The following is a 72,089-nucleotide window of genomic DNA, read 5'->3' as shown; positions in this document are numbered from 1 at the left end:
TTAGCCTAAAAATATCAGCTGAAAATGTAGGAAGAAGAGATATTAATAATACATTTCTAATATGAAGGACAAGCAATTTAATTGGTCCTGAAATATCTAAAATAAAAATGTATAACTATGTTAGCTAGTGCTGTATAATTTGGATGTAGACTGCAGAAAGCCTCCAGGTAGCTCTATGAGAAGCAACTGAATTAATTTACTACAATCAGACAATCAGAAGGATACATGCAAAGACAAGGGATTTCTGTTAACAGGTTGCATTGTTTCTTCAGAAGCCTTTGCTTTGATCTCTCCAGATGACAAAAGAACAGCTTTGGAATCAGAATATAATACAGATGTCAGAGATGATTGATGGAATGGGGCAGAGGAGAGGTTTATAGGGCTAAGCCACTGGAAACACCATATGGGTATATATGCTTGTACCATTTTATTTTTGTTGTCGTCACTGTTGTTTCTCTTTTCCTGCTGGCTTTCCTGTTAACTAAAGTTTGTAAAAAAATTCTCTACACCTTGAATTTTGGTTCTGGCTAGCTGCTATATTTTACCGACAACTAACAAGGTTTTTTTTTGTTTGTTTCGATACAGTCAATTATTACTGTAAATAGTCTTACCACAGCATTTTTGCTCTCAGGTGAGATGCTTTTCTGCTTTTTCCTGTGTATTGCTTGTTGGATGTTTTGGTTCCTAAATCCAAAACAAACTGGAGGTAACAACCTTTAGCTCCAAGTTACTATTGAAAGGCAACTTTTTTTTCTAGTAACACACTTTCTCCAACAACTTTCAAAATTGCTTTTCTAGGCAGTGTTGTAGTGAAAAACAAATTTTAAAAAGTTTAATATTTTTGACATGATTCCTTAAAAAACTTGTTAAGATATTTTCATATGCAAAGAAATAAAACAATATTATCTGGCGTCCAGGGAGAGCTCTCTACTGGCAGCACAGTGCCCCCTAAAGTTATTCTTGAGAGAAAATGATACAATATCTCAAAATGAATTATGTGTCACTTAAAAAATATCACTACTTGACTATGTTTTGCCAAATAGAAAAAAACTCCTATTAAAAATAGTACAATTCATATAAGAAACTATACAAAATTTTTGTTTCATGTCAGAGATAAATTTAATCACAAATAAAAAATGTCCTTTTGTTATTGAGTTTCTATTCTATGCTATTGAAAATATAATAACACAGTAAATTATAGTAATGACTGAAGACTCAGTTAAATGTTTATTCTAATTGCAAACTATGGTGTGCCAATAACATCTTGATAATGTTAGTTTCTGAATGGAATATGTTTGCTGAAAGAGGGAAGAATAATTTTCAGATGTCAGCTTGCATTTAATAAAATATAAAGGAATATCTCTGTCTCAGATCAGTAATTGAACAATCAACAAATATGGGAAAGTATTCAAAAAGAATGTATACAAATATACTATTAAGTTATGGCTTTATTCCTATGTTGCATATCTTTGTAAATTTTACTTTAAAGTACACTAGGTAAAACTGATGTTATGAAAATGAGAATAATCTCAGTTTGATATATCAAAACAAGCTAGCCATGGCATTTTTCTCTTTCTTGTAAATCAATTTTCTTTTAAAAAGAAAATTTAAATCTCTTATCTTTTAGAACAAACAATAATTACACCAAATCCCAAGTATACTACAAAAATAACAGCCTGTCTGAAAGGTGTTATACGTACGATATAGAGTTTATATATATATTTGTCTTCCTTAAAATATAAGTTCTTTAAGAATGATTTTTCTTACTGCTTCTGGTAGAGGCCTAGGTGTAGTATTGATGTTGGATGCACAAGATGGGGACAGAAATAGCACCTGTTATTATTGGGTCCATTCCTGCCTCTGAATTTACTTATTTTATTTAGGATTTGAAGTAAACTTGTCAAGGTTGGAGGAGAGATGTTGCAAAATGGTCACCCAAGTTAAAGTTTTAATATTCCCATAGGACTAAAAATTTATTCAATGATGATCACAGTGTAACCTAAGTGTAGTAAGTATATCTCAAACATCAATTTTTAATATGGTTACAACATTTTGCTTGCGATCAATGTTCAAAAAGAAAGCATCATAAAAACCACAAAAGTTATATACTGGAGAAAATAAAGATTACATTCTATCCAGGAGTCATGTTGCTATGATCTTATCAGCTAGAGATGAAATATGAATAGTACTAATTCCCACATTACACAGTTATTGGAGTCAGTTTATAACCAGTGGAAACAGACAAGGGTGTAGTTTTAAGCCCCACTTTTGTATATGTAGTATGCATCCATTACAGGCCAAACAAGCACCAAAATTCAGTTAATATCAGGAAAACACACTGACCTTCAACTAAATTATTCCCAGGTCAGTCCATCACTGGACCTAGGTACTCAAACATTTTTCTGAGTCTTGGAAGTAAAAGAAAAAGACATTATATGATTGAGCACTTAGTACTTGCTCATCACTGTAATTCCATGTATGACTTAATTTAATTATCACAATAACTTTGTGATTATGTATTATTATTCTCATATTTGACAGTGTGATCCATCTTCAGCTCAGGCTCTCTAAATTGCCCAATGTCTGAGTGCTAATAAACAGCAAAGTTAGAATTAAATATCTTTTTCTTACTTCAAAGACAATGTTCTTTCTACTTCTTCTCAGGAACAAATGGATAATCTAAATGGTTCAGAACTTAATAAGCCAGTGGAGTGGATCTGGAAACTTACCCACATCAAACCATTTATATGATGATACTTTATGAATACATCTAGTTTGTTTTGGAAGTTCTGTGTAGTTAGGTACTTCTATTCTTATATCTATTTATCTCTCTATTTATCATGTAAATAAAATAATTTTGAGGACATATTCTTGATTCTTCTAAACCTAGTTAACTTTGCTATCATGTTTCATGATTTTAATTTATAGGCTCTTAATATTTTAATTGGTCATGAAACAGTTAATAGAAAATAGTTTAACTTTTTTCAAAGTATCTCACTCCCACTATTATCCTGAAAAACATACATTCCTATATTTTATTATTCATCATAGTCTTTGTGCTAAATATTGTCAACTTAAAAGATAATAACTCACTTTTACAAAATTATCCAGCTTTCTATGATCTTAGTATTTGTTCATCATTTCACTTTTCTAATTGCATTTTTCTAAGGTTCTAAAAACTGAGTGATACAAAAAATTTAGTAGGATTAGTTGTTAAAAGTAAATCCTAAAATGACATGATTGAGCCTAATGATCTGTTTTGAAAATCCTAAATCTGAAGTGTAATTTGTATGACCGGAAATGCATTAAATAAATCTTCATTTTTCAAATGGAGTGAGACAGTTTTATTGAAGAAAACAAATTTCCAAAACCACGTATTTATTTCCCTTCATTAAAAGGTTAGCCAGAATTATAGAAACATTCTTTATCATTAATATGTTTGTTAAAGTGGAAAGCAGTTAACCAAAAAATCACACTCCTTTCCACTACTTATAATAGCTGATGTCGATTCCTTTAATGCTTCCTGGTCTATCCTGAAGGAAGTCTTGGTGTTGGCAGAATTGTGTTATTTTCTTCTCTGAGCTTGTGTTTCAGATAGCCCCTTCATTCAGCCCACATAGGGTGGAGAGTCTGCCCTCTAGCTTACTTTTCTTTTTTTTTTTTTTTCCCCTCAGATCTTTGATCCCTGGATTATTTACAGTTAATGATTTCTTTCATGTTAAAAGTAATTCTTCTGCTCAGAGTGATTATATATGAGCAATATTTTTTCAGTATCTTCCTTTTAATGATGAATATGTATATATTTTTCATTAAGTGTTGCAATTTCAAAGAGAATATTTCCCAGGAGGTATATTAGAAATAATCTCATAAGCAGAATATAAGAAGACAGAATGATTTTTAGAGATTGCAAAGAGCTATGAAGAAAGACATCAGTAAAACGACCTTCTATCTTGAGAGCTAATTTGGAAAACATTCTTAAATGTAAATTAAATAAGTATAATATATGCAAAACAAGTTAATCAACCTGTGGTATTGAACTGCTGTGACAAGTAGTCTCGGTAGATTCTACAAATGAATTTTTCTTTTGACTAGCCCAGTTTACTATTTTCTCTTAGTAGAAAAGGAAGCATACAGACATATATAAACCTGGCTAAAAATAACAGATGCTTCCAAGTGTACTGATTGAGATTTTGTTCTCCTTTGTTAGAAAACACACACACACACACACATAGGAAAACCTCAGGCAAATAAAAATCTGACAATGTTCTCTTACAGATATTAGAGGTTTTAGGTATAATTCTTTCTAATTCAAAGAAGAACCTTTTCCTTTTAAAAATGTTGGTCATGTAGGAAATATCTTTAATAAAAAGTACCTTGGAAAAAATATTACTTAAAGCATATGCATCATTTATTAAACATCATATACGAAATAATGTTAAATTAAATTTAAGAAGCTTGTCAAACTTTCAACATCAACAGAGAAAATGTTACTGTTGTCTTTTGATATGTGTGGATTGCTCCCCGCATCAATCTCATTTATTTCACACTAACCAACTTCTTTGTGTATTATTAAAAAGTGCTAATTTAGGATATTTCTGTTTTGACATGCAGAACCTTTTGCCAGTTTTGAGTCCTTTTAAAAACATGCAATGATTTTATTGAAGGAGATATAGTCTAATATAGAAGGTTAGATCTCTTTAATTCAAAAATGAAGAATTATGCTTTAAAAAAATGTTTCGTTATTTTTTCCCATACTAAGTCATCAGTACATTTTGTCAAAACATTACCAAACCTCATCTGAGCTATGAAGATATGAGGTCAATTATTGTCTCATAAAGTATTTGGATAAATGTTAGCAAATTTAAATAGTCAAAATTTTTATATTTCCTATGGATGAAGAAAATATTTGAAAAAACACATTTTTTAATCTCAAGGAAGCCAATCCAATCAAAAATTATTTTTATTAATGACTGACTCATTTACATTCCTTTTAAATTATGAAAGTACAAATGCAGCATTAGCTAATTAAAGTCTATCTGTCAATTAATCACTTAGAGTAATTACTTCTCACTATAAAGAATTATGAATATCTTAGTGAAAAAGAAAAGAATTTTCATTGTAATTTAGGATTTTAAAATATACCATTTAATGATTTCACATTCTACAAGCACCCAGCAATCTTGTGGTGAATGCATCTGTGGTGAGTGGGTCAATAAACTCCATGGGTTCTTAAACACACATGATGAAGTGCTGGCACATCACCAGATGATCAGCCAATGGCAATATGATTCATTGTTAATTTTTCACCTTGGTCAGACACCTTTAAAATTAGTGAAATCCTCTCTTATAATTAGTTTCTATGAATAGTAACTTTCTATTAGAGAATAGTTTTCCCTTGAAATATTACTTCACATTCATTAAAAAGCATTCTCCTATCTTTTCAAAGTCTAAGGCCTAGAATGACATTTGCCTTTAAAAATGTGTTTCTTTCAGAACAGATATTTTCTGTACCTTTTTATACTACAGAGTAAATGTTAAACTTTAGAGTTTGCTCTTCATTGATTTATTTTTTTATTTACCTATGTGTGTGGAAATTATACTCATATAATTTCTGTATATATAATTATTTCTTTTGTTAACTATTTCCATTTTGTTTGACATTTATTGTACTTAATCAACAATACATCTGCAGTCAATGTCTTTTATGACATTAATTTATTGAATAAAAAGATTACTTTATGAAATCATGCAGCCAAGAAATAAAGTTAACATCTGTTATCTTTCCTTTTAAATTTTATTACAATGTATGCTTTCTAATTATTTCAAGCAAATTTAACTAGGTTATATACCTGCTTTACTGAAAGATTGTTTTTGTTCATTTTTCTGAAATAGCATTTTTTCCCCTTTGATGGTAAAAATGTAACAACAGTACATTATTTTTTACAGTGATAGGATTTTTATAATTTTGTAAAAAAGGTAGAAATGTAAGCCCACAACCTAAAATGAAAGCTATTATGTGCATATGCAAAGATTCATATATGATATAACTTTTAATAATCATATTATCCAAACAATTTTGTCTTCTGATTATTTTTCATATCATTTAATACAGGTTTTCATGTTTTAGAATTGGCTTTATGATTTTAACTTTAATTATTGTCCAATATTCCATGAGTTCAATGCAATACAATCTAGTTTTTCATTTGTTTTGGGATATTTAGGTTGTTTTCATTTATTTAAATATAATATTTATGTTTCCTTCATTGCATTATATCAGTGAAGCAAATTCATTTATGCAATCACCCTGTTTATCTCTTGAAAAAAGTATTTATTTCTCTGGGATAAATCCTATAGAGTGGCATGCTTAATCAATGTGAACATGATCATTGAAAATATTTTTGGTATATTGTTTCAAGCAATGAATAATCTATTTTATCAGATTCAGTAGTTTACTGGCATGAAATATTCTGTTAATTAGTGTTTGAGGCAATATACTAGTTTTTAAATAGTAACTCAAAACTATTAATTTTTATATCCTGATTACTGGCAATAGTAACCTTATTTTTAGATATTATTTACCATTTGTCATTCTATTTCTATTGTTTGTATTATTTGCTCATTTACATGAGATTAAATTTTTCATATTTATTAAAATAATCATTTTAAATTAATTCTTAATAAAAATATATCCCCAGCCTATTGATTCCTTTTCATTAAATTATTTTCATATAGAGAATCTGAAATATAATTATATCAGTGCTTTTCTGTGTGATACATTTCAATCTCTATAACTTTCAAAAGTTATTATTTTATAAACTGATAAATATTCCATTTTCCTTATACTGTATTTTGTATATTTTTATATGCAGTTTATTAATTCACCATAATTCCATACTAATGTTTTACTCCTTTAATTGTTATAGGCAGATACCATTACATTGTTTGCTCACAAAAGACTATCATTTCAGATAACTAGATGTGCTATTTTGATTTTACTCAAACAATTCAAAGGAAGTATCTTTTTCCCCCCAACAAAACTTTTCCTTCTTTTGACCTGTATAGTCTAGTTTCAGCAACATTGAAAAAAATGTGTTTACATTTCTCAATTAAATATCATAAAATTTTTATTATAGAAATAAAAATAGATGACTCCTATATTTACATTCTACTACTCTTTGTTCCTGCATTGCTAGAATCACTTAAATACATGTAATTACATATCAAATCTCACTTAAAAATCATTTAATCATTGAAAAGTCCTAAAATCTCTGTTATTTCTACTGTGGATTTTCCAAGTTTGATCTAGGGAACACTTTGTCAAGGATTTCAAATTTTCCAACTTACAAAATGATGTATTACTTATAAGGATAATTATTGCACCCAATTTACATATCTTTTATACTTCTATGTTAGAATAATCTATAATAGCTATAAATATATATAATATACAGTATATGGTTTTATACAACAATGTATAGTTATATACTAAACTGAATGATATGTAGCTAACAGCATAATGTATATTGTGTATTATATACTGGTATAATTATAATATAATTAATATGTGTCAAACATTTTTTTTTACATTTTTACCTTTACCTTAATAAATAGCTGTTAATAATGTCAAAATAATTTAATATTTGTAAATGTTAAAAGTCATGAAAATTAAAGCTATTTGTAGGCTACAAACACCCCAAACTTCATATGTTGATGCTATTTTTATTTATATGCCCATAAGTAATCCAGTTTTAAAAATTATTTTCAGTAATTTATTTCTTATAATCAATACGTGGTTTAAGTTTGAGAGTTAGGGAGTTCTTTTATATGCCTACTAAAATCCTACTTTTTAATTTTTGATTTAGATTTCATAATCCCGACTGTAGGAACATGATATTCTTTGTACCAGTGCTATGAAGGGGAATAGAATAAATCAAAGGAAAATTACAGAGCATGTATAAATTAATACACGAGTTTCAAATTTTTGGTGACATGGAGCACTCTTTTTAGGATTAGCGATTATACCATTGATAAATTCAAGATATTGAGAACATTTCTTAATAGTGTAATCCTTCACACATCACTCACTTCACTTACACCATTCTGTCTTTATCACATCCTAGAAATAAGCACAGTAGGCTTTCTTTCTGGTTTTTCAATCTCTAAAGAGTATTCTGATATAAAACCACATGGCTTAGGGCTGTATGGCCAAAGCCAAACTCTCAAAAGACACACCTAGAGAATCACAGTTTCCCAGAACTAACCCCATAGCTACTAAATCAGGAACTCCAAATTGAGAAAAGGTATTACTGAAAAATATCCTCACTGATTTTTATAGTTTTCTAGTATATAGTTGAAGATCACTGCCTGAGAAAGAAATAACAGTGGCCTCTATCTCCAAAGCTCAAACACGTAGAGAAATGAAGGAAAATAATTAGCCCGTTACCTGACCAATCAATCAATATTATTTATTACATGAATTTTGTTTATAAAGTAATGTGTCTGAATGCAGTGTCAGTTACCTAAAAAAAGAGAGATAAGCCGAGGTCCCAAATGCCATAATCTATATGGAGAGAGAAAGATTATATTTAAGTAGTAAGCAATATCAGAGACAAGTAAAGTTAAAAATCAAACACACACACATACATACACACAAATGAATACAAGTTAAATAAGGGAACTCTGAATAAGATCAGTGGAGTATTATCAATGTCAATTATCAGTGTGATCTCCCTCTATTATTTATTTTAATTGTAGGTGAATCTACAATTATCTCAATAAAAACTTTAATTCAAAATTAGTTAAAAACTGGTTTGGACACATATCATCAGAGCTTGGAGGAGAATAAGATCATCTACAAATAATGTGTTCACAGAAGGCATTAGCTAGGAGCCGGAATTTTAGCTAGACTTTTTAAAATGAGCACTGTTAAAGAGAGAGGAGGAAGTAAAACATTTAAATCAGAAAACTTAGGACAAGCAGTCAGTGAGAAAATGAGGTCAGTTTTCAGTATAGAGAAGTCAACTTTGGTGGGAGCTTGGTTTCAGATAAGACAATCCTGTATTCTAAGACTATCCTCACAGTCAAAGTCAGAAGTCACAAGTCAGAATTAGAAGGATTTTATTCTGTATGCAATGTGGATCCAATCGTACTTAGCTGAAACTCTTGGATTCTGACATTACTTTTGATAAGAGAGTACAAATCAGAAATACTTGAAATTTCTTGATTCTTCCTGGAGTCCTTCTGTCTTCTAACCACATATAAACTATTGCATGATATTGTCCATACCCACACCAAAACTTCTAATCCCATTTTACCAATCCAGATTATACTTTCAATCACGTAAATTTATTTAATCATATAACAAACAGAAAACAACCTATAAGTGATCATACTTTGAAGAATAAACGATAGACAAAATAAATATGGAAATAGAACAGCTAAGAGATCGAATACACTGTCTTTCTCCATTTTCAAAATAAGCAAAGCACTGAAAACTCTTTCCAAATTACGCATATATTCCATCATGGAATGATGTTAGATATAACATTATATAAGCATTAGATATAAGCATTAATCTTGCAGAGAAGTATTGTTACAGCTCTGTCAGGTGGAAAGAATAACAAGTGATAATACTTTGTATAGGATATTCTCAATGGAGGTAAAACTAAAATAAGAAAAATGCCTGTCACATAGTGAAATAATAAAAATAATACCTGTGCTTAAAATCTGCATATTCTTGGGACCTTTAAAATTTAGCAACAGAGAAGATGATGAATTTCTAATTTTACCCTACAAGATATTTAAAAACAGGATATAATTTCAGTGTTCATAATTAGAGAAACTTAGATATAAATATCTACAATGAAGCTCTTTTTTAAACTTCAAATTAAATTTGAATGCAATACAAGTTAGATGTAGAACTTCCAGACCATGAGGGAAAAATAACGTAGTTAAGAATTTTAATGTTCCAGGGGACCTTCAAGATGGCGAAGGAGTAAGACGTGGAGATCACCTTCCTCCCCACAAATACATCAAAAATACATCTATATGTGGAACAACTCTGACAGAACACCTACTGAATGCTGACAGAAGACCTCAGACTTCCCAAAAGGCAAGAAAATACCAATGTACCTAGGTAGGGCAAAAGGAAAAAGAAAAAAAAAAAAGAGACAAAAGAATAGGAACAGGACCTGCACTTCTGGGAGGGAGCTGTGAAGGTGGAAAAGTTTCCACACACCAGGAAGCCCCTTCACTGGTGGAGATGGTGGGGTGGGGGCACGCTAGGGGGAAGCTTCGGAGCCATGGAGGAGAGCACAGCAATGGGCACAGAGGGCAAAGCAGAGAGATTCCCACACAGAGGATCAGTGCCAGCCAGTACTCACCAGCCCGAGAGGCTTCTCTGCTCACCTGCTATGGTGGGTGGTGTCTGGGAGCTGATGCTAAGGCTTCAGAGGTCAGATCGCAGGAAGAGGACTGGGGTTGGCTGTGTGAACACAACCTGAATGGGGCCAGTGTGCCACAGCTAGCTGGGAGGGAGTCCGAGAAAAACTCTGGACCTGCCTAACAGTAAAGAGACCATTGTTTCAGGGTGTGCAAGGAGAGGGGATTCATTCCCTGTCCGCCCACAGAGAAATACACAGTAGATGAAGGAACAAGGTAAAAACCCACCAGACCAAACAAATGAAGAGGAAATAGGCAGTCTACCTGAAAAAGAGTAATGATAGTAAAGATGATCCAAAATCTTGGAAATGGAATGGAGAAAATACAAGAATCATTTAACAAGGACCTAGAAGAACTAAAGAGCAAATAAACAATGATGAATAACACACTAAATGAAATTAAAATTCTCTGAAAGGAATCAGTAGCAGAATAACTGAGGCAGAAGAACAAGTAAGTGACCTGGAAGATAAAACAGTGGAAATAACTACTGCAGAGTAGAATAAAGAAAAAAGAATGAAAAGAATTGCGGACAGTCTCAGAAGCCTCTGGGACAACATTAAACCCACCAACATTCGAAATATAGGTGTCCCAGGGTCTGAGAAAATATTTGAAGAGATTATAGTTGAAAACTTCCCTAACATGGGAAAGGAAATAGTCAATCAAGCCCAGGAAATGCAGAGAGTCCCATACAGGAAAAACCCAAGGAGAAACACAACAAGACACACATTAATCAAACTATCAATAATTAAATTCAAAGAAAAAATATTAAAAGCAGCAAGGGAAAAACAACAAATAACATACAAGGGAAACCCCATAAGCTTAACAGCTGATCTTTCAGCAGAAACTCTGCAAGTCAGAAGGGAGTGGAAGGACATATTTAAAGTGATGAAAGCGAAAAAACTACAACCAAGATTACTATACACAGCAAGGATCTCATTCAGATTTGATGGAGAAATTAAAACCTTTACAGACAAGAAAAGCTGAGAGAGTTCAGCACCACCAAACCAGCTTTACAACAAATGCTAAAGGAATTTCTCTAGGCAAGAAACACAAGAGAAGGAAAAGACCTACAAAAACAAACCGAAAACAATTAAGAAAATGGTAATAGGAACATACATATCGATAATTACCTTATTTAGGTGGATTAAATGTTCCAACCAAAAGACACAGACTGGCTGAATGGATACAAAAACAAGACCCATATATATGCTGTCTACAAGAGACCAACTTCAGACCTAGGAACAAACACAGACTGAAAGTGAAGTGGGGGGGGGCTGGAAAAAGTCATTCCATGCAAATGGATATAAAAAGAAAGATGGAATAGCAATTCTCATATCAGACAAAATAGACTTTAATATAAAGACTATTACAAGAGACAAGGACACTACATAATGATCAAGGGATTAATCCAAGAAGAAGATATAACAATTGTAAATATTTATGCACCCAACATAGGAGCACCTCAATACATAAGGCAAATGCTAACAGCCATAAAATGGGAAATCAACAGTAACACAATCATAGTAGGGGAATTTAACACCCCATTTTCACCAATGGACAGATCATCCAAAATGAAAATATATAAGGAAACAACAAGCTTTAAATGACACATTAGACAAGATGGACTTAATTGATATTTACAGGACATTCCATCCAAAAACAACAGAATACACTTTCGTCTCAAGTGCTCACAGAACATTCTCCAGGATAGATCATATCTTGGGTCACAAATCAAGCCTTGGTAAATTTAAGAAAATTGAAATTGTATCAAGTATCTTATCTGACCACAATGTTATGAGGTGAGGTATCAATTACAGGAAAAAAAATCTGTATAAAATACAAACACAAAGGGCTTCCCTAGTGGCGCAGTGGCTGAGAGTCCGCCTGCCGATGCAGGGAACACAGGTTCGTGCCCTGGTCCAGGAAGATCCCACATGCTGTGGAGCAGCTGGGCCCATGAGCCATGGCCACCAAGCCTGCGCATCCAGAGCCTGTGCTCCGCAACAGGAGAGGGCAGAGCACTGAGAGGCCCGTGTACGGGGGAAAAAAAAAAAAAAAAAAAAAAAACACGGAGGCTAAACAATACACTACTAAATAACCAAGAGATCACTGAAGAAATCAAAGAGGAAATTAAAAAAATACCTAGAAACAAATGACAATGAAAACATGACACCCAAAACCTATGGGACACAGCAAAAGCAGTTCTAAGAGGGAAGTTTATAGCAATACAATGCTACCTCAAGAAACAAGAAACATCTCAAATAAACAACCTAATCTTAAAACTAAAGCAATTAGAGAAAGAAGAATAAAACCCCCCCAAAAGTTAGCAGAGGAAAGAAATCATAAATATCAGATCAGAAATAAATGAAAAAGAAATGAAGAAAACAATAGCAAAGATCAATAAAACTAAAAGCTGGTCCTTTGACAAACAAAATTGATAAACCATTAGCCAGACTCATCAAGAAAAAAAGAAGACTCAGATCAACAGAAGTAGAAATGAAAAAGAAGCAGTAAAAACCAACCCTGCAGAAATACAAAGGATTATAAGAGACTACTACAAACAACTATATGCCAATAAAATGGACACCTGGAAGAAATGGACAAATTCTTAGAAAAGTACAACCTTCCAAGACTGAATCAGAAAGAAATAGAAAATATAAACAGACCAATAACAAGCATTGAAATTGAAACTGTGATTAAAAATCTTCCATCAAACAAAAGCCCAGGACCAGATGGCTTCACAGGTGCATTCTATCAAATACTTAGAGAAGAGCTAACACCAACCCTTCTCAAACTCTTCCAAAATATAGCAGAGAGAGGAACAATCCCACACTCATTCTATGAGGCCACCACCACCCTGATACTAAAACCAGACAAAGATGTCACAAAAAAAGAAAATTACAGGCCAATATCACTGATGAATATAGATGCAAAAATCCTCAATAAAATACTAGCAAACAGAATCCAACAGCGCAGTAAAAGGATCATACATCATGATCAAGTGGGGTTTATCCCAGGAATGCAAGGATTGTTCAATATACACAAATCAATCAATATGATACACCATATTAACAAACTGAAGGATAAAATCATATGATAATCTCAACAGATGCAGAAAAGCTTTCAACAAGATTCAATGCCCATTTACGATAAAGACCCTCCAGAAAGTAGGCATAGAGGGAGCTAACCTCAACATAATAAAGGCCATATATGACAAACCCACAGCCAACATCGTTCTCAATGGTGAAAAACTGAAACCATTTTCTCTAAGATCAGGAACAAGACAAGGTTGCCCACTTTCACTGCTATTATTTCACATAGTTTTCAAAGTTTTAGCCACAGCAGAGAAAAAGAGGAAATAAAAGGAATCCAAATCAGAAAAGAAGTAAAGTTGTCACAGTTTGCAATGACATGATACTATACATAGAGTATCCTAAAGATGCTACCAGAAAACTACTAGAGCTAATCAATGAATGTGGTAAAGTAGCAGGATTCAAAATTATTGCACAGAATTCTCTTGCATTCCTATTCACTAATGATGAAAAATCTGAAAGACAAATTGAGGAAACACTCCCATTTACCATTGCAACAAAAAGAATAAAATACCTAGGAATAAACCTACCTAAGAAGACAAAAGACCTGTATGCAGAAAACTATAAGACACTGATGAAAGAAATTAAAGATGATACAAACAGATGGAGACATATACCATGTTCTTAGATTGGGAGAATCAACTTTGTAAAAATTACTGTACTACCCAATGCAATCTACAGATTCAATGCAATCCCTATCAAACTACCAATGGCATTTTTCACAGAACCAGAACGAAAAATTTCACAATTCGTATGGAAACACAAAAGACCCTGAATAGCCAAAGCAATCTTGAGAAAGAAAAATGGAGCTGGAGGAATCAGGCTCTGTGAATTCAGACTATATTACAAAGCTACAGTAATCAAGACAGTATGGTTCAAGCACAAAAACAGAAATATAGCTGAATGGAACAGGATAGAAAGCCCAGAGATGAACCCATGTACATATGGTCACCTTATCCTTGATAAAGGAGGCAAGAATATACAATGGAGAAAAGACAGCCTCTTCAATAAGTGGTGCTTGGCAAACTGCACAGCTACATGTAAAAAAATGAAATTAGAACACTCCCTATTACCATAACAAAAATAAACTCAAAATGGATTAAAGACCTAAATGTAAGGCCAGACACTATTGAACTCTTAGAGGAAAACATGGGAAGAACACTCTTTGACATACATCACAGCAAGATCCTTTTTCCCTACCTCCTAGAGTAATGGAAATAGAAAAAAAATAAACAAACGGGACTCAATTAAACTTAAAAGCTTTTGCACAGCAAAGGAAAGCATAAACAAGCTGAAAAGACAACCCTCAGAATGGGAGAAAATATTTGCAAATGAAGCAACTGACAAAGGGTCAATTTCCAAAATATACAAGCAGCTCATGCAGCTCAATATCAAAAAAAGAAACAACCCAATCCAACAATGGGCATAAGTTCTAAACAGACCTTTCTCCAAAGAAGATATACAGATTGCCAACAAACACATGAAAGGATGCTCAACATCACTAATCATAAGAGAAATACAAATCAAGACTATAATGAGATATCACCTCACACCAGTCAGAATGGCCATCATCAAAAAATCTACAAACGATAAATGCTGGAGAGGGTGTGGAGAAAAGGGAACCCTCTTGCACTGTTGGTGGGAATGTAAATTGATATAGCCACTATGGAGAACAGTATGGAGTTTCCTTAGAAGACTAAAAATAGAACTACCGTATGACCCAGCAATCCCACTACCAAGCATATACCCTGAGAAAACCATAATTCAAAAAGAGACATGTACCACAACATTCATTGCAGCACTATTTACAATAGTCAGGACATGGAAGCAACCTGAGTGTCCACTGACAGATGAATGGATAAAGAAGATGTGGTACATATATACAATGGAATATTACTCAGCCATAAAAGGAAATGAAATTGAGTCAATTGTAGTGAGGTGGATGGACCTAGAGTCTGTTACAGAGAGTGAAATAAGTCAGAAAGAGAAAAACAAATACCGTATGCTAACACATATATATATGGAATCTAAATTTAAAAAATGGTTCTGATGACCCTAGGGCCAGGACAGGAATAATGACGCAGATTTAGAGAATGGAGTTGAGGACATGGTGGGGGGAAGGGTGAGCTGGGATGAAGTAAAAGAGTAGCATTGACATATGTACACTACCAAATGTGAAATAGATAGCTAGTGGGAAGCGGCTGCATCGCACAGAGAGATCAGCTTGGTGCTCTGTGACCATCTAGAGGGGTGGGATAGGGAGGGTGGGAGGGATGCGCAAGAGGGAGGGGACATGGGGATATATGTATACGTATAGCTGATTCACTTTGTTATACAGCAGAAACTAACACAACATTGTAAAGCAATTATAGTCTAATAAAGATGTTTAAAAATATAAAAATAAAAGTAAAAAAGTGAGCCCTCAAAGGAAAAAATATATATAATAAGATACCCATTTGTATCTATCAGTTGGACAACTAAAATTTTTCATGATGCCAAATACATAAATAAAGCCTAAATTGAATGTATAAAGCAATAATTAAGAGAAGGTTAATTCCAAGTATTTCAGTTAGACAATAAATATAAATCGTTTATATTTAAATATAAACTTCTCCATTAGAGGGCAATTTGCACTACTTGGCAAAAAATTACTTACCCATAATTATGCATTGAATGCTTCAGTGTCAGGCAATTTGAATCCCAGGATTAAAAAAAAAAAAAAAAAAAAAAAAGCACATGTTCCTGACATAATGAATTTGAGAGCCTAGCACAAGGTTATCCAAATATGCCTGTTTTTAAAAATCATGAAGCATTTGCTAAAAATACAGATTTTCATGAATATTATACAGAGTCTAAATTCTAAGGTGTAGTAATTTTTATTAGGGTCAGAAATCTTTATTTTTAACAAATATACCAGGTGATATTAAGGATTAAGCAAGTTTGGAAAATATTGGTCTATTGACTTTAGTTATTGACTACTAGCCTGAAATATACATGTAAGTTCTCCTGATATTCTATGAACAATAATTTAGATTGCCTGGTCATGGGGTCAATGACCTAGGTTGTAAGTCCTGTTTTCTCATCATTTTGATCACATTGAACAACGACTGAGCTGATAAATCCAGCCTCACAGTTCTTCACTATGATGCTTCTTAGAGCTCTTCACTGGAGAAAAGTAAACTTTTGGATTTTTTCTCCTTTTTTACCCTGGTTGTTTGGTGCAGAAATAAACACTTCCTAGAAGAATCTCAGTTTAAAGAACTAGAATTTGGAAGAAGGAAATTTTCCCAATTTATTGCTTTTTACTGCTGTGATAATTAATTTCTGATAGTTATTTTTATTTTTATAAGTTCTTTACTATTGGCCACTTATTATGATATGCTTCTCACTGGTTCAGCTGCATCAGAAAGAGTGGGTAAAATAAAAATTATGATAATTAAGGTGATCCTAGAGCCTCAGAACCCAAAATTCTGACCTAGTAAGTATAGTTTGGGAAATAGTCAAATATAGTACACTACCACCCTCCAGTTGATTCTAATGCACAGTCATGTTTTGGAAACACTTCTAGGAGGCCAGCAATTTTTCTGGATGGTTACACTTCCTCTTTAGCTGACAAAAAGTACAGTCACATTGTATAAGGAAAAACATAACTTTAGAAAATGACTATGCTGGTCTAGATGCAGGTATTTTATATTTACATTTCTCAGGTTGGTAATTTTCATATGTGTCATATATGTAACTATATAGATATGTAAATACACACACATGCATTGCCTGAACAAATAATGGCTACAATACAAATTGAGGGGTGAGACCCATCCTCTCCTCTGATTCACTTTCTTTATTGTGGTTATAGAACTCTGGTAGATAGATTTATATCACTGGGCAGGAAAAAGGAGTATTCGTATCTGACGGAAACAAATGTACCAAGAAAAAAATCATATCCAATACTCATATTTGATAATTCTCCCTGTAGAATGACAAGATCACCCCACAATTATACCACACTAAAAATTACAATTTAAAAGTTCTCTGACACATGTATCCATACACAGACCTTATCATTAAATTTCAGTGCTTTACTCTCAAATATTAACAGAATAGACACTGGATTATCTAGTCTGAAAGACAGTCTAAATAAATCAAATCAAACAAACAACAACAAATAAAAACATCTAGTAGGAAATGGAAATAATAGAGAAGAAAGAATCAACACACAATTCACAAAGTGATAAGATATTACGTTCATGAAATAAAAACGTTATTACAGAAGAAAGGTATATAATCAGAAAACAGCAGAAAGCTCTCCTAAAAGTTAAAAATACAAAAGCAGAAATTGAAAATTCAACACAATGTTTAAAAGAAGTCAAGAAAATTTTCTAGGAAAGAGAACAAAAAGAGAATGTCATAGGAAATGTGATAAGTAAAAGTCAATGAATTTAAGTATCTAATTAGGAGTTCTGATAAATTAATATGAGCTCCAGAAATAAACACATTATAAGAGAATGATAAAAGAAAATCATTCGATGGAGAAACCCGAGTTTTCCAGATTAAAATCTGTATCTATCTATCTATCTATCTATCTATCTATGGCCTACCATGAAGAGTGGAAAAGGACCATGCTATCAAATATCTTACTGATACTTCATTTCATAACCAAGGTTAAAAGAGAAGACATCTTGTGTGTGTACACGTGTGTGTGTATGTGTAAGTGTATGTGTGATATACAGATGGAAGGGAGAGAAACAGAGAGAGACGCTAAATGGGGTAAAAAAACAAATGGAATATCAGGAGACCCATCTAACAGAGTGAACAAAGAGAAAAGAGAAAATCAAAGAGAGGAAATCTTCAATGAAATAATTCCAGAACATTTCCTAGGACTGAAGAACATGATTTTACATATTATAGAAGCTGAACTAAAATGCCCAGCAAAAACAGATTTAAAAAAAAATCTATACTAAGGTGCATTTTTATGATTTTTCAAAACATAGAGAGAAAAAGATCCTTAAACCTTTCCAAGAAGCAGCGGAAGGGAGGAAGGGAACCTATGAAGAAAACACATAAGCTACGTGAAAGATAAATTCTCACTCTATCCATTTGCTTTTGAATAGCTTATCACACTGTACTTTTTCACTGATTCTAATTACAATATATCCTATTTCACATAAAGAGTACAATAAAGAGGCAAGGTCAGGGTGAGGGAGGGTAGGCTATGTGGATGAGGAACTATAGACTTTTGTTTCACCTTTGCTTTTCTCTAAGAAACTCTGAATAATGCTTTTTCTTTAATCCTAAAATGAACTGATCATTTTAAGATTCAGTTCTCAGTTTGGCTTTGAAATTTCCTTTTCGACTTTAATTACCTTTGATGGTAGGGTAAGAATCTTTTGCACAGAAGAGTTTATATACTTAGGTTAATATAGCATAAATTAAGAAGAAAAAGAAGAAAACACTTTTGCTTGAAACAGCACTTTAAATTGTAAGGACACATCACATTGACACACACTCAATAATAACATTGAGCAGCTTTTAACTAAGCTGGTAAGTGCTCTTCTTCCCCACCCCCACCTTGGAGACAGCTGCCCCTTCCAGCTCATGTACTGTGTTTTGGTGATAGACTGATGTCTTTATTTAGGGAGTTATAAAGAATTGCTTCTAGTCATCAGCAGTTTCAAAAACTAGCCATTGAAGGCGGGATAAAGCCTATTCAGAAAATGGATGACAGCTTTTCATTTGAGGATCATACAGAAGGATATTTCCTTCTATAAAAATAGATTCTGCAGTGTAGCTTGAGACTTACATTTTGCAAGGAATCGCCACTCTAAAAGACAACACTGGAAATTGAAGACTGAAAGACAGAGACATTCTTTCTTTTCATGTAAAAAGGAACACACATGACAAACTTGTCTCAAATCAAATTATACTTTTTACCATGCAAAAGAGGTCTCTGAAACCTGTGCTTAACATTACCATATTTTTCTATAGCATCAAATTTTAGGAATAAATGGCTAAATTATCTTATTTAAATAAGTATTTTGTACTCTAGGACCTAATTCTGTCTAACACCAATGATTAGAAAAAAATAGTTTATAACTAGGTAAAAGGAAAGAGAAGTGTGTCATAAGTGTGAATGCACAGAGTATTGCTTTGTGTTATCTTCTATTATTTAATAAAATGCCAAAAATTCTCAATTAGTAAAACAGGAAATACATAAATGCTACCAAACCTGATTAATTTTCAATGATGGTATTTTTCTGATTAATTATTTAGCAGTTGGCACCAGTTGGCAGTCCCTGATAATATTTCTATACAGGTTCTGGTCAGCAATGTTTTTTTAAGTTTCTCTGTGTTGTCCATTTCTGAATCTCCTCTGTGTTAAATCCTACATAAACCTAAGCTAATTCAAGTCCAGCATTTGATTTGAATACAGGACACCACTGTTCCCTTCCCCAAGTTTTAAACAGTACCTTGGGATTCTCACTCTTATGTTCTACAGTCCAAAAGCTGGAGGTATTACTCTTTTTTTTTCCTTTTTTTTTTTCTTTTTACCTATCACATCTACCAGTAATAAAATGTTTTATTTTCTGCTATAGGCTGTTGTTATAAGTCCCTATCTTTTAATGTAAAGTGAGTGGTTTCTAACTCTTAAATATTTTAGAATGTTTTAATTCTAAGATTACACTCCCTCTATAGTGGCTACAAACTTTGTCCACCAAACTAAATTGGCAAGAAATGTGACATTACATTTCAAAAACGCAATTCAGTGTCCTATTTCAAGGCTTCATTCCATCAGGTATCTGGAATCTAGTTCTGTCCATCCAGAATACCCCCAGCACTCACACTCTCACCTACTTTCATTGAGCTGCATCTATATCCAGATAGCCTTTGCTACCCCAAGTGAATGATCAGGCCACCCAAGATGGCTGTTCTCTTGCTCTCTGTACATCCCTGCTGGACTGGTTTACTGCTTCATTTATATCCTACTCAGGTGACTGACCTTCCCACATACTTGTCCCTGGCCCCAGCTAGTGACTGCTCTAATATTTAGATCAAAATATCTTTAGATCAGAATATCGCTTATCAAAGGGGCATGCCCCTCTGCTAGTTTCCCTGGTAACCTATAAGCCAACCTGACGTCAATTCCCCCTATAACGGGTAGCGTTCACCCTTCCCCGGTAGTGAAGACTGATACCATGTCCTGCCAGCCATCCACCACATGGTGCAGTGTTGCTTCAGGACCTTGCTTCAGACACGTAAGATCCCCCAATCCATTAAACCATTGATGTCTCTGTCGCTAATTCTGGGCTCTTCCTTCTGTCTCAATGCTGGGCAAGTACAAGGCTTGCAGGCCTGCAGGGTGCAACCCAACACGAAGGCATTGGGTAGAATGCCTTTTCCTTGAACTGTGTCATCTCTACATGCTGGCATTCATAAAACATCCTTGTCCCTATCTAGTCTTCAGGGTTGCTGATGTGTTTGTTCCTTGTTCCTGAATGCAAGACTTTTCTCAGTCCAGTCTTCTTTCAACCACTTCTGCACCACACTGAAGGTTGCCTGGAACTCTTTCAGGCTGCTTGAGGCTCTTTACCATCTTTATAATACCATAATCCAGCACACACGGAATCAGGGCTGCAGATAAAACTAAGGCTGTCTAGCCCATTGTCATTTCATGACATGGGGGAAGTGAATTTTTTGCTGTGCCTTCAGGTTTTTGCTATAAGTAGGGTACAGGGACCCTCTGCTATTTGATAGAACTTTAAAATTTTCTGGGATTACTTAGCCAGGAAAACTTTAAAACTATTTTAATACTATACCTAGACCTTGAATTTTGAACACCAAAAATAATGGGCTTAATTTATTTAACTGTGTTTAGCTCTAAGAACCTCTTAAGAAGACAGAAGACTTACAGTTTACCTAAGGGAACAGGGGGAAGGTCACAGGTTTAAATAAATACAGATGGGGAAAAATTCACATAAATATATTTATTGAGATATTACCCCACCACATACTAAGGTTTAATTGATCACCATATTTGTAATGTGTGTGTGTGTGTGTGTGTGTGTTTAAACAGGCCCCTTCTTTTTTAATTGGTTGAAATTCATTAGCTAGATATAGAACATAACATCACACAGAATTAAGGTAATTTCAAATGGTGGTTCAGCACTTTGATTAATAGGTAACCTGGTAAACATTAAAAAAAAACTTTACTTTCCACATCTGCAAAATAGGAGTAATAACACCTAAATATTGAATGTCAGGAAGATTAGATGTTAGACTACATATAGAAAATTTTGGCAACATTGGTAAATGGCAGCTATATGTAGGCTAGCAAAGCACTTGCATACATTTGTAGGAGGCTTTAGCAAAGAGGTGTTAACAGATTGAAACTGCCTGTTAAACAGGATATTTTAGAACAGGTTATTATGAAGATTACTTTTAGAAGCAAATTATTCTATATCTAAATACTGAGTGTCCTTAATCCTCTTATCCTGCTTTATTGTTCTTTATAGCACTTATCACTGTGTTTACTTATTTTTTCAGTTGACAGTTGTCTCTCTCACCTATCATAATGGAATCCATATGAGCATGGAACTTTCTTATGCCCCTACTATGTCTCCAGCTCCAGGTACAGAGTACACAATTAATATTTATGTATTTGTTGAGAAAAAAGTAAAAAAGTAAGTGAACTAGTTTTATATTGATTAAATTTAGACACTCAAAATACACAAAACTTAAGAAATATGTATATATGTTTTTTAATTAAGTTTTCATGATGGTAAACATGTAACATTTAAACTAAAAGAAAACAGTCTAAGCTTGTCTTTTAACATTCACCTGCTGCCACTAAGAAGCTTTCCTAGAGGCCAACTGGAGGTAGCTCTAAACAAAATGACGTAGCGCTAAGGAGAGAGCAAAAGCATCTTCCTGGTAGCATTTACACTAGACATTCTTTACCTGAGTAAACTCCTCCCACCACATCAACACAGTGAACTCTATAAAAGGAATTTTGAAGGGGAGACGTAGTTTCATACTTAGAAAACATCTGTTCTCACTAGATTAGAATTTCTACAGTTTGCTTTAGCCTATACATGTCTAGGCATTACCAAATAAGAACAGAAGAGTAGTAAAAGTGACTTGATAAATCTGAACATTTTTTACTGCTGAATTTTGAGCAATCACAGAGGAAGGGTAAGCCATAGTGATCCAAATGTTAGGACTCATGTAATAAGTAGGATTGATGACAGCATGGAACTTGGGCTGCATGTGCCACAGATGTAGATCATCCCAAAAGACAGAAAGAAGGTATCAAGAGAAGAGAATATGAGCCAGAAATAGGACAATTAAGTGGGATCTTGGGAAAGATGGACACTGCAGATCCAATTCAACAAAGATAGAAAGGAGGCATCCAGGGACAAAACAGAATGCCACAGGCACATGGCCAGAAGAGTGCAGGGGCATTCAAAGAATTGAGCCCGGGTATGTTACCAAATGTTTAACCATTGGCTCTTTGAAGAAAAAAACAAACAAATATTTGTTGCATTTGCCTATTTCCATGGTACAAATACCTCCACTGTGGCCTGTGTCAAGCTAAAAATGTTCAAGAACTAGAGTGCAAAATTCTTGAAAATGTGTCCCTTGGCTAAACCCACCAATTGTGGAGAGTAATCATATCCAGGTGAACATGTGTGAGGGTCCTACTAGAAATATGAGTGAGAACATATGAAATTTCAGGCTAATGAATTCAGACTAACGAATTTCCTCTTTTTTCTGTAGGAAATAATGACCTGTAGTGGGCTTTGAGGGGTGCAATGTATTCAATCCAGACTATTCACAGGCTTTATACTGTTAGAATGAGGTTAATAATTATAAACTAAAAGCTAAAATAGAGCCATAAATTTCAGATTGCCAGAGTAAGTACACACTGAATGTATAAATGTATATAATGGGAAATAAATTCCTTTCATCCTTTTCCTTTTCCTTTTCCCTCTAGTGATATCTTTTTGAAATAAAATCTTGTATTAAAATAGATATTTTACTCCACTCTCTCTTATTCCTTTAACGCTCTGTTAAACTTACTTTTCTAAGAGGCTGCACTAGCCTTGGCAGAATGCAACTTCCCCATAAAAGAGAATGGGAAAAACAAAAATGCTGTTGCTTTGTTTGGCTCTGTATCTATCAATAAACATATTTTTATGTAATAGTTCTGGTTAGTTTTGTTATGCTTCCCAGAACATAGTCCTGTAACCATCCCTGAACTTATATTAGACTGTCTGTGGTAGAGGTGAGGAGGGAAAAAGAAAAATCAGAGGGAACTATGGAAAGGAAGAGGCAAGCAGAGAGGTGTCTCCCCAGGGAATTGTTCACAGTTTCACTAAGGAAGCCCATTTCTTAACCTCAAAGATATGAAAATCCCCAGAGACAAATGTTGGCTCTTTGATATTTATATATATTTATGTCTTGTTTCACCCAAATTAATGTGAACTCTTTGGACTTTGAAAGCTAAAGTAAATTTTTCTACCTTCTAGGAATTTTCCTGGAATCTATGTGCTGTGACATATGACAGGCCTGAAATCTATCTTATTAGTATCTCTAATGATCTTACTCAGAGTTTAAGCAATTTTCATTAAAATGCTCAACTCATCAAGTCATGGTAAGTAATTTAAAAACTCCTTCACTTTTTTTCTCGATGAAAGACACGTAAAACATAATTGGATGCTATTGTGGTGGATAGCACTTGGTATGATTATTCCTGACACTTTGCTTATCTTACTGACACACAGTGCAATCTTCAGATAAATAAAATAACAACTCACTTCCCTTTACAACAAAAAATATAGTCAGAGATAACAATGATTGGGGAATTTTGAATCTCTGCTAAATTCATATGTTAATGAACAGCTGCAATGTTTCCCAGACACAAACTAAAGGGAAGACAATTCCCAGGTTTCCATACAATCTAAAAACTTTTACAAAGACTCAAACTAAGAGATGAAAGCGAAAATATCAGTAGTTTTCACATTATGTCCATTCACCTTTATGGTTCTGAGTTGTCACTCTGCTTGGTTAAGAAGGTCTAAATGTCATACCAGTGCTTTCATTTATTTATTTTACACTCTTCTACCTTTATAAAAAAGTAGAAGTCCCCAGATACACAACACTTCTCAGGTTGCTGTAATTGTTTACTTTTGCTCCATGGAAACATTAATGGCAAAAATGAGGGTACATCAGGAAATAGTATTTAAATGAGCAACAATTACATCAATGTATTTATAAATTAATTATGCCATTTGTTCATGCTTTTCCTCAGTGCAGCAACGAGGTCTATGCACCAGCCAAAGTAATTAATAAACAGATAAAACGATGACTAAGAGTCCTCCAAGAGCTCTCAGTGAGACATCTACTTTCAAAAACATTTTCCCTGCCACCACAGATTTTAAAACTTAGTTGGGGAGGCAAGACATATGTACATGAAATGTAAAATAACCACAAAATTTTGAAATTAGATACATTCTTATATTTCTTCTGTGACTAAGTCCTCTTGGAAATAACAGTGAGGATTTATGATTTTCCACCTTTTAGTATAAATTAACATAAAAAACTGATTCAGAAACAAATATTACTTCCTTTATATTAGGCTAGGGTATATGCCACTTGATTTACTTTACTCCTAGTTGGTCTAACTGCTAATATGGTTTGTAAAGATTCATTCACTCTGACAGTCACACTGATAGAATATTTTCAATGAAAAGCAATTCAAATACTTCTTATTGTCTGTTCAGTCAGCTGTGCCATGAATATATAAATGCATCCAAATGATATTATGCTAATGAGATCTACCAAATGGCAGGTGCCATGAGAAATAGAACTCTTTTTTCAATAACTATATATATATGTATATGCATATCTGCTAGTATTTGATTTGAAAATAAATGAAGATATTTCAAAAAGAGATGTGAGTTTATATTCACTGTAGTCTGTATCTGTACCCAACTTCTGGAGACCTGGAACATTTCTCAACAAACCACACCTACAATCTAGTCAAGGCATAACTTTATCATTTAACTTAGAAATCAGGCTATATGTATCCTTTATTTTATTTTTTAGTCAGAATCAGTGTTAAAGACTCCACAGTGTAACTACATAGAAGGCAGGGATACAATCTAACAGGTTTTGGGGACATACTACCATCTACAGAGCCCAATACAATAATAGTCTTAGTGAATATTTACACAGGCTTAATTTCATGGTAGAACTTCTTTAACCATTTCTCCTCAAACACTTCTGTTAAATCTTACTGCATCAGTTGGTTTTCCTCTCCTTTATTTTTAGCTTCTCTATGTTTACTAATTAATTCCCCAAGGCTACAAACATGCCCAAGACTCTTCTATATTAAAGAATTCTTCCTTGATCCTGGTCCCCTCTGACCACCCCCCCACACACACACACATTACCTCCACATTCCCCTTTCTGCATCTAATATTTGACCCCCTCTGAACGTTACTTCACAGAGTCAGAACTGGGAAAATTCTTAGTGGACTTCTAATTGCCCAATTCAATATATGACTTCTAATTCTTTAATTTAACCTTTGTAGCATTTGAATATGTAGATAATTTCTTGAAATCAGCATATATTAGTCTTTAAGTATCTTCTTACCTTTAAATCTTCCTTCCTCTCTTCATTAATCTTATTTATTTGCCTATATCTTAATCTGGCATCCCCCAGAAGCAGTCCTTTGTCTTCTTAGCAGTATCCTCCATACAAGTGACTTCAACCAACACTCAGATGAGGGGATCTAAATTTAAAGTGTATATAAAAACACAGAAAGAAGTTTTCAAAATGTGATCTTGTGTCCCTGTCTCAGAAATGTAGGTCAGTAGATCTGGATTGGGGCCATGGTCTCTGTAAATGCGGAAAAAAGTCTTTGCGATACTCATATATGCTTCTGTTTGAGAAGCCATGATGATTATAGTTTTAGGTCTCTAAGCTCCAAACCCATACATAGATCTAACTGCCTACTGGGCATATTCACTGTAAGGACTCACAGATAGATCCAACTTGTCTTAGTCTAAAGCAAAAATCATCATCTCCTCTGATGCAAAGCTACTGAATCTTCTATATTCCTTAACTCTGTCACTGGCATTACCATCCATATAATAACCCAAGTCAGAAATCAGGAGATATCATTGATTCCTCCCTATCTCTCACTTGGTCTTGTAAATTCTATCATCTTGCCCAATCCCAGATATAGTCCTTCCTTCCTTTCATTCCTAATGTTACCTTAGTTTACAATTTTCCTTCTGTATGAATGCCATTTCTTCTCATTTGACATGAGAAGACACACACACACACAGACACACATATATATTTCTGAATTCAGTTCAAACTCAGTTTTCTAATAATACCTGTCTTGACTTTTTTTTTTGGCTGTGCCACACAGCTTGTGGGATCTTAGCTCCCCGACCAGGGATTGAACCCAGGCCCTTGGCAGTGAAAGCAAGGAGTCCTAACCACTGGACTGCCAGGGAATTCCCTGTCTTGACTTCTTGACTGTCCTTTATACATTGTACACTGCCCTTCTTTCTCTAAAATGATATTCTTATTTGTGACTCTCAGTGTCCTCTACATATCTCTATCACTTTACCTGAAATTCTTAAAATGTCTATTTGAATATCTTTCTTTATATTAGGCTGTAATGCCTTGATGCAGGAACTATTATTGGCTGTTTTTTTATTTCTATTGATTAGCAGAATATCTGATCCACTGTAGAACCTTAAACAAATGTTTAATATGTATATGTGTGTATGTGTATGTGTGTGCATTTAATGTTCACATGGATGTGTCTAAAGGCCTAATGTTGCTTTTATAATGCATAATTTTATACATTATTTGTAGATTTCTACATATATATGATTTCCCTCTGAGATTGATATGTTATTTTTAGTTAATGTATAACACACTAAAGTGTAAAGATTTATAGCTTACTCAATTTCACACAGTACATCATTAGTAAAGTCAGAAAGCTATCCATAAGTCTTCTTATCAAGTGCTATTTCAAATGGAAGAATAAAGTCACAGATATCAGGAATACCAAGACATTTGCCACTGGTTTAAATGTGAGATTTGGAAGAATTTTCAACAGGTTCCAATAAGGTTGTGAGTGTCTCCATTTAAATTCTGCTTGAGGAATTAAAACCATTTAAAACCACCTGTTTGTGCATTCTATTTCTCATGTTGCACACATAAATGTGAGTTTTTGCAAGCAAAAACAGATGCACTCCTAAAATGTGTCAGCACATTTTCAAAAGCCTACTGAAAATGTGTCCTCATATGTCTCCAGACTTTGTTATAACTTACATCAGTGAGCTGTATAAATTGGTTTCTTGAATATCCATTACTGCAAATTACCAGTCCAGGAAAGTACCATATAAGAGCCTGTAAAATCTCACAGAATATAATATCTTTCTTAGGAAGAAGCTAAAGAGAACAAAGTTAGGCTGGCAAATTTTATCCCAGGGTGATCTCAGAAGTAAAGATGGCTTATTTTTAGAAAAAGAATGCATTAAAATAATTCATAGATAGTACTGTCCCTCTTACCCTCAAATACACCAGCTGATGTTGGGTGAGGTGAAGAAAGAGCAACTCTAGTTTTATTGTATGTCTTGTTACAAGTAGACAGGACAGAAGAGTAGAAGACTGGGGTATAGAGGGATAATAAGTTCTTTGGGGGGCAAAGTATTCATCAGAATGATTGCAAAATTTCCAATCATGATAAAAAGAATGAAAAGCAAAGATAGATCAATCTGTAACATAACATTAATCTTTCCTCAGTTGGTAGTTCTTAGATAAGATCAATTAGTCTGTACTGAGCAAATTGTTAACTAGAAGGGAAAGCATAGTACTCAAGTCTCACAAAGTTCACTAACGGATAACCAAGATGGGGTTAGATATGCTTCACACTATTAAATGGCAAGCTGGAACATATCACTTGCTTCACTTTTTATCTCTGAATCCCTGCTCTACCAAACTCTGGAAGAAACTTATCACATGCATCCCTCTTTTTATTTCCCCATATATTTTTTGTTTGTTTTTACTGCATGTTTGCATTCTGTCTTTAAACATATGCAACACTATCTCATATCAGTTCATTTTATTTTTCTCAAATGTGGTACCTGTGATGGTTAATTTTATGTGTCAACTTGACTGGGCCAGAGGATGCCCAGATATATCGTTAAACATTATTTCTGGATGTATCTATGAGGGCAATTCTGGACGAGATTAACTCTTAAATTGGTAGACTGAAGAAAGCAGATTTTTTTTCTCCCCAATGTGATTGGGACTCATCCAATGAGTGAATGGCCTGATGGAATAAGAAAGTTGAATAAAAAAAATAATAATTCTCTCTCTCTCGCTGACTGTCTTTGAGCTGGGATATTGGACTTATCCTGCTTTGGACTTAGACTAAAACTGGAACGAGTGGCTCTTCAGCATTTCCAGCTTGCCAACTACACTTATTAAGACTTCTCAGCTTCCATAATCATGTGAGCCAATTCCTTATAATAATTCTTAATAGATGATGGAGAGATGGATGGATAGATAGATAGGTATACTATTGGCTCTGTTTCTCTGGAGAACCCTAACTAATGTAATACCCTATAATATCTGTGACTTTACATTCCATACCTTCTCCTTCCCTGCTTGCTTCCTATGAGATTTATATCATACGGCCATATGATATAAATCTCAACAGGTCTTTAATTTTTTTTATTTTACAATTTATTGCCTATATATATATGTATATACATATATATGTGTGTGTGTGTGTATATATTTGAAGTGTATTTTTATATCTAGTAGATATTTTTGGAATGCATGTAAAATACTTTCATTATCCATTTCCCTAATGTGGACAACTATGTTGCCTCCTAGTCTTTGCTACAAAAATAATACTGTGATCAATACCCTTGAACCTGACTCCCTGAATGTGAGTACCTCTACAGCATTATGTAAGAAATGAAAGTAATATGTCAAACTTATTTACATATTTAATTTTATAAGAGTGCCAATTGTTTTAAAAATAACTGCAGTGATTTATCACTTCATCAATAGTGCATGAGGATTTTCATTACCCCAAATCCTTGACTGCCTTGACATTATTAAATTTCCTAATCTTTTTCAGTTGGAATGGGGCTAAAGTGAAATTTCACTGCCAAATTGGCAAAGCTGCAAATTTGTTATTTTTTCCCGATTATTAGTAAGTTAATGTAGCTATTCATAGAGAAGGTAGTTATTAGCAAATTTCAGAATTTCAGGAAGCTTATAAAACCTTGTATCATAACCAGACAAGGACAGTACAAAAAACAAATGTAAGATAATTTCCAAAATACAATTTTGACTACTGTGGTACCCTGAATAATTGTCTCCCAAAAGACATTTACATCCTAATTCCTGGAACCTGTGAATACTAACCTATATAGAAAAAGGGTATTACTTTATATGGAAAAAAAAACCCATAATTAAGTTAAGGACTTTGAGATTGGAGAGTATCCTGAATTACTCAGGTGGACCCAGTATTTATTTCCTGTGGTTGCTGTATCGAATTACCACAAAATAGGTAATTTAAAACAACAAAAAATTATTCCTTTATAGTTCTGGATGCCAGAAATCTAAAATGGTATCACTGAGCCAAAATCAAGGTGTTGTCAGGGTCTTGTTCCTTCTGGAGGCTCCCAGGGAAAATCTGGCCCTTGCCTTCTCCAGCTTCTGGTGGCAACCCTTGGCCTGTGGCTTGTTGTGTAAGTGTGCATTTTGAGGCCATTTATTTCCAATTACTGGAGTATGGGCAGTGATTGAATGAGATATTCAACTCTTCCAACAGCTTCTCTGGTGGAATATAGTTTGTTACCTTTGTGGATGCCTGTGGTGCTTACATGGATGGGCTGGTTCCTATAGCACCAAGAATTTTCTGAAATTGTTCTAAAGAAGTCATCAGAGGAAGAGCTAACTGTAGGAGATCTCTTTGGTTTCCAGAGTCCCCAGTAATAGTTCTTCAATAAGTAAGTTTGCTTCTTCAAGTCATAGGTATCTCAATGGTAAGTAACGAAGATTTAAATCTCTTTCTCACAGGAATATTGATGCTTCCATTAGGTTGTGTCTGTGGAACGTGGGGCCTTAGTGAAGTCCTCTGAGTCTGGCATCTTTCAAGCTTGGTCTGTGCATGTGTTTACATTCATAGACAAGAAGTTTCACATTTATTCTCAAAGCACTTTGTTAAAATTCATAATATTCTGTTGTGAGTTCTACATTTTTTAGATTAATTTGGGTGATAATTATTACCTTCATTATTGCGTTCTCATCTTCAAACATGCCATTTCTCTCTAGTTATTCAGTTGTAGTTTTATTTCTTTTAGAAGATTTAAAAATTTTCTCTATGATAATTTACGTATTGATTTTGTCTTTCATTCCTATATCTTATTTTTTTGTATCCTGCTTTATAAAGAAGAACATGCAACAATATATTGAAAAATATTAGTGTACAGTACAGCAGATAAGGTTCAAGAACTTTAGAACAAAAATAAAGCAAAATGCAAGTATGTTCAGCAAAAGCAAGAAGTTCAACAACAGCAGTTAGTTGATGGAGAAGTCAAATCAATCCTTCCAAGAGAAAGATGGACGCACCATTCAGATGCACTGATGGTGACTGTCTTGTCTCTCTAGTTTCTACAGATCATCTGATACTTTCATTCCAACTTAGTATATGTCCCAACTTTACGGTCCCTGCAGGCTGCTCTGTTGGGTGCACAATAGTTTATTTTGGCTGCTGCCAAAATCCTAATATCTCCTGGCTCTATCCCATTTTGTGTTTCCAACTCTTTCCCCAAGCCTAGAGTTTAATTATTTTTGTCTTTTTATTTCTACAAAGATGACTCTGACTTGCAAGAGAATAAAAGGGCCTTGTGGGCAATAATAATTAATTAATCAACAAACACACATGCAAGGAAAAATAAAGAGTTCCTAAACAGTTACAAATATTTTGGAAAACAGACCAAAGAAAGTGAATTGACACTACCAGATATTAAGTCATGTTTTATGAAGTATAGCAATTCAACAGTGTGGTATTAATGCAGAAATATTCTTATAGACCAATGTAAAGGATAGATATTCCTGGGAAAGATATATATTTTTTAGTACTTGAAAATGATACAACTGTCATCACAAGTCAGTAAGAAAGAGACTAATGAGCAAATGGTATGTGAAAATCAGCTTACCAGCAGATCAAAATAAAATAGTTTTCCTATCTCTGACCATGTTTAAGTAATCTTAAGATGAATTAAAGACCAAATGTGTGAGTAAAACTGTAAAGAAAACAAAGGCATTAGAATATATTTCTGACCTTAGCCATAAGTTGTTAAGAAAAAAAAATGATGCTTTTAAATGCATCAAAATTAAATATTTCTTTATCAAAAAAGAGATGCATTAAGTTCTAAGTTAAGTGGTAGACTGGGAGGAGATAACTGTAATGACTTTATGAAAAGGATTAAATCACACAATGGAGACTCTCCCCAACTTGTAGATCTCCATCAACAGTTGTCAAGAGAGTGTCTGCATAGTCAAAGTAAGACTTCCTAGCTCTGACCTCAAGGCTTTATTTGGTGGAAGTGAAAAAAAGAACCTTAGTGCTTGGTGTTAATTTACATCCCTAGAGGCTTCCACCTGTAGGTGCTCTAGAACTCTGCATTCCTGCAAGTGCACCTTCACTTCCCCCTCTTCTTCACAGTCTGTCCATCACTCCTTACACACTGAGGCCATTGAGCATGAGTCTCATCAAGGACTTGATCCTGCTCAGTCACCAACAGAAACCCAGGTCAACTTCTGTACCTCAGACCTTAATACCTGTAAAATCTGGCATTTTAACTTTTTAGACTCTCTCTGTCATGCCTTCCCATCTATTAAAACCATGTCACTTTACCATCTAGACCCCATGGTCAATAATCAACAAATCCCCTCCATCCTCAACCTCTGAATCTTTTTGTTCTAATTGAAATCTGGCTTTTGCCTGATGCAGCTTCCCCAGTAGCCCTCTTGGGTGGAGGTGGTTTCTCTTCCATATATTTTATACTCCTGGGCTGCAGATGCCTAACACAGAGTATATGCTCATTAAATATTTATTGAATAAAACTGTTTAATGAATTTAGCTCACATTTCCCTTTTTCCTAATTTCATAAGTTGCTTTAACTTTTTAATCTATAACATCATTTTATACATCAAAATGCTAAATTATATCCATAAATTATGATTGTGTTCAGTTTACTCAAGAAATCAAAGATAGCAGCACACAATTTATAAATCTTTCCTCACTGTTTTAGGTTGATTTTCACAGAACAATGCTGCCCACATGGTATCCACAGAGTAGCAGCAGCAACTGGGAACTGTAAGAAATGCAGATCTTTAGGTTCTACTCCAGACCTACTGCCTCAGCAACCTGTGTTTTCACAAGCCCTCCTGATTCTGGGACAGACTAAACTCTGAGAACTACTGCAACGTAGATTGATGTCATAGAAACACAGGTTGATAGCAGAACTTTTATGCAGGTGGTTTATTGAGGAAGTGTTCAGAGGTGAAACCTGTAGAGAAGTGAGGGAAAGCATCTTGGCTCAAGTCTGGCCACAATCTGATCATACGGGGAAATCTGCAGTATCAATGAATCCTAACTTGAGGCAAAGGAATAGGACTTCTGTGATTCTGAAATCACTCTCCACCTCTAGAGTGAAGGTGTAGCCTCCAGGTATTTCTGCATAAAATAGACCTGGTAGACCCAAGGCAATTCTCAGAATGGTGCTGCTGGTGGCCTTTGGCCTCTAACATTCACGGCACTTTGGGTTGGATGCACTGTCCAGAGATAGCATAAGAAGGACATGAATGAGGCACAAAACTGAACTTTATACCACATTTTATCTGAAATTTCTCTCAGAGAGAGAGATTATTTAGGTTTTTATGCATATTTTCCTTTGGAAAACAATAAAAGAACATTTCATTCCCAGACAGAAAAATTCAAAGATAAAAACTTCCAGTGCCTTCAAGATAATTTTAATTAGTCCTTCAATCAGGTGCATAATTTTCAGGCTTTCTCAACATATTCTTTAATTCTTGCCAATCCACTTTATCCTCAGTCTTAAAACCAAAAGGTTTTTAATTTTTTAATTTAAAATATTTTTATGAAATGACCTCTTGACCACATAATGAATCTATCCTCTTATCTATTAATTCATTCAAATCCTGGGCATTTTAAATTGCTCAAGCCCTATTTGGTCTAGATGATTATGCTGTTACTTGTGATTTTACTCCTAGAAGTTGATAGTACGTTCATTTTAGAATCATGAATTAAGCCATAATCCTAAATAAATTGCTCAATAATAATTTAAGCTTCTGAAGGTTTGATTAAGAATGCTAAGGGATTATAAAAAGAGTGCTGATGATCACTTATATGGGGACAAAAGACAATGTCTTCAAAACTTTTTTTAAGTATCTATACTTGGAAATTAATACTAAATATTTTTTCACACTTTCCCTTTAGAAAGAAAATGCACATACTAAAGTTAGCTCTAAATAACTGTTTAGACACTATTTAAGCAATTTTATAAATAAGCATAGGCGCATTGTAATACCTTGTATTAATTTTAAAAATAGCTTTCAAAAGAATTAAAAGACTTCTTCAAATTTGTAGTTTCTATTGATGGAGAAAATCAGAAATTATATAATTCTTGTGCTATATTGGTAGGCCTATGCCCCTTCCTTGCCCCCTTTTAAAATAGCTATGTTGAGACTCTGTTTTAAAAATGTGTATATATAGACATATTTTTTTCCATAGTTGGAATCAAGATATATTTTCCTTAGGCTTATTTCAAATGCCTCCTCTCTTTTGTACCTTCTTTCTTTCATCATTTTTCCTTTAGGTTTTTCCTCCTGTTCCTCCTTGTTCTCTAGAGATACAACTTCAACAGGACTGAAGTAAAATTATTTTAAGCACGATTCTATACCTATACTTCCTTGATTTCTCTCATTGACGTTCCTCTTTTTAGAATAAAGTCTAGTCATACTGTTACCCTGAATTGGTCTTCATTTTTTCCACTCTTTCCTTTTCTCCTCAGTCCATGTGAGTCTCCTCGCTTCCCTGTGTGAGATGATATGCAAGGTTGGTTAAGAGCAGGCACTCTTTTGAGCAAAACCTGGCTTCAGTGTGAGCTCCAAGATGTGAGGCTTGGCGCAGGTTAGTGAAGCTCTCCGTTCTCTGCATCTGAACTTTCCCATCTGTAAATCGCATGAAGGCAACGGTCTACTTGTAGCAGACGCTGTTTGTGCCTCATTCAGATTCCCCTTCAATGGCCAGTGCAGACACCTCCACATCTGCCCCTTTTCTCTGGAGAATACCTCTCAGCTAATGACAGCCCCCTTGTCCAGAAGGTTAACCACCCTACACCTTTACCCATGTTCTGGGAGCAGCTGACAAGCAATGCAGGCTGACCACTTAGCTCCAGGGGATGCAAATCTGGTAGAGATTTGTGCCCTAAAAATTTCTACCAACCTCATAGATCAGGCCTAGAATGCTTACTTGAGGACACATCCTTGCCCATCTCATTTCTCTTCCCTATCTTGTTTCCTCCATTTCCTTACAGGTGTTACTGAGGATCACACCTTCAATGCATCATTTATGCCCAAATTCCTGTCTTAGGCTCTGCTTCTAGGAAATACACAATAAAAAGTTTGTTACCAGGAGTGGTTCTAGCAAGCAGGCATGGAGGATGGGATTCTAGAGTTGAATCACCTACTGGTCAGCAGACAATGAAAACCCCATCACTGGTGGTAAGTGGAGTAGTACTGACAGGATTTGGAAGTGTGACTGCTACTTTAACCTGCAGTGAAAAAGGATGGATCCAGGTATACAGTGCATACATGATACACTGGCTTGTGCAATGTCTCTAGCCTTTTAGAAATAGTGAAGAAATGGTAATAGGTACTGGGAATGTTGGTGGCTGCTGATAAACATCATTAATGCTTAAAGAAGGAAAAGGCAGGCTCAGGGAAATCAATCATTAACTTAAAACGAAGTGTGATAGTCAAAATGTCTCCTTGGCAGCCTTTAAAGATACTCTTACCTCCTGCTGACAGGGTTGAAAGCCAAGCACTGAGCTATCACGGAATTCAAACTAGTACAATAATTACTTGTATTGGTAAATGAGCCACCAAAAATAGGTTAAATTTTGGTCTATATTCTATGTTTAAGGATTCAGGTAAGCAGAATATAGTATAAACTGATTTCGATCCAAAATTTTCAGTGTTCTTGCTGAAAAAGATTTCAAAGGTATTCATTAAGTATAGTGAACGACTGACTTTTAGACCACAATGTTGTTTTCATTTTGGTGGTTAGATGCCTAATGAGTAGAGCTCTTTTTCAGGGTCACTAATCAAACTCTATGATCTGCTTGTGGATCAGATACTCAAACTGGTCCAAGGAATGACTATTTTTGTACATGGTAAATTTCTTTGGTTCTCCTAAGCAGAAGCCTTTAGATAGGCAGTTTCAGGTGGGGGTATTACTTTTGGCAGCAATATGACTTAGACATCTGGAATACAGACTATATTACTCCAATGTTTTGATGATCACATACTTTATCACCAAAACTTGGTCACTTTTGAGAGCAAAATGAAAGTTCTTAATAATTACATCAGAACAACAGACATAATCAAGACTCTCACAAACTGGAATGTATATTCACTTTTCCTATGGCTCTGACTTTTCTTTTATTCTTCTCTTCTGAAGTTTAGAGGCAAAGAAATGCCATATCACTGAGAATTCTAATACAACATGGTATCATGGCTTCAGGACTGTGGAACAACTTAATGACAAGTATAGACTCATAGACCTACAGCCTGATATCACTAAGATACTTCCTTATGGATAGAAAAACAGCAAAATCCTGGACAATAAGCATTACTGAATGAGTTATAGAACAAAAAGTGGGGAAATGTTTATGAGAAATTTCCTAGTATCTTCAGAGTGCCAGTTGTTTATAATTAATGGGACCTCAAATACTTAATTTATCCTTTCTCCTTCTTGGTGCTTGATAAAGAGTGACAAATGTATGAAAAAAAATTAAGTTTTGTAGATATGAAGCAATTAGTAGGAAATCAATTGGATTCAGAAGATGAGTAAATCCTTAATTGTGTGATCTTAGTCAAATCACTTAAACTCTATGGATTTCGGTAACCTCCATTAAAAACTTTTTTACTCCAATATGAAGTCTGAAAGTATTTCCTTTGATAGGCTTATAACACTGGAAAGAAGTAATTATAATATTGGATAAAACTGATCTTATGAATGAAACCAAAGTCACATTTGGATTTATAATTTGCAATTTCTGTTAATCAGGTTCCCCCAAGACCCAAACACTAAAAAGAAATTTAATATGCGAGAACTTATTAAAGAAATGCTTGTGAGAGAAAATGGGGATGGATCTGTGAAAGGCTGGGAGTGCTATCTGACAACAAGTCTGACCCAAGAGAAGGAGAGATGGAAGGACAGTTGGTTGACTTCCATGCATGCTAAAGAAAATTTGGTTAGGCTCTCAAGGAGAATGCAAGACAGACTCAGCCATCAGAGAAAGGTTCTTCCAGTAGTGGGTCTACCTTAATATAATATCTTACTGTGTTCAGACATTAGCTTAGATCAGTCAACGGGAAGCAATGTTTTGGAGCAAACGTGGCAATAGATTTCAAAGTTTTGAAGCCTTGCTAGAGGTATGCTTCTCTACAAAGATTCAGGGATCAGCTCTATTATGGTTCTCTTGAGGCTTTCTTCCTGAAGGGAAACTTACTGTGATAAACTACACCTCGCATTTCTGCAGTTGATCTCTGTCCTATAACTGGTACACATCTTCCTCCTCCTCCACTGTCCATTCTAAATTCCCTTCACCCTTAATGATCACCTGAGTAGGTCCTACTTGTTCACCCATGGGGTAACCTTCACTACTAAGTTGTTCTATCCTTGGTAATTTTATCCTTCTCAGTCCCGTACACATTTACTCACAGGCACAACTGGGCAAAAGAATACCAGGATATGCCCAAGTAGATCCTGTGTGTTTAATACACATTCTTCCCTGCCCACTTTATGTAAAAGCATCCCTAATGAACAAAACAACAATAATACAAAACAAAGCAAAACAATTTCTGTTGTTCAGAGTTAACTACTTCTGCCAGGAGGTGGTTGTTCATCTTGCTTGCCTGTCCCTGGGCACAGGAATGCCAAAGCACCCTGGGAACAGCTCTAACTTATAGTTCAGTGGAACCCTATCTGTGTCCCTCAATAACTGTATGCCTTGTTTGGGGATTCAGATCATCCACTCCAGGAGTCCAAAACTGAGAAAACAGAAGCACAAAATCCCCCAGTGAGTCATTAGGAGTAAAGGCAAAAAGGGTCACTGCAGCTTCCATTTTTTAGTTTCTGAGACCATGTATCCTTCCTATTGGGAATATACCACGAAAGAGTTCTCTGATCTAATAAATACACTGTGTCCTAAAGGATGGCATCCCTTCCTTTCAGATGTAACAGTTTCAACTTCATTTTTGAAGGTCATTCTAGTGTTCCAGGAGCACAGTATGGTATGTGACACAACCAATGGATCCCATGGTCATGGGCTCACTCCCACATCTCCTTCACCATAAAGTATGTCCCCTGTTCATACCTGTGGATCAGGCATTCTGTAAACTCCTAGCTATTAGTGCTGGTCAAGAATTTGCAGGGAGTAAAGGAATTCTAATACTGAGAATAGTTATCTAATTCTATCAGAATGAATAGCTGGCACTACCAGGATAGAAAGATAGAAGGCAATCAATGTCAGCAGTCCCCAACCTTTCTGGCACCAGGGACTGGTTTTGTGGAAGACAATTTTTCCATGGAGCAGGGGCGGGGCGGGGGGTGGTTCAGGCGGTAACATAATACGAGCGATGGGGAGCAATAGGGAGCTGCAGATGAAGCTTTGCTCGCTTGTCCGCCACTCCCCTCCTGCTGTGTGGCCTGGGGTTGGGGGTGGGGACCCCTGATATAGACAATTTGCCCAAAAGTGGCTGATTGTTCATCTAAAGAAAAAATAACTTATTGCAGACATAGTGCTGGTCTCTGTTGCTGATAAGATGGACACCTGCAATATAGTCATATAAAGGAATATAATCTACTTGTGTTATTCTAGCCTTTTGTAATATGTCCATTCCATTATGCCCATTTCTCTCAGCCTCTTTCTTCCTTCCTCTACTATTTGTAGATAACTTAGGCAACTCTAAACTTCTAAGAGCTACCTGATGTCCTGGCCAGGAGGTTAAATTTCATGTTTTGAGAAAGCCCCCCATGTTCAAGGAGTTATTGCTTATTATTTCATAAATTTTGGCTCACTTGATCAAGCATCTTTAAAATCCAATTCATGACAGATAACAGACTCACAGATACAGAGAACAAACTAGTGGTTACCAGTGGGGAGATGGATGGGGGAGGGGCAAAATAGGGGTAGGAGATTAAGAGGTACAAACTATTATGTATAAAATAAATAAGATACAAGGATATATTGTACAGCACAGGGAATACAGTCAATATTTTATAACTTTAAATGCAGTATAATCTATAAAAATATTGAATCACTATGTTGTACACCTGAAATTAATGATATTGTAAATCAACTACACTTTAATAAGAGAATTTTAAAAATTTAAATAAATTTAGAATATAAAAAAGAAATTTTCAAAATCCACTCCATGTGTACTACTCTTATTCATGCCAGTATACGCCAGCTAGTTCCTGCAACTATTCAGAAGTATGAACTATTTCCTCCTTTATCAGCCAAGCAAGTTCCCAGATAGGTTATGCTAGAATTTTATCTTAGTTTTTTTGACTGGCAGCCAGGAGAGCCTATGAGGGCAGCTCCTGAGGGGGGCATATGTTGCCTTATGTGAGAGTGGTTTCTGCAACTCCCTCCACCACAGCAAAAGTGCTGACTGTTTTCATAAAAGGTGGTCCCCTGTACACGTTCAGAAAGTCAGGGAAGTTAAGAAGTCAATATTTTCAAGGACATCCTTATATATTACTAGTCCCACGTTTCATGATCCTAAGTTTTCTCCACTAGGGCCTGACTTTAAGTAAGTTGGCCTTGACTGAACATTCAAATCTCTCTAAAACTTTGTGACTTCAACCACGCACTTGAGGAGACAAAGACGTCTTTATAGGTGACCACAGAAGCCCTCTGGCTCTCACACTTAGTCATTATCATCCTACAGTCTCTCAGCGTCCTTCTGCACGACATCAATACAAAACAGTACCAGCCAACTCTATTTTAGGCATAATTCTCACGTTTTTAAAATCCCTGTATCACTGTACTATCACAAAAAGTACTTCCCTTCGCCAGGATATTTTCCTAGGTTACTTCCCATGAAATCTTTGATATTGACTTTCCACTTTTTTTTCCAGAGACTATCCATGCCCCACCTATGAATCAAACCTCCAAATCATTGCCTGTTTTCTGCTACTATATGCACATGCACAAACACACACACACACAAGTAGCACTAATATAAGTACAGCATATATACAGTATTTGTATAGTATATATTTTATATATACTGGCTACCATGAGACCCTCAAGCTAAAATCAACCATCAGAAGAGTTTCAATTCTCTCAGAAATGGGTCTGCTTTCCTTTGGTGAATGAGGCTGCTGGAAAAGAAGATGCAACTGTAGAGAAAAACAAAATTTTAAGTATGTGTTTTCTAATATACATGATTTTTCAAAATATACGGTATATTTATTAAAAATAGAAATCTGAAGGATTGCATGATGACTAGTATTCTTTCAAGCCCTAAACAGTAGGATTATATGTATGTTTTCCTTTGGAAATTTAAGAAAGGGAAAAACTTTAATTATGGGAAGATTTTTATTTATTTATTTTTTTTGTGGTACGCAGGCCTCTCACCATTGTGGCCTCTCCCGTTGTGGAGCACAGGCTCCGGACGTGCAGGCCGAGCAGCTATGGCTCACGGGCCCAGCCGCTCCGCGGCATGTGGGATCTTCCCGGACCGGGGCACGAACCCGTGTCCCCTGCATCGGCAGGCGGGCTCTCAACCACTGCGCCACCAGGGAAGCCCAGGGAAGATATTTATTAAAGACTGAAAAGCTATAAAATATTATTGGTACCCTGTGCATTTTAACAATTTGTGTGGCAAGAAACATCAGAAACCCATCAAGGAAGGAAGGAAAATTCCTATCCTGATCACATGTGGCTTAACAGGGAGAAAAATATACGTTTTTACCTCTTAAATCGTGTGTATGTGTATCACAAATGTATGTTTCTGTCTGTTAAACTATGTGCGATCAGAATACAGACTTGCCTTCTTCTATGATATGTATGTATGTATGTGTCTGTGTATATATTCTTCTATGATATGTATGTATGTGTGTATGTATACATATATACATTGATATATTATACACCTTGATGTATACACATCTATATACATATACACATGCATATATACACACATAAACACAGACACACTCTCTCTCTTTCTCTCCCTCTCTCTCTCTATATATACACACACAAACAAATACAAATACACACACACACACACACACACATACATACATACATAGTTGTATCTAGGTATCCAGTGGGGATTGGTTCCAGGACCTCGTGCAGATACCAAAATCCACACTCAAGTCCCTTATATAAAATGGCATAGAGGACCCCGGAGGAAGATGGCGGAAGAGTAAGACGCGGAGATCACCTTCCTCCCCACAGATACATCAGAAATTCATCTACACGTGGAACAACTCCTACAGAACACCTACTGAACGCTGACAGAAGACCTCAGACCCCCTAAAAGGCAAGAAACTCCCCACATACCTGGGTAGGGCAAAAGAAAAAAAGAATAAACAGAGACAATAGGATAGGGACGGGACCTGCACCAGTGGGAGGGAGCCGTGAAGGAGGGAAGGTTTCTACACACTACAAGCCCCTTCGCGGGCGGAGACTGCAGGTGGCGGAGGGGGAAAGCTTCGGAGTAGCGGAGGAGAGCACAGCAACAGGGGTGTGGAGGGCAAAGCGGAGAGATTCCCGCACAGAGGATCGGGGCCGACCGGCACTCACCAGCCCGAGAGGCTTGTCTGCTCGGCCGCCGTGGCGGGCGGGGCTGCGAGCTGAGGCTTGGGTATCGGCTTTCAGTCGGAGCGCAGGGAGAGGACTGGGGCTGGCGGCAGGAAGAGAGCCTGAAGGGGTTAGTGCACCACGGCTAGCCCGGAGGGAGTCCGGGGAAATGGTCTGGAGTTGCTGAAGAGGCAAGAGTCTTTTTTCACTTTCACTTTTGTTTCCTGGTGTGCGAGGAGAGGGCATTAAAAGGGCTGCTTAGGGAAGCGCCGGAGACAGGCGCAAGCCGCGGGTAAGGCGTGGACCTCGGAGACGGGCGTGGGCCGCCGCCGCCGCCGCCGCCCACCGCCGCCCGCCGCCCGCCGCGGCCCGCCGCCGCCCACCGCCCGCCGGCGCCGCGGCCCGCCACCGCCGCTGCCTGCCGCCGCTCGCTGCCGCCGCAGCCGCGGGGCCTGTGTGCGAGCGCGGGTCACTGTCCGCCCCGCCTTCCGGGGGACCTGTGCACCCCGCCACTGCCGGGGTCCCGAGACCCGGGGACGGCTTTCCCGGGAAAGCGCACGGAGCGCCACGGGCTGCTGCAACGTCACGCCGGCCTCTGCCGCCGCAGGCCCGCCCCACACTGCGCGCCCCTCCCTCCCCTCTGCATGAGTGAGCCAGAGCCCCCGAATCAGCGGCTCCTTTAAACCCGTCCTGTCTGAGCGAAGAACGGACGCCCTCCGGCGACCTACGCACAGAGACGGGGCCAGGTCCAAGGCTGAGACCCGGGAGCTGTGAGAGCAGAGTCAGGGAAATCTCTCTGTGCAGCCTCGGAGGCAGCGGATTAAAGCTCCACGGTCCATTTGATGTGCCCTGCGTCTGTGGAGTGCATGAATGGACAGCGAATCATCCCAAATTGAGGAAGTGGACTTTGAGGACAAGATTTAAGACTTTCCCCCCTTTTCCTCTTTTTACAACGAATTATTCCAAAGTAAGGAGGTGGACTTAGAGAGCAAGATTTCAGACTTCTTGCCCTTTTCCTCTTTTTACAACGAATTATCCCAAATTGAGGAGGTGGGCTTGGAGAGCAAGATTTTTGATTTTTCCCCCTGCTCTCTTTTTGTGAATGTGTATGTGTAATCTTCTGTGTAAGATTCTCTTTGTATAGCTTTGCTTCCACCATATGTCCCAGGGTTCTATCGGTCCGTTTTTTTTTTTTTTTCAATAATTACTTTCTAATTTTAATAACGCTACTATATTTCATACTTTATTCTATTTTACTTTACCTGCTTTTTTTTTTCTACCTTCCCTTCCTCCCTCCCTCCCTCCGCTCTTCCTTTCCTTCTTTCTTTTTCTTTCCTCCCTCCCTCCCACCCTTCTTCTTTCCACTTTCTTTTTCTTTCCTTCCTCCCTCCCTCCCTCCTGTCTTTCTTTCTTTCTTTCCTTCGTCCCTCCCTCCCTTCTTCCATTCACTCTTCCTTTTGCTTTCATTGCTCCCTCCCTCCCTCCTTTCTTTCCTTCTTTCTTTCCATCCTTCCTCACTCCCTCCCTTTCTTTCTTCCTTCCTTCCTTCCTTTCTTCCCTTCTTCCTTTCTTTCCCTCTCTCTTTCTTTCTTCTACTAATTCTTTCTTTCTGCTTTTTCTCCCTGTTATTCTGAGCCGGGTGGATGAAAGGCTCTTGGTGCTGCAGCCAGGAGCCAGTGCTGTGCCTCTGAAGTGGGAGAGCCAACTTCAGGACACGGGTCCACAAGAGACCTCCCAGCTCCACATAATATCAAGCAGCGAAAATCTCCCAGAGATCTCCATCCCAACACCAGCACCCAGCTTCAGTCAACGACCAGCAAGCTACAGTGCTGGTCACCCTATGCCAAGCAACTAGCAAGGCAGGAACACAACCCCACCCATTAGCAGAGAAGCTACCTAAAAACATAATAAGGCCATAGGCACCCCAAAACACACCACCAGACGTGGACCTGTCCACCAGAAAGACAAGATCAAGCCTCAACCACCAGAACACAGGCATTAGTCCCCCACACCAGGAAGCCTACACAACCTACTGAAACAACCTTAGCCACTGGGGTCAGACACGAAAAACAACGGGAACTACGAATCTGCAGCCTGCAAAAAGGAGACCCCAAACACAGTAATATAAGCAAAATGAGAAGACAGAAAAACACACAGCAGGTGAAGGAGCAAGATAAAAACCTACCAGACCTAACAAATTAAGAGGTAATAGGCAGTCTACCTGAAAAAGAATTCAGAATAATGATGGTAAACATGATCCAAAATCTTGGAAATAGAAGACAAAATGCAAGAAACAGTTAACGAGGACCTAGAAGAACTAAAGATGAATCAAGCATCGATTAAAAACACAATACATGAAATAAAAAATACTCTAGATGGGATCAATAGCAGAATAACTGAGGCAGAAGAACGGATAAGTGAGGTGGAAGATAAAATAGTGGAAATAACTGATGCAGAGCAAAATAAAGAAAAAAGAATGAAAAGAACAGAGGACAGTCTCAGAGACCTCTGGGACAACATGAAACGCACCAACATTCGAATTATAGGGGTTCCAGAAGAAGAAGAGAAAAAGAAAGGGACTGAGAAAATATTTGAAGAGATTATAGTTGAAAACTTCCCCAATATGGGAAAGGAAATAGTTAATCAAGTCCAGGAGGCACAGAGAGTCCCATACAGAATAAATCCAAGGAGAAATACACCAAGACACATATTAATCAAACTGTCAAAAATTAAACACAAAGAAATCATATTAAAAGCAGCAAGGGAAAAACAACAAATAACACACAAGGGAATCCCCATCAGGTTAACAGCTGATCTCTCAGCAGAAACTCTACAAGCCAGAAGGGAGTGGCAGGACATAATTAAAGTGATGAAGGAGAGAAACCTGCAGCCAAGATTACTCTACCCAGCAAGGATCTCATTCAGATTTGATGGAGAAATTAAAACCTTTACAGACAAGCAAAAGCTGAGAGAGTTCAGCACCACCAAACCAGCTTTACAACAAATGCTAAAGGAACTTCTCCAGGCAAGAAACACAACAGAAGGAATATACCTACAATAACGAACCCAAAGCAATTAAGGAAATGGGAATAGGAACATACATATCAATAATTACCTTAAATGTAAATGGACTAAATGCTCCCACCAAAAGACACAGACTGGCTGAATGGATACAAAAACAAGACCCATATATATGCTGTCTACAAGAGACCCACTTCAGACCTAAAGACACATACAGATTGAAAGTAAGGGGATGGAAAAAGATATTCCATGCAAATGGAAATCAAAAGAAAGCTGGAGTAGCAATTCTTATATCAGACAAAATAGACTTTAAAATAAAGACTATTAGAAGAGACAAAGAAGTACACTACATAACGATAAAGGGATCGATCCAAGAAGAAGATATAACAATTGTAAATATTTATGCACCCAACATAGGAGCACCTCAATACATAAGGCAAATACTAACAGCCATAAAAGGGGAAATCGACAGTAACACAATCATAGTAGGGGACTTTAACACCCCACTTTCACCAATGGACAGATCGTCCAAAATGAAAATAAATAAGGAAACACAAGCTTTAAATGATACATTAAACAAGATGGACTTAGTTGATATTTATAGGACACTCTATCCAAAAACAACAGAATACACATTTTTCTCAAGTGCTCATGGAACATTCTCCAGGATAGATCATATTTGGGTCACAAATCAAGCCTTGGTAAATTTAAGAAAATTGAAATTGTATCAAGTATCTTTTCCGACCACAATGCTATGAGACTAGACATCAATTACAGGAAAAGAGCTGTAAAAAATACAAACACATGGAGGCTAAACAATACACTACTTAATAACGAAGTGATCACTGAAGAAATCAAAGAGGAAATTAAAAAATACCTAGAAACAAATGACAATGGAGACACGACAACCCAAAACCTATGGGATGCAGCAAAAGCAGTTCTAAGGGGGAAGTTTATAGCAATACAATCCCACCTTAAGAAACAGGAAACATTTCGAGTAAACAACCTGACCCTGCACCTAAAGCAATTAGAGAAAGAAGAACAAAAAACCCCCAAAGCTAGCAGAAGGAAAGAAATCATAAAGATCAGATCAGAAATAAATGAAAAAGAAATGAAGGAAACGATAGCAAAGATCAACCAAACTAAAAGCTGGTTCTTTGAGAAGATAAACAAAATTGACAAACCATTAGCCAGACTCATCAAGAAAAGAAGGGAGAAGACTCAAATCAATAGAATTAGAAATGAAAAAGGAGAAGTAACAACTGACACTGCAGAAATACAAAAGATCATGAGAGATTACTACAAGCAACTCTATGCCAATAAAATGGAGAACCTGGAAGAAATGGACAAATTCTTAGAAATGCACAACCTGCCAAGACTGACTCAGGAAATAATAGAAAATATGAATAGACCAATCACAAGCACTGAAATTGAAACTGTGATTAAAAATCTTCCATCAAACAAAAGCCCAGGACCAGATGGCTTCACAGGCGAATTCTATCAAACATTTAGAGAAGAGCTAACACCCATCCTTCTCAAACTCTTCCAAACAATTTCAGAGGAAGGAACACTCCCAAACTCATTCTACGAGGCCACCATCACCTTGATACCAAAACCAGGCAAGGATGTCACAAAGAAAGAAAACTACAGGCCAATATCACTGATGAACATAGATGCAAAAATCCTCAACAAAATACTAGCAAACAGAATCCAACAGCACATTAAAAGGATCATACACCATGATCAAGTGGGGTTTATTCCAGGAATGCAAGGATTCTTCAATATACGCAAATCAATCAATGTGATACACCATATTAACAAGTTGAAGGAGAAAAACCATATGATCATCTCAATAGATGCAGAGAAAGCTTTCGACAAAATTCAACACCCATTTATGATAAAAACCCTGCAGAAAGTAGGCATAGAGGGATCTTTCCTCAACATAATAAAGGCCATATATGACAAACCCACAGCCAACATTGTCCTCAATGGTGAGAAACTGAAACCATTTCCACTAAGATCAGGAACAAGACAAGGCTGCCCACTCTCACCACTCTTATTCAACGTAGTTTTGGAAGTTTTAGCCACAGCAATCAGAGAAGAAAAGGAAATAAAAGGAATCCAAATCGGAAAAGAAGAAGTAAAGCTGTCATTGTTTGCAGATGACATGATACTATACATAGAGAATCCTAAAGATGCTACCGAAAAACTACTAGAGCTAATCAATGAATTTGGTAAAGTAGCAGGTTACAAAATTAATGTAGAGAAATCTCTGGCATTCCTGTACACTAATGATGAAAAATCTGAAAATGAAATCAAGAAAACACTCCCATTTACCATTGCAACAAAAAGAATAAAATATCTAGGAATAAACCTACCTAAGGAGACAAAAGACCTGTATGCAGAAAATTATAAGACACTGATGAAAGAAATTAAAGATGATACAAACAGATGGAGAGATATACCATGCTCCTGGATTGGAAGAATCAATATTGTGAAAATGACTCTACTACCCAAAGCAATCTACAGATTCAATGCAATCCCTATCAAACTACCACTGGCATTTTTCACAGAACTAGAACAAAAAATTTCAAAATTTGTTTGGAAAAACAAAAGACCCCGAATAGCCAAAGCAATCTTGAGAACGAAAAAAGGAGCTGGAGGAATCAGGCTCCCTGACTTCAGACTATACTACAAAGCTACAGTAATTAAGACAGTGTGGTACTGGCATAAAAACAGAAAGATAGATCAGTGGATCAGGATAGAAAGCCCAGAGATAAACCCACGCACATATGGCCAACTTATCTTTGATAAAGGAGGCAGGAATATACAGTGGAGAACGGACAGCCTCTTCAATAAGTGGTGCTGGGAAAACTGGACAGGGACATGTAAAAGTATGAGATTAGATCATTCCCTAACACCATACACAAAAATAAGCTCAAAATGGATTAAAGACTTAAATGTAAGGCCAGAAACTATCAAACTCTTAGAGGAAAACATAGGTAGAACACTCTATGACATAAATCACAGCAAGATCCTTTTGGACCCACCTCCTAGAGAAATGGAAATAAAAACAAAGATAAACACATGGGACCTAATGAAACTTCAAAGCTTTTGCACAGCAAAGGAAACCATAAACAAGACCAAAAGACAACCCTCAGAATGGGAGAAAATAATTGCAAATGAAGCAACTGACAAAGGATTAATCTCCAAAATTTATAAACAGCTCATGCAGCTCAATAGCAAAAAAACGAACAACCCAATCCAAAAATGGGCAGAAGACTTAAATAGGCATTTCTCCAAAGAAGATATACAGACTGCCAACAAACACATGAAAGAATGCTCAACGTCATTAATCATTAGAGAAATGCAAATCAAAACTACAATGAGATATCATCTCACACCAGTCAGAATGGCCATCATCAAGAAATCTAGAAACAATAAATGCTGGAGAGGGTGTGGAGAAAAGGGAACACTCTTGCACTGCTGGTGGGAATGTGAATTGGTACAGCCACTATGGAGAACAGTATGGAGGTTCCTTAAAAAACTAAAAATAGAACTACCATATGATCCAGCAATCCCACTACTAGGCATATACCCTGAGAAAACCATAATTCAAAAAGAGACATGTACCAAAATGTTCATTGCAGCTCTATTCACAATAGCCCGGAGCTGGAAACAACCTAAGTGTCCATCATCAGATGAATGGATAAAGAAGATGTGGCACATATATACAATGGAATATTACTCAGCCATAAAAAGAAACGAAACTGAGCTATTTGTAATGAGGTGGATAGACCTAGAGTCTGTCATACAGAGTGAAGTAAGTCAGAAAGAGAAAGACAAATACCGTATGCTAACACATATATATGGAATATAAGAAAAAAAATGTCATGAAGAACCTAGGGGTAAAACGGGAATAAAGACACAGACCTACTTGAGAATGGACTTGAGGATATGGGGAGGGGGAAGGGTAAGCTGTGACAAAGCGAAAGAGAGGCATGGACATATATACACTACCAAACGTAGGGTAGACAGATAGTGGGAAGCAGCCGCAGAGCACAGGGAGATCAGCTCGGTGCTTTGTGACTGCCTGGAGGGGAGGGATGTGGAGGGTGGGAGGGAGGGAGATGCATGAGGGAGGGGATGTGGGAACAGATGTATATGTATGACTGATTCACTTTGTTATAAAGCAGAAACTAATAAAAAAAATAGAAAAAAAATGGCATAGTATGTGCATATAACCTACACACATCCTCCCATATAGTTTAAATCATCTCTAGATTACTTATAGTACCTAATACAATGTAAATGCTACATAAATATTTGTAAATACAATGTAAATGCTATGTAAATAGTTGCCTGTACAAGGCAAATACAAGTTTTACGTTTTGGAAATTTCTGGAATTTTTTTCCAGCTATTTTCCTTCTGCAGTTGGTTGAATCCACAGATGTGTAACCCGCAGATACAGAGGGCCAACTGTGTGTGTGTAACTCGCAGATACAGAGGGCCAACTGTGTGTGTGTAACTTGCAGATACAGAGGGGAAACTGTAAGAGAGATTACTGTAGTTGTTATCACTGAATAGATATTTTCAAATTACAATGTTTTACTCATCCTTATTAAATTATCCCTGTTGTACTGCTTAATTATCCTGAAAATAAATGCTATGTCCTACTTTATTGGAGATCCCACTGTTCTGGGTGATTGACTGACTACACATGTTGGAATGTAGAGAAGAGCAAATGGTGTATATCTTTTCATAAAAACTCCTGGGTAATGAAAAAAGCCAAATTGTCTGTAGAATAAGCAAAATGGATATCCCATTGTAAGACCTTGGAAATAAATGGCAATCCTGTAAAGTTTACTATGTATTTTTTGGCTTTGCTCCTATAGTGATATCTGTGCAAAGCGTAAGTTTATATGTGTATGTGAGTATGTGTATGCATATGTTTTGATGTGTGAATTTCACACTTACATCTTTGTTAAAACGTTTTCTTGAAAAATAAAAGTATACATTTTTCAGAATTACAAATAAAATACTTTTAAGAAACTTTATGTCCTGTAGTTTAGTTTATTTCTATGTTTCTTAAAATAAAGCCCACCTCCAGAGAGACAACTATAGGTCTGAGGACATGCGAGCTGGCTAGAATTCCATGGCAGAGCTGCTGCAGGAATTTAAAGAGTAAGTTAGTCACCCTGCTCCTAAGATAACTTATTTCCAAAATTGAATGATAAACTACATCATGTTCAGAATTAAATAATTAAAGTAATAAAACAGTAATTACACATAGCTTTAAGATAGAATATAAAAAAAACAAACACACGTTGTTTTTCAATAGTATTTGTAGTCAGCTACTTTGCCATGGCAAAACCAAGATTTCCAGTTCAGGGCCTGTTGTATTCTCCTGTTTTCTCTTCTTAAAAACCTTCCTAATTAGTCCATAACCACTATGATCAACCAACATTCAGGTCTTCCTTGATATTGTAATATAAATGGGTGCTGTTTCCTGCTTTCATCTTGATTAATCCCTTTAGTCTGCAAACTTTACTTTCTGTTTATTTGTTGCCCTTATTTGTTCCTCCTGAATTTTACTCTTAATTTACATATTTCCAGTGTTTCTTCTTTTAACAGCTTGACTGAGGTACCACTGACATAAAATGTACTCTATATATTAAAAGTGTACAATTTGATAAATGTTAACAAATATGAACACCTGTGAAACAAACACCACAATGAAGATAAGGAACATATCCATAACACTCAAATAGTCTCTCAGGCTCATTTGTGATCCTTCCCACAGAATTTCCCTCATTTCTCCCAACCCATTCCCAGGCAACTACTGCTATGCCTTTTGTCAATATAGGTTATTTTGCATTTTCTAGAATTTTATGCAAATATTAACATACAAAGTACTAATTTTTGTGTTGCTTCCTTCACTTATCATGATTAATTTGAGATTCAACTGTGATGCTGCTTGTCTTACAGTTTATATAGTAGCATTTCATTTTAAGTGTGGACGTTTAGGTTTTTCCAGGTTTTTGCTTTTGTTTTGTTTTGAGATTTTTTGGTCTATTATAACTTAAGCTGCTATAAACAGTCACAGCCAGGCCTTTGTATAGACATATGGTTTCATTTCTCTTAGGTGAATACCTAAGAGTGGAATACCTGGGTCATATGGTAGTTGTATATTTAAACCCTAAAAAAATTGCTAAAATGTTTTCCAAATTGATTGTACCACTTTGTAATCCCACAAACATGAGAGTGCCAGTATCTCTACATACTTGCCAACATTGGTATAACAGTCTTTTTAAATGTAACCATTTTAATAAGCATGTAGTAGCATACTGTTGTGATTTTAATTAACATTTCTCAAATGAGAAATGGTGTTGCATCTTTTATGTACTTATTTGCCATCCCTATCTCTTCTTTGGCAAAGTATCTTCAAATATTTTGCCCATTTTTAATTGGGTTTTTGTTTTTATCATTGAGTTATATCATTAATTAGTTCTTAGAGCCTTTGTAGATGTAATAGAATGTTCTACATAGATGATCATACCATCTCTAAATAAATACAATTTTACTTCTGTTTTTCAACCTCTATTGTTTCATATCTTAGTCTTGCCTTATTGAACTGGTTAAAACTTTCAGCACAATTCTGGTAAGAGCTGATGAAAGCAGAAATCTTGATATTAAAGGTGATAGCATTCAGTCTTTCACCATTAAGTATAATGTTAGCTGTTAGTTTTTCATAGATGTTCCTTATCAGGTTGAGACAGGTCTCTATGTTCCTAAGTTTCCTGAGAACTTGTATTAAAAATGGATTTGGGATTTTTCGAATTCTTTCTCTACATGAAACCATCATATATATATATATATATATATATATATATATATATATATATATATATATATATATATATATATATATATTCCTTTATAGCTTTCTGTTACTTTGAATTACTTTGATTACTTTTCAAACATTAAAACAAACTTTTAGTCCTGTAATAAACCCCAATGAGTCATGATTTATAGTGTTTTTATATATTGTTGTATTAAATTTGCTAAACTTTGTTTAGAATTTTGCATCTAGGCTCATGTGTCATATAGATCTATAGTTTTAATTTTCTGTAATATCTTTGATTTTGGTATCAGAGTAAAGTTAGTTTCATAAAATGAGTTGAAAAATTTCCCCCTTCTTTGATTTCCTGTAAGATTTTGTGTAGAATATTTTTTTTCCCTCTTAAATGTTTGGCAGAATTGCAGAATTCACATGGAAGCAATTTGTACCTGAGGTTTTCTTTGTGGAAAGATGTTTTAAACTACAAATTCAATTTCTAAAATAAGTTATGTATTTATTTTTGAGAGAATTTTGATAGTTTGTGTTTTTTAAGGAATTTGCTCATTTTATCTCTGTTGTCAAATTTATTAGCATCTGTATTATAATATTAATTTATTACCATTTTAATTTCTGAAGAAGCTACAATATTGTCATCTCTCTCATTCTTGATGTTGACAATTTTTTATCTTTTTATGTTGATAAGTTTTTTTTAGAGTTTTATCAATATTTTGATGTTCACAAAGAACCAATAGTTCATTTTACTGATTTTCTCTAATTTAGTTGAGAAAAAAGAAGGCCACACTTAGGACAAGGGCTATGCTGGTCTTATACTAGGGGTTATAGTAGATCCATCTTAATAAAACCTAAACCCAAACTGAATGAGGCCCAGCTAAATAATAGTAATTAAACTACTTTCAAAACAAAAATCAACACTCTTTAAAGGAAGACAACAAATCAAAACAATCAGTAACATATCACAATGTTAATAATAATGATAATAATAATAATAAAACCAGACATTTAGGAAGAGGGTAAATGTGATCCTTAACCTGAAAAAAAATAGTCAATAGCAACAGACTTAGAGATGACAAAGATCTTGTTATTAGCCGACAAAGAGTTTAAAATACCCACTATAGACATGTTCAAGAATTAAAAGAAAATATCAACACCGTGGGTTAGTGAATGGGGACTCAAAGCAGATAAATTAAGAATGCAAAACCAAAGAGTCAAATAGAAATTCTAGAACTGGAAAATTTAATATCTAAAATAAAAAATTCAAAAGATAGACTTTACTACAGGTTTGATACTACAGAATGCAGAGATCATGAATTTGAAGACAGTCAATAGAAACTATCCAAATTAAAGCACAGACAGAGACAAGTGAATAGAACTTCACTGACCTTGTGACAATATCCAGTAGCCTAATGTGTGTGTGTGCATGTGTGTGTGTGTGTATTCGAAAAAGCTCAATACAATCCAAGCAGTCTAAATGAACATTAAGGAATGTTGTAGTCAAATTTCAAAACAACAAACATAAGAAGACATTTTGAAAACAAGCAGATAAATAAGATACATTACATACAGAGGAACATCTTAGCAGAAACAACATAAGTGAGAAGATAATGCACTAAGTTCTGATTTAAAAAAATACATCTATAACCTGTGAAAATACCTTAAAATTAAAGTCAAATTAAAGACATTATTTTTCCAGATAAACAAAAGCTGAAAGAATTAATCACTAGAGACCTGAAATATAACACATATTAAAGAAAGTTCCTCAGAGCTGAAATGGCACTAGACAGAAACTGGGGTCTATGTGATTAAACAAAGAGCACTAAAATGGTAATTATATGAGTAAATAGGAAATATACTTTTATTGTTTGTTAGTTTCTTTAACAATTGAGTGACTAAATAAAAAATGAAGACAATTTGTTTCAGGCTTATAAAATATATGACAGGGCTTCCCTGGTGGCACAGTGGTTGAGAGTCCACCTGCCGATGCAGGGGACACGGGTTCGTGCCCTGGTCCGGGAAGATCCCAAATGCCACAAAGCGGCTGGGCCCGTGAGCCATGGCCACTGAGCCTGCGTGTCCAGAGCCTGTGCTCCACAACGGGAGAGGCCACAACAGTGAGAGGCCTGCGTACCGAAAAAAAAAAAAAAAAAAAAAAAAAAAAAAATATATATATATATATATATGACAAAATAGCAAAATTGACAGGAGAAGGGGTAAAGCAATGTATACTTTTGTAAGGTATATAAAATATGTAATGTGTATGGCATTAATTCAAGGTAGACTGCAATGAGGTCTGGACGTTTACTGTAATCTCTAAGGAAATCACTAAAACAATGAACTACTGATACATGAAACACAGGTAAATATCAAAAACATGAAGAACAAGAAAAGTCAGCAACCGAGGAACACATATTCTGTGTTTTCATTTATATGAAGATGTAGAACAGTCAAAATTAATCTCTGGTCATAGAAATCAGCATATTGGATCCCTTTTGGGAATACTGAAGGAAAGGTTGAAGGGAAACATTTGGATAATGGAAATATTTTATATCTTAATAGGGGTGTGGCTTAACAAATTATACACTTAACACTTGTGCCTTTTAGTATAAAAATTATACTTAAAGGAAGATAAATTAATTAAAAACAGAAAAGTTAACCTTGTATTAAAAGTTTTTGATTTCTATATTTTAAGGTCTGTTGATAGTTTTTAAATATTGGCCTGTCTCCTAGTAAAATTATATCTTTATTGTGTTATAATTTTTTCTTTCTAATAAAGTTCATTTTAACTTATACTATTTCTAATATTGGCTCAATCACCCTCACTTTTCTGAACACATGTATATATGTTTTATTTCATTATAAAATATTTAATGTTTCTCAAGATATAAATAATAATACAACAAATACCCAATTTCTTATTACTGAACTTGAAGTACAGAATTTTATCAATACAGCAGAAGCTATTTATGTGTTATATGTACAGCAAATATATTTTCTCAATCTGTCATGTATTTTTTAAACTTTCTTTTCCCTGTCATTTGATGTTGTCATACTTATCCTTTCCTTATGAATTATATTCTTTGAGTCCTGATTAAGAGCTACTTCCCTACTCTGAAATCATGAATATATATTTTAATTTTCACATCAAAGTCTCTAAACCTCCTGTAACTGATTTTATTTTTCTGACTATAATACATGAAGCTGATTTGTTTTTTTCCTTCATAGATAAGCATTTGACCCATACTGGTATCATTCATTAATAAATACTGAATCTTTCATGTTTTAAATTTCTATCTATGCATGAATCTGTATCTAGGATTTTATCTTTAAAATTATTTGTTTAATATTAATATAGCTATGCTAGCATTCATTTGATTATCTTTTGCTTGACATATATTTTGCCCATCTTTTCATTTTCAACATTTCTATATCCTTACATTGGTGTATCTCTCCTAAATAGCAGATAGCTAGATTTTAGGTTATTTAGTATTTTGTTTGGTGCTCAACACGACTTTGTTATTTAACTAGCAAGTTACATAACTGCATTATTTATGTGACAGGAATTACTTCTCATATTTCTTTAGAATGCTCTTACCCTATTTTAGAGTCATTATTTTATTAGTCTACGAGTATTTTACCCATTGTTTTAACTTTTTAATATAGAATTTTCAAACATAAACAAATATAAAGAGAAAAATTTATTGAATCCTTATGTACCCATAACCAAACTTCATCAGTTACCAACATTTTGTCAATTCTACCCAGGCCTTCACGAGCAGTAATTTTTATTTTTTTGTTTGTATATTTTGCTGGAAGTTTATAAAGAAAGTCCCCGAAATTATGCAACTCTAATCAAAAGACCTTTTATGTTTTCATAATCAGTGTGCCATTTTAACACCTAACAAAATTAATAACTTTTAATTCCTTATAACAATGATCTCAAGATACATTTTACGGTTGCTCTGTTAGAATGAAGATGCAAACAGGAGCTCCATATTGCATTTGTTGGTCATATTTCTTAAGCCTCTTTCATTCTTTAAAATTTCCTCTCCCTTTTTCATCTCATTGATTTGTCAGAAAAAGAGTCATTTTTCCCATAGAAAGTCCCACATTCTGGATTTGACTACCTCAGTATCTGAAATTTTCTCAGTTTCAGTGTTTCTTTTCTATTCAATTTTAATTCTACTTCTGATATACATATTTTTTAATGGAAGTCTCTGTCAGTTTGTAAGAAAGAGTTTTGAGATATTTCTGAACCTCTAGAGCAGCACTGTCTAATAGGAAAATGAGTCACACAAGCAGTTTTTACTTTTGTACTAGACACATCACAAAAACTGAGAAAAAACAGGTGCAATTAATTTTAACAATACATTTTATGTAATCTAGTTTATCATAAATAATACCATTTCAAATTTAAATCAAAATAAAAACTGATAGTAAATATTATTTTCTTTTTCCTTTCCTTTCTTTCTTTCTTTCTTCCTTTCTTTCTTCCTTTCTTTCTTTCTTTTTCTCTCTCTTCCTTTCTCCCTTTCTCCCTTTCTTTTGGCACTAAGTCTCCAAGACCTGGTAAGTATCTTTTATTTTCAGTAAATTACAATCCAGCCTAGCTTAACAGCCATATGTGACAAGTGTCTACCATATTTCAGAGTGCAGCTCTTCAGAGAATAACCACATCAAGACCCTCTGATCTTCATGCGGCCAATTATCGGGTTTGGTGAATGTTTTTAAGCTCTCACCCACAAATTATAGCTTATAGATTATTTTCCCTGTTTTTATCAATTTTCTCAGTGTGTGGGGGGAATATGTGGTGGCAATTTCTGGATTCCAAGACTTTCTGAGCTATTAGAACTTTTTTTTTTTTTCTCCCAGCTACTCGTGCACAGCTGTTAAACCCATGAGGGGTCTGTGAGCATCCTGTTGTTTTCATCTGTGTTCTGGACACTGGGGTGGGGGGGACTTGTAACCTACTTTTGTTGAAGATGTTGCTTGTATGCGGTTTCTCTGCTGTTCCAATTGTTATTTGTTTTTATGTCAGGGTTTGTAAAGCAAACAAAGCATCATTATTTTGCCCCATTCAGAATCCTACCTTATTAGATTTAACTACACGTTCTGCCAATTTATTTGTTCAGCATATCAAATCTTTTTCTAGCATTACTTTTAATGCTCTATATATTTACACTTGGGAAGTTTCTTCTGTGAGTGTTAGCTGGTATGTGCTTAACTTTTTTATCATGTTTTATTGGTTTCTTTGTTTATCAATGTTTTTTAGTTCTTTCTCTTTCTTTCCTTATGTTATCATTTTAATGAAATATTTCTGTGTATTTCCTTCAAAGTTCTACAGGAAATAAATAAACCAAAATCTTATTTGGTTTTATTTTTCCGTAATTTTGAATGACACTTTTATGGACTAGTTATTAATTGGGAAAGTGTTTCCGGATGACTTTAAAGATATTGCTTTATTGTCTCCTGGCATCCAGAGATGGTGATGAAATGTCCAATATTTGTTCTTTGTAAGGAACCAGAGTTTTGGCTATGGAATTTCTTAGGAATTACATTTCAGTTATTCTTGGGGTTCTGAAACTTCACCAAAATGTCCTGGCTGTGTCATTTACTTGCTTGGCACTAGGTGTGCCCTTATAGCCTGAAATGTCCTTCAGTTTTAAGAAGTATTTTTTATTGTGTATCTACTTTTTCCTGTTTTCTTTATTTATGTAACAACATTTGATTGCCTTTTGAACTCCTAGATTTATTCTCCATGTCTCATTAGTTTCTCTAATTCTTTCCATTTATTTATGTGTTTATACAACAGTCTAAGAAAATTCTCTGAGATTCCATTTGATTAATTTGGTCTCCAACACATTGGCCATTTTTGTTTTCTGATGTCTTTAGTTGAAATGTCTTTAATTTTACCTTGGCAAATTTATTTGCAGCTAATAGGAAATCTGTTTCTTTTTTGTAAGAGAAAGGGTAACTACTGTGATAAAATTATCTACACCCACATAAAATCTTGTATCTCTTATTAATGCTATCACCTCAGCTATTAATTCTTCAGTTTGTTCACTTTGAAACTTAATTACTGTTTTTTTCTCAATTTTTTTCTGAAACTTACTCTTCTGTCCAGATTTTTAAAAATATATTCCTTGATTAAGAATTTGCTCTCAGTCCCTATTCACACTTTTCTGTGCTCCTCTGTGTATTTTAGGGAGTGGGAAACTATATTTCTCAGAGCTCCTTGCCAGCTGATTTCTGGCTGGGCTCTACCAGTGGTTGGTGAAGCAATTACATCAGCATTAGTCTAGTGCCAGCTGATACCTATTCTGGAAAGAGCTTCTTTCCCACAGTCAGCATTCCTCCTGGTGGTCTTGCTGTCCACACTGACACTTTTTCTGGGGTTCCTTCTGACTTGGGTAGTACCCTCCTCCTCTGTGTTGCAGTACCAATGGTGGGGTCCCTTGTTAAGGTCTCATCCAGCCATGCAGCCTCTCCATTGTGGGCTCCAGGAAAATAAGCGCCTCCCTCTTGTCCCTCAGCCCTGCAGATCATGGCTCTTTCCTACAGTTACTAATGTCTGAGTTACCTCATTATTTCCTTCTCGCTCTCTTAGGCCTTCCAACACCTATGCAACCAATTCTCTGTATTAAACTCCCTCTGTTTGAAATAAATGAAGTGTTTTCTGCTTTCTTTACTAAACTTTGAATATATTCTTACAATTGTTTTTGGAAGCTTATTATATAGAGATGCCAGTAAAATACAGGATGCAATATTTGGTATACACTTATACTAAGAAATTATCCACTGTTTATTTGAAATCTAAACTGAGCTGGGTGTCCTATATTTTTCTTTGTTAAACCTGATAGCCCTATGATTATATTCCCTATCAACCTGCACTTTTAATTACTGTAAAGGGGTGGAATATATTACTGAGAGGAATGTGCTGTTGCTGGGCTTCTGTTTGAAGTTTTCTGCCTATTTCTTGAGGTAAGTATCTTCCTGATGTATTGTTCTACCTACCCAGTTCTAGTGTCAGCACATGTTGCCTTAGACTAGTGGCAAGTGCAGAAGCTGCTGCAAACAGCACACTTCGGGTTTGGGGTACTATCCTCTGTTGGAATTCAACAAACGAAATTGTTTGTTAACTGGCAGTTTTCTTAAAATAATTCTTGTGAGTTTATCTTGAGTAATTTTTAAAAATTTTAAAACTTATAGTTTACTCTTTTTTCTGCTCAATTGAACTGAATGTGTGCATCTGTTTATTGGATAGTTCATATGTGAATATAGTAAAACATTTACCTTAACAATTTTTAAATAAATTAGGCTAGATAAGCATGCTGCCTTGTCCCACAACACTGTAGAAGATAACTACTTTTCCATTTTTTGTTTAAATTAAGAAAAACAAATAAAAGATAAACACATAGCTGGTGATTAATGTAGAACCTTCAACTTAATCAGTCATGCAAAGAATTTTTGGACTTCGTGCGCAAGACCTAACAGATATAATGGAACATCTACTCAGAACCAGGAAGCAGATTTAATTAGACAATTAGTGTTTTTCTATCTCAGTTCTCATTTTGATTGTCTTTCCTATTATTCTGAATTTTAATGGATCTCACGTGTAGTATGCTAAACTTGGGTTAACATTCTTTCCTTATTCCACAAACTATACTTACTTGGAGGGAGTTTAATACCTGATTCTGCTGAAACCAGCTTACACTTTATTACATTTTTCTACTATCTTTATATTTGTTTTCCACAGGTGGCAAGACATAAGAATAGTCAGGATAATTTAATAATAAAAGTTAAAGATATGGGAACAATTGAGTACGATACAGAGAGGGAAAGATGGAAAACACCTTTGAAATATGAGATCAAATCCTTTAAAATAATTTTAAATGAATAAAGAAAAAATACTTGAAATCAAGAGTGTGGTTTTTGTTAATTTAATTCTTTTTTCTGTGGCTCACAGAAAAACCTAGGCAAATAATTCATCCACTGTCATATTGGTACCCACGCTCAAAGGGAGTTATTATCCAGTTTAAATTAGTAAAAGGTACAAACAACTATACTGTAAAGGAAAGAATGCTAAACAATGAAAATTAACCATACTTTACTGGAAAAATAATATGCCTGATTTCTGTACTCTAAAATCTATGACAGATAGAGCATACTATATTTTATTTCCAATTATTTCTACCAAGTACATTCATTATCTTTCTTGTTTACAGGAATACGGATGTCTAAGACCATATGTATAAAACCAAAAAATGTCCAAAGATGATAAATCATTTTTATACCTTTTCAGGTTGGATCCCTGGGAAGCAGACTCTGTAATGGAGACTAGTGTGCAGGATCAGCACCCGAGGAAGTGAAGAAAGGATAAATGAACAAGAGGAAAAGTTGGGCTGCAATTTAGTCTTAAAAGCATCTGCTGAGCCCATGTGGAATACAGAATTGGGGAGAACACCTCAGAAGCATTCTGCTTTATGGTTAAAAGCCTATATACTCATGCATCCACCGGTGATAGGAGTTTGAAGGGGCAAGACCAAGAGTGAAATCATTCTCTCCATCTGAGGACAATTTCCTACGAGGGCTACCAGCTGGAAGCACTTCCAGCAGCAGGGACTGTGTCTTTCAGTTCTGAAGGGAGCTCTGAACTGCAAATCACAGCATCCATTTTAATATCATAAAGGCCTTATTTGGAAAATCAACAAGCACTGTGGTTACCACTTGGAAACAGGGGATGATCAAATTAAGTGATGGTAGAAATAGGAAAATTTAAATTTCAATATTGTTAATGAAGGAGATAGAGAAAAATACATAATATCGTTATGGTTATAAAAAAATCTAATACATCCTACTGCATTCTGGTTCAGATGATAATGATTGGAGTGTGAGAGCATGGCTAAAGGTATAACCCTATTTATGAGGTAAGTCAGTGGAATTGTTAACTAGGACATTTGGTACAAGTTAAAAAACCTTAGTGAAGACAACTTCTTCATACCTCTGACCTATAGCTATGGGATTAAACCAATTAGAAAGTCAAAAATAGACTGGAATAAGGATATCCTTATGCCAAATCATTGATAGTATCTAGCAGATTCAAGCATTACTCCCATGACTAGAATTTCTGAAGATCTAGGAGATAATTATACAGGGGCTTTATCTTTGAAAAGTTCAAACACATACAACTAGTCTTAAGGTCAGTGTTCACTTAACCCTCTTTGTGGACACTGCTATTTCCTTTTTAAACACTAAAAATATATAAACCCTTATATTTAAATAGAGTTCACCATAGATCTGTTTGGTCTCCTATGCTGGTCCTTCTCTAGGGAAGAAGAGGACTCAAAGTATATTGCCTAAAATCAGCTTATCTGAACTTCACTAGAAAGCTATCTTGCTATTTTATAGGTCAACCCTTCTTATAATAAGATCTTTTTAAGACATCAAAAGTTCAATTGCTGTACTGGGTCCTAGCAATAATACTCATAGATTTAAAATGAAATTATAGTCATATACATCCATTCCTATTAAAGTCACAAAACATCCATTTGTAAATATCTGTTCTTCACCTGGTTCAATTATCGTATGTATTATATGAGATAGAGGCTCAGAAATCAAGGTTGCACTGTAAGTTAATTGAAGAACCAGGACCAGAATGCAAGTGTCTTGACATACATAAGCAATGTGGAATAGATGCTTAATAAATGTTAAAAAAAACCCCACATATTCCTCTGTTATATGCTATAAAATGTTTCCATTAAGCAATATGGAGTATACCAATATGGAACAGTTTTCTTATTCTATGTCCCAATCATGTAATCTACAATTTAGAAAGAGAGAGGAATTTTATTATTGGCTGAGAGAAAATTTAAAAATTTAGGTATTCTGAAATGCAGAATATAAATTTAGAATAGATATGTTTTGTAAAATAATATCCTTTATCAAATATATATTTTCTACGTTTTATAGATTTATAGAGGACAGTTAAATTGCCTGAACTACTGATACACCAAGTGTGCAAACACAAGACTTTTCCAAGTTCTGTCCTTAAGGTATTCTTTGCAAATATGTTCATTCACTTGAAGATCAGTCAGTCAGAGATGTAAACTATTGATGGGTGCTAAATTCTCTTTTTATAAAGAGAGATGTGACCTACAGCAATCACACAGAGTTTAGCTCTTTAATCACAAAGAGCTAAATAAAAAGAGAGTTTTACAGTTATATATGGGGCTAGCGAACAACAAGGTGAGAGCTATAATATCCCCTCTGATGATATTCCTCCTTTAGTTTTCAAGCACAATTGTTTTATCCTTTCGTCATATTAGTTATGCATAGCATGCAAGCAACAAAACCTATGTTAATTTCTTCAAATTGTACCATTATAATACATGTGACGTTGTAATCAGTCCCTAGAAAAAGCTAAGTGAAGAAATTTCATATATACATGAAATTTCCAAAAACATTTTTTGCTTTTGGAACACTAATAAGTAAATATTTAATTTTTACAAATTAGTGCATAATATAATAAATTCATTCTATTTCATGTTTTGTATGTTGTCTAATTATTTTAATAAAACACTGTAGAAATCTAATACTTTCTGACAAAGACCAATTATAAATAAATTACTAAAAAAACAGAAGAGGGCGATCCTTCTTCTATGAATGTATTAAAGATGTCTTTATTTTTATATAATTTACGGTATGCTAATAACTTGACAGTATTTATCCAGGTTTGAATAAATATAATTATTTACTTTTCTTAAAGAGTATCACTGTAAAAGAGAATAAACATTAAACACATGTTGCTAGACCTACAGAGGGATCCTCACTTTTAGCTTTACAGGAAGGAAATACTAAAATTCTAAATTATGGGATAAATTTTCTTTATTAACATTTAATACAGAAGAGGAAGTTAACATATCTTTCCTGGGTTTGTTTATAGAGGCTCTGTAATGTCTATTGATAAATTTACTTTGCAAACACTCAAGCCTGCCAATTTAACTTTCTCTCACTTTTTAGGCTCCTGTGCAAGATTATTCAGTAAGGATTGCTTCCCCTCCAATTAGTACCTGACTCCAAGGTCCAGAGTATTTTTGTTATTCTTATGTGAGACTGATACAAAAATAATTTCTCCATACAACACTGGTAGCAATGACAACAACAATAATTCTTACAGCATCTTCTTTTGACCAGAATGTGCACCATTTACATATGACAAAACTAAAAAATCTGGTCAAAAGAAGATGCTGTAAGAATTAATGAGAAATTCCATCTAAGATGCTTAGCCCTGTGTTGGCCAACTGGTAGGCACTTAAATATGCTTGCTGTTCTTATTGTTATTGTCATTGTTACCACTCTGATGGCTTTGTTAAAAAATATTCCTGACAGTAGCTCAATTCATCTCATGAAAAAGCAAATAATCAGGAAAAAAAACTTTAAAGACATATCTTGAAAAAAGATGCAATAAATTGGTCCATGTATTTGGATCTGACAAAATGTATTTTGCACTTGGCAAAAATAGGAATGCAAGTATTCTAATTACTGAGCCCATTATACCCTCTGCTATTTCAAAAAGGGCTTATAGATAACTGAAAGATTAGTTGATAATTCTTTGAAATGAACTTTGGATCTTTAGCCCTTCTCAATCTCTATTACAGATCATTTAGCGAATTGGCTGAAATAAGGAGGCTAAGCAAATCATAGAAAATCTATATCAATACACAATCTGAGTGATAAAAAGAAACAGAAACATTGTTTAGGCAATTTTCCTGATTTATCATTCAGCACAAACATACGCTGATTTTTACAGAATATTTTTAGGTGGGAAAGAGTCATTTTTTTCTGGTGACTTGTTTGCATGAAAGAACACAAAATGCAACCAAAAGGCTTAAGTGTAGGAATGACTCAAAAAGGCCCGCTGGGCCTCTTGCTTCCTGTTTTATTCTACAAACACAAGAAAGAACTTTAAAAGTACCTAATGACTTAAAGGATCACATTACAAGAAAATCAGTTAAATGATATTCAGTTTTCCTTTGGTGAAATGCATGTCTTGGTTCTTTCCTAACACACACGTGCACAGACACAAACACACACACACCCCAGAAAAGCCAAGATAAACTTTGTCTGAATTAATCCCTATAAGAGCAGAATCCAAAGACCAGTACATCTTAAGTTATATGCTGGGTTCCTTATTTTTTGTTGAGAAAACTTATTATATATCGTCAAGAGGTTCAGGTTCTGGATTAGAATACCCCTGGTAAATTCGAGAGGCACTAACCATTTATGTGAAGAGATAACACAAGGAAGCTTATTTTAATCACCAGCACACAGCGTCAGTTATTCTTTGAGTAATAACTATCGCTCTTCCCAGATTTAACACGTAGAGTAAAATCTAATTTCATTTTCATCCTTAATTGTATTTCTATTTCCTATCTATGCTAAAGAGTGCTGCTTTCTGCTCTGTAATTTTTGGCCGCATTGGCTTCAGTCACTATACAGTTTTGTCTGCAGTATTCACTCTGAACCTTTTATTCTGTTTGAAATTAAATTTAGGTTCCACGAACATCATAGTATGCATTTTCCTCTTCAAAGAACCTGTGTACCCACATGTGCACATATATGTACCCATGTGTGGTTCTATTTGTGTGTATGTGGTCTCTGTAAGAATGTTTGTTAAAAGCATGATTTCATAAAAATAATGCACATGCACATGGCCCAGACCAAACAAAACAAAACAAAACAGAACAACAACAAAAAAAGAACAATGGGGAAGGAGAAAAACGTGGTGCATTGATCGGTGGTCTAAAACTCTTAAAAAAAAAGATGGCAGCATTACTGACAGAAATAGGGACGTGGCAGATTCAGTTTTTAAATGAAATTGAGGAGTTTGATACTATAAACGTTGAGGTTGAACTGAATAGAATATTGGCAACCAAATGGTTTCCCCCCTCAGTTCCCTTTATTTCTGGGTCTCATCAATTTATTCTTTTTTATTAATCTACACAATATAGATTCTATACTCACAAACTAGCTATTCTTTAATAATCAATTACAATTTGATTGGATTATATGTATAGGCTATCAGAACAATGATACTATTCTATATTACGGTAAACATTTGACTGCTACTAACAGTTATTAGAGTTTTTCTAGTTATCAGACATTTCTATCTAAAAAGGCACCACCTCTTTTCTGTAAAACTAATTTGAAACTCACTCATTAACATATAATGAAAAATAACCTTTTCTGATGATTTGGCAAACTGGGAATGAGTCACTTTTCATCCTCAGTGGAGATGGATTATTTCTTATGATATGCGATGTTTTTTATTCTTAAGTATACTATCCCTTTATGTGGAAATGTATCATTTAGCCAATGACTCCAATACTGTGTACATTTCAGTTTGTTAGTTGTACTGGATATTCTTTTCTTACTTCTCCAGATCTTCTCTCCACTCTTCTACTTTGCTCTGTGCCCCAGAAAGCTGATCCTTATGAACTACATCAACTAGAATCCCTTGCTCTCTGGTTTCCAGTGGTTTGGCCAATGGGAACTACTAGCAGTGTGTTAGTGTTTAATAAAAAAAGTCAAGCTAAGGTATTTATAAGGCTAGATCCCTCACTGCCTGGCTGTGAGCTGACCATTGTGGCGACCTCTCTAAGCGCCAGGCAGCCCTTTCCTATAACTGTACGTGTTATCAGAGTTCTGGTATCACACATAGATGTGGTAACAGTTTTCTGCTAAAACAATAGGGTGCTTCACCATGCCTTGCTGTTTTTTCTTAACCATACCAACAGCTTTGTAAAAAAGAAATCCCAATATTAATCTCTTGAATCATCCCTTCTGAGTGTGCCATGTGTTTCCTGCTCGGAGTCTGAATGATTAATTGGGTTGGGTTAGTTATTCTTATCTCTAAAATTTGTACTCAAAGTCACTTTTTTACAAAATCTTGGGGGCTGAATTTCTAACACCTGAGTCTTGTATTTCAGATTCTCAGGTGTGGGCTTCCTGTTGGAGATGTCAAAAATAAAATATTTTCTACATTATGATTTCAGGGTTTAGCAGAAACAAAGAGGAACAGTGGATATGAAGAAACAATTTTAAGTTTGAGAGGTTAGTTTAGGCAAAAATAGGTTTTGATAATTTTCTCATACTTTAAAAGACAAACACATTTAATGTTAACATCCTTATCATTATTATATGTGGCTTTAAACAGAAGGTTTTCAAGAACTGTGACTCATATTCCTGTGAACCTAGTTTTCCATCTCAGCAATAACTTTCCAGTGTTTCTTCCCCTCCCACCCCTAATATTTTGCCATACCACTAAATGAAACTTGAATTATAGTGTACTTTCACAGATGTGGAGCATTTTCTTGTCCAAAGACATTTAAAAATCCCTGGGTCTGAAATCCCTAATTAATTAAGAAGACAAGATATTCAGGGCAAACTATATAAGTCAGATGGACAAAGTATATAAGTAAGAAGTCAAGGAAAAGATTTGATTTTCCCTTAAAGTTTAGAAAAACAAATATAAAATATATGTCAGCTAAAAATTAAAAATAAACAAAATGACAGTTGAAGAAGGGCTTTAAAATACAAAATAATCAATTTAAAATAAAGTGCATTGGTATGGGCTTTTTTTACATATAAGACCAAAATCAATAGTTATTATTATTATTTGGACTACAACTAAGTCTAATAATTACATAATAAATGTCATTATTGCATGGTTCTTTGAGTTCAACAATTTACAGAGTTCTACCATAGGAAAGTTAAATAACTAATCAAATCAACACAATTGCAAACCAGTAATTTCAGCTGCTGATACATATAAAAATCAAGAACATGAAGCAATGAAATGATTGCATCTTAATTCTAATATATTTAAGCTGATTTCACTCATTCTGAATTTTTTTTCATTCACAAGCTATATTTGTGATTTAAGTGCTACCCTAGTAATGACCTAAAGAAAATGTCCAGAATAAACAGACACTCAAACTTCGTTTAGCTGCTGTGAGTCACTTTGTAACCCTAAGAAAAGCTGTCAGTATTTGAACAAGAGTTAAATTGTTAAGTAGGAAATGTCTGAATTAGAGTTTAGACTTGAAGAATGAAATGAGATCAGTGAAAGTCTATACTGCTTTTTGTAATCTTAATCTCGATATAAAAGTTAACATCTGAAGAGTAAATCTAGGGACTACTATTTTGCCAAACATGTCTATTAATGTAATATGGGAAAATGAGTGAAATTTTTGCAGGTTTCACGAAAAGTAAATATATGCCTTCAGGAGTGAAAAACATTAACATAGTACGGTTTGTTTGTGTTTAATAATATCTGTCAGTCAAAACTTAGGAATTAAAAAAAAAAGAGAAGAAAAAGCCTGCAATGCCAAACAGATTAGACACAGTGAGCTAAGAAAAGGAAGATGGATAGAATTGTTCAGAGGGCAGATACTCCTTCCCCTTTCTCACTAAGAATAAGCAGAGGCGCATTTGTGTAAACTTAACTAAGCAGAAACCTGCAGTGTCTGCTCAGTGCTGCTGACCTGCCAGCTGGAAAGAGCACTGAGTTTAAATGGTTTAAGCTCTCAAAGAAGCCAAGACTTGGCTGATCATCTTGGGCTCAGCATATTGTGAGGCATATGAACACTCTCTTCAAAACTGGCAGGGAGAAAGGAAGGAAAATTGAAAATTGAAACACAGTAGCCAGTTAAAATTCAGACAATTGTAAGGGTTGTGTTTTATCTGAAGCATTTGGTTATACTCCAAGCTACTGGATAAGGAAATAAATGGATTCACTCTTTAGGAGACAGCAGAGCATCTTTACATTACTATACTACTGTTTAGTACACTGGAAAAAAAAAAGGCAGAAAGAGAGAACACGTACATATTCTACTATTAAGAAATTTGTGTCATTTTTCTTAATGTGATCTAGCTTTTTATTGCTGTCTCTAGAACTCGCTTATATTATTTATTAACATGTCTTATTATTCATTTTAACAAAAACATAAGTTTAAACATTTTAATAGGATATTCACCATTCTCATGAATAAACTTCAAAGGCATTGTATTCAAAATGAGTATCTGCAATAACCTCCCCAAAACAATGGCATATTCATTATTCTTACTTTACTAGAGAGAAAAAAATTGGGTTGGCTCAAATAGAGTTAACAAAAATATTGATTTCTATTCTTTTGGGTTGGCTAAAAGGTTCATTCGGTTTTTTTTCTGGAAGATGGCTCTAGTAGCACTTAGTTGTCTTTAACTTCATTCAAAACAATTTTGTTAGATTGTATGTGACAGCTGTCATATCAGCGTGCAGTTTAATAAAGACATCAAAATCTGTGAATTTTTGTGTAGCCATTTTAGTATTGAAGATGGAAGAAAAAAAGCAATATTTTCAGCATATTATGCCTTATTATTTCAAGAAAGTTAAAAACTCAACTGAAACGCAAAAAAAGATTTGTGCAGCGTATGGAGAAGGTGCTGTGACTGATCGAACGTGTCAAAACTGGTTTGCGAAGTTTCCTGCTGTAGATTTCTCACTCGACAATGCTCCACGGGTTGGGTAAACCAGTTGAAGTTGATAGCGATCAAATTGAGACATTAGTTGAGAAAATCAACATTACACCATGGGGAAGAGAGCCGACATACTCAAAATACCCAAATCAAATGCTGAAAATCATTTGCACCAGCTTGGTTATGTTCATTGCTTTTATGTTTGGGTTCCACATAAATTAAGTAAAAAAAAAACCTTCTTGATCATATTTCCGCATGCGATTCTCTACTTAAACGTAATGAAAACGTTCTATTTTTAAAATAAATTGTGATGGACAATGAAAAGTGGATACTGTACAATAATGTGGAACGGAAGAGATCGTGGAACAAGTGAAATGAACCACCACTAACCACACCAAAGGCCAGTCTGCATCCAAAGAAGGTGATGCTGTGTATATGGTGGGATTGGAAGGGAGTCCTCTATTATGAACTCCTTCCAGAAATCCAAACGATTAATTCCAACAAGTACTGCTACCAATTAGATCAACTGAAAGCAGCACTCCATGAAAAGCGTCCAGAATTAGCCAACAGAAAACGCATAATCTTCCATCAGGATACCGCAAGACTGCATGTTTCTTTGATGATCAGGCAAAAACTGTTACAGTTTGGCTGGGAGGTTCTGCTTTATCCGCCATATTCACCTGACATTGCACCTTCAGATTTCCATTTATTTAGGTCTTTACAAAATTCTCTAAATGGAAAAAAAATTAAATTCCCTGGAAGACTGTAAAGGGCACCTAGAACAGTTCTTTGCTCAAAAAGATAAAAAGTTTTTGGGAAGATGGAATTATGAAGTTGCTTGAAAAATGGCAGAAGGTAGTGGAACAAAAGGGTGAATATGTTGTTCAATAAAGTTCTTGGTGAAAATGAAAAATATGTCTTATATTTTTACTTAAAAAACAAAGGCACTTTTTGGCCAACCCAATACTCTGTTTTCTACTTTAATATTGTTGTTTGTTCTGTATATGAGAGAGAACACAATGCCCCTCGCTCCTGGGAATGTAAAAACATGTTGCCAACAACATCTCAAACTGACATGGTTTGGATTTACTGCATTAATACAAAAAACAATACTAAAGGTAGTCAGAGTTCACCACTCCTGGGTATGTCACAGGCTGAGGGCAGCAACTGCAACTTCCATCAGCATGTCTCCTGATGCCACCCAGAATTGCTGAGCTACAAGCTGAGAACTGAATACTTATTGGTCACACTGCTGACAAGTTTTTGAAAGGTATGTGAATGAAGCATTCACTGAAGTTATAATAAACAGTTTTTTGCACTATATTTAGACTCATTCTTCTAGCCTAAAACTGAAGTCCAGTTTCAATGCAGAAAAGTCTTTTCCGCAAGGGAATGAGAAACACATGAGAATAAATACATATCATCCTAGATTCTACTCTGAATGATTTCAAAACATACATTTGAATATGAAGAAACTTTCAGTGAAGTTTTAATTACTTTTATATATCACTGCATTTACTACTAGGTAGGCCTTGTTCTTAGCTTCTTTTTAAACTACTCTATTTCAGCTTTAGATTAAATCTAATTAATGTTTCAAAATAGAATTACTGTTCTAGAAATCAAAGCAGAATATTCTATAAAATTTCTACCATGTATAGTGATATGAACTACATCAGTAGAGCAGAAAAATGAATTATTTTTAAGAGTATTCTAGACATTCTTTACTGTTGACAAAAATTCAATGGCAAAGAAGGGGTAGGATTTTTTTATTTCCTCCAACCAGTAAATCACATGCTTTTTAAAGGGCTCCTTTGTTATCCTTTTATAGGAAATAGGTTTTCTTTCCAATTTGTTCTTGCTCAAAATCTTTTCAGTTGAGTTGTTTTCATTGTGCCAAATGGAAGTTTTTATAAATTGTTTATGGGTGTCAAAGTTTCTTAATAGTTCAGTTGGACTGTTTACTCTCCAAGCAGTAGTAGGTAGGCAACAACATTTCTGTCAGTGTTAAAAGTTGATCTGCCAAATTCATGCTGTAGCTTAAACAGGACAGGCAGTGTGGTAGGAAAGCAGCTGTCCAGTACTTAACAAGATTTGGTTTGTCAACAGTATGGCTGAAGGTGTTTGACATGATACATTCTTTCTCCATCATACTTCCAGCCCTTTGTCAGAATGTATATTCTCACCTGGAGTCAATCTGCTGAATTCTTTTTACCTTTTAACAGGGAAAGGAAAACTGTATTTAAAAGAATAAAAGTAAAGAATATTAAAGAGAGGTTTTTTTACACATTGATTTTCCATGAAACTGTGACTAGAGATAATAATGAATGCTGGTTGCTTCTTCACATCCAGCAGTAAATTCCCTCAATTACTCACATGGAGAGGAAAAAAAAAATCTGTGTGCCTTAAAAAAAAAAAAAAAAAAGAGTAATATCATATGAAATCTACTTCCCCAAACTAAGAGGAAAAGTGCAGATACTGTGCAACTAAAGGGATTTATCTGTAGTCTGAAATGGCTGTCTTACTTGGCTGTAAATCCCCCTCACATAATGCCTGAGGTCTTGCTTGCAGGGATGTGATCAAGTTACACTGCCTAAACGAAAAGTTAAAAAACAAATTAGGGCAGAGGACCTTGCCAGCTATCCATGATTTCTTGCAGTGCTTATCAGTAACCCGTGTGGGATGATTCAAGGTGAGAACACCAAATCTCTTTGTCCCACGCCACCATGTTTCACTCTAGTGTCAATATATCAGGGGAAATGAATGCTAAGCTTATAACAGCCATAGTTAGTGTCGGACACGTTTGCAACATGGACAGAGAAGGTTGCAGCTGTGAAAACCTGTGACACAGCCCCTAGGGACTTGCTTGACAGAGTTCTTGCCTTCTGACTGATTCAGTAGCAGCAACACACCTTCACAAGTGGTGACCTCACTGATCTTGAGAGTGTCTTCTACAAGGCTGCATGCATTAAACTACTTTTATAGAACTGGGGTATAGAATCACCAACTGGTTGCTGTTTAAAATGAAGTTTCTCAAAATTCAAATTTTATCTTTAAAAAAATTACATAGTAAGAACTCATGAAAATTTTATTAATTTGAACTTTGTGATAACACAGACCAAGATCTATAATCTCTCCCATTATCTCTAAATAAAGATAATGCATTTATACCAATTATATATTATATTATAAATTTTTAGAAGATTTGCTTTATATAATTTAATGGAAATAAAAACTCTAGTCACTCAAAGCAATTTAGGGACATTTTCATAAATTGTTAATTTAAAATCATTTTTATCAATATATTTAAATTCTCTGTTAGCTTAGCTAAATTTAATTAAAATAAAACATTTTCCTATTTTGGAGAAAAAGTATCAGAGTTGCAGGATTGAAAATTTCAGCCATCAACTACTCTATCCTATGTATCCAAGCCACACTATTCACACACATAAGATCTTTGCACACACTTGATGCTGAAAGAGGAGACTTCAGAATTATAAAAAAAAATTTAGAAAGGTGTTACAACTGATTAAGAAAAAAAAAGGATAGTAGTATCCAAATAATGAAATCAATGTTAGTGCCAAACTGAAGCCTCATGTGAAGTAGAAGAAAGTGATCTTAAGCAGTCAGAAAAGTAAGCACATCCCATCATTGGGACAACTGACCCTTCTTTTTTTTGTTTTCTGGGTTTTTTGGCCAAGCCTCGTGGCTTGTGGGATCTTAGTTACCCGACCAGGCATTGAACCCACGCCCTTGGCAGTGAAAGCACTGAGTCCTAACCACTGGACCGCCAGGGAATTCCCAACCCTTATTTTCAAAAGTAGCAAAACCTGATCCTTGATTCTGTTCAGAAACAGCATACACATAACAGGCCTAAAACTGTCCTCCCCAAGTTGTCTCCTAATGTAATCTTCTGATATTTTTCCAAGTACAGTGACAAGTTCCCTGGGCATTAATATCTAGAGAAATGACACTATCACTCACT

The sequence above is a fragment of the Mesoplodon densirostris genome, chromosome 12 (genome assembly GCF_025265405.1).
Source record: "Mesoplodon densirostris isolate mMesDen1 chromosome 12, mMesDen1 primary haplotype, whole genome shotgun sequence".
Taxonomy (NCBI): domain Eukaryota; kingdom Metazoa; phylum Chordata; class Mammalia; order Artiodactyla; family Ziphiidae; genus Mesoplodon; species Mesoplodon densirostris.
The sequence above is the reverse complement of the archived record's forward strand: the minus strand, read 5'-3'. Positions refer to the sequence as shown.